At 36.5% G+C, this 72,089-nt stretch overlaps 5 protein-coding genes across 20 annotated transcripts; 2 read left to right on the top strand and 3 right to left on the bottom strand.

Moving 5' to 3' along the window:
* The first annotated feature begins 19,414 nt into the window (after positions 1-19,414).
* On the top strand, positions 19,415-31,692 carry LOC127786816 (uncharacterized). Of its 14 annotated transcripts, none has more exons than XM_052314495.1 (5): positions 19,415-19,663; positions 20,150-20,269; positions 28,299-28,382; positions 29,081-30,030; positions 30,972-31,692. In XM_052314495.1, exons 4-5 carry the CDS (start codon positions 29,108-29,110, stop codon positions 31,450-31,452), a joined length of 1,404 nt encoding a protein of 467 aa, XP_052170455.1. In that variant the 5' UTR covers positions 19,415-19,663; positions 20,150-20,269; positions 28,299-28,382; positions 29,081-29,107; the 3' UTR covers positions 31,453-31,692. The 14 variants fall into 14 exon arrangements, with proteins under 14 accessions (XP_052170455.1, XP_052170452.1, XP_052170450.1 ...); XM_052314492.1 differs by having other exon boundaries at positions 20,150-20,359; positions 29,084-30,030; XM_052314490.1 differs by having other exon boundaries at positions 20,150-20,359.
* A 1,610-nt stretch (positions 31,693-33,302) lies between these two features.
* On the top strand, positions 33,303-38,814 carry LOC127814066 (uncharacterized). Its single transcript, XM_052355299.1, has 3 exons — positions 33,303-33,529; positions 37,579-37,661; positions 38,568-38,814. Exons 1-3 carry the CDS (start codon positions 33,451-33,453, stop codon positions 38,601-38,603), a joined length of 198 nt encoding a protein of 65 aa, XP_052211259.1. The 5' UTR covers positions 33,303-33,450; the 3' UTR covers positions 38,604-38,814.
* An 8,375-nt stretch (positions 38,815-47,189) lies between these two features.
* LOC127787674 (uncharacterized) lies at positions 47,190-47,996 on the bottom strand. Its single transcript, XM_052315731.1, has one exon. The coding sequence runs from the start codon at positions 47,994-47,996 to the stop codon at positions 47,190-47,192; it is 807 nt and encodes a 268-aa protein (XP_052171691.1).
* A 6,559-nt stretch (positions 47,997-54,555) lies between these two features.
* Positions 54,556-56,983, bottom strand: LOC127787705 (uncharacterized protein At4g00950-like). 3 transcript variants are annotated; one of them, XM_052315776.1, is made up of 3 exons: positions 55,929-56,981; positions 54,923-55,001; positions 54,556-54,851 (listed from the first exon to the last, which is right to left on the bottom strand). In XM_052315776.1, the coding sequence occupies exons 1-2, from the start codon at positions 56,712-56,714 to the stop codon at positions 54,969-54,971; spliced, it is 819 nt and encodes a 272-aa protein (XP_052171736.1). In that variant the 5' UTR covers positions 56,715-56,981; the 3' UTR covers positions 54,556-54,851; positions 54,923-54,968. The 3 variants fall into 3 exon arrangements, with proteins under 3 accessions (XP_052171736.1, XP_052171734.1, XP_052171733.1); XM_052315774.1 differs by lacking the exon at positions 54,923-55,001 and having other exon boundaries at positions 55,929-56,974; XM_052315773.1 differs by lacking the exons at positions 54,556-54,851; positions 54,923-55,001 and adding an exon at positions 55,514-55,838 and having other exon boundaries at positions 55,929-56,983.
* A 1,210-nt stretch (positions 56,984-58,193) lies between these two features.
* Positions 58,194-59,034, bottom strand: LOC127787256 (ethylene-responsive transcription factor ERF023-like). Its single transcript, XM_052315218.1, has one exon. It carries the CDS (start codon positions 58,888-58,890, stop codon positions 58,324-58,326), a length of 567 nt encoding a protein of 188 aa, XP_052171178.1. The 5' UTR covers positions 58,891-59,034; the 3' UTR covers positions 58,194-58,323.
* Positions 59,035-72,089: the final 13,055 nt, after the last annotated feature.

The following is a 72,089-nucleotide window of genomic DNA, read 5'->3' as shown; positions in this document are numbered from 1 at the left end:
AAGCGCACCCACAGAAATAAAAGTTGGAACCAAATCGAGGTAAGAGAGGGAATAAAACACGCAAAGCAAAAAGAACTTACCTGTTATAAAAGATTCCAATTTTTTTGCTTACATGCTGTTAAAATAATATTTTTACCCAAAAATTATAAGATCACAATCTAAAACTTTAATCCAACCATATAGAATTCTTAATAAATATTTTTTTCACTTACTTGGCTTTCTTAAACTCCAATTGCATAAATTTTTCCCACTTTCTTCTTGATTTTTCTCCTATTTTTCGTTATGGCTCGTGCTATTTCTTTCCCAATTTTCCTTTCTCAATTGCTTTCTACTTGCTGCCAATTTTTGCTAAAACTTATGGCATAAAAGCCACAAAAAAAATGAGTGGCTGGAAACTGGCCACATGGTAGCCAGCGGCACCACCATTTTCCCCCAAAATGATGCCGTTTTGGTGCTGGAAAATTCTAGCCTTTTTCCTCCAATTGCATGCACCCCGTTTTGCTGCTAGCTTGGCTAGACAGTTTCTTGTACAGATAAAATACAACTCAAAAAACTCAAAAGGTCGAAAGAGACATCTGAGAATTCTATGAAACCCTAAGGAGGCTCTAATTTTGTGAATAGAATAACCTTGAAGTGGTTTCAAATGGAAATTCTTGGAGGATAGGCTTAAGAATAATTTTCGGGCCTAAGTGTAATTTTTTATTCTAGTAAAAAAAACTGGTTGAAAATATTATTTTTCCAAATTCGTTGGGTCAATTGTGAAGTGTGATACTTGGGGGTTCATGTGATAAAATATCAAACCTTGAGGACTTGAAATGAGGTCCAAAATGGCATTTAAAATAAGCTTGGGGTGAAAGTGCAACTTTTTAAACTCGTAGCAATAAGTGGCGGCCGACCTGCCACCGCACGTGGAGCCAAATCCAGTGATGGGACGGTCAAATCTTGCAAGGGTATGGCCATCTTTAGCCTAGGAAGCATGGAGGCGAAACAATGGCTAGTGATTGATCGAGAGATGGCCGGATTTTGCCTATAAATAGCAAAGATTTTGGCCAAATATTGAGCATCAATTTGCTCGAGTTTGGGAGTATTTTTGAGCTTTTGGATAGAGGGATTTTGTTCCTTGGTGTGTAGGGAGAAATTCTAGAGCATTTGGTAAATTTTGGAGTCGATTTAAGGATGTTTTGAAACTTGGCCGGAATCGTAATCAGTCGCTGAAGCCAAGGCTTTGGCCATTCAATCAAGGGCCTTCCTATGGTTTTTTGAGCAAAAAAGGGTACCACTTGGATCGACTTGAAGAGATCTACAAGATAGTGTGATTGGGGGAATTTTTTGATTGCCGACGACGAATGGCTCGCTTGAGAAGACAACCAGTGCGTGTAGTGCACGCATTGGTCTTTAAGCGTAAGGCGCATGGCTAGCGTGTGAGGGCACGTGGAACGGAGTATTTTTTTTAAAATTAATTTTATTATTTTTAAAAAATATTTTATAAATTATAGTAGAGAAAAATTTAGGAAAAACCTTGTGGAGGTATTTGTTTTGGAATTATTGAGGGGGAAAATAGGAGAAAAATAAGAGAAAATTATGAGGAAAAAATAAGGGTTGATAATTCTTTGAATAAATATGATGGCTAGGATACGTTGAGACTCAAAATTGAGTAATAGTACAATTATTGAGACTTGGCACGAAAATCAAGGTTGGGCACAAGAATCGAGATATTTCGATATATGTTCAAGGTGATAGTTTCTACTTCAAACTTGGTTTATTGTGAGTTGTTTCTCAAAACTTGATTTAATTTCATGCAAATGGTTTTCATATGTGATTGTTCTTACCTAAAACTAGTTAATTTATTTGTGGTTGGTTCAACTCTATACTTGATTTTGTTTCATACAAATGGTTTGACATGTGATAAGTTTGATTTCATGTGGATGGTTCTTCCAAAATGCCTATTTGCATGTGCATTGAATACATGCATTGAAATGTCGTTTTTATGTAATGCATTGTTACATGTTGAGGATATGGCATTGGCATGTGTGTTAGAAATGGGTAGTATTTTCGGGTTACTTTTGAGTAAGAATGTAATCCCTGACGTGATTGTGGTGTGCCGGGTTCTTGCATTGGTGTTGACCCTCTTATGATGGCAATAGTAATGATTGTTCCCGAGGTGTCGGGGAGATGCATTGATGTTTCCTCTCTTAAGTTAGGATTGTGTTATGCCAATGTGTCAATATGATTATGTTGCTTTTAGAGAGATTGCTCTTTTCTCATGATATGGGTTAAGCGTTGTATGGGATTCTCTTGGGTTAGTACATGTCGAGATATGTCAGTTTGTTCATGGTCTTGCATATATTCATGAAAATATTTTGAATTCTCACTTAGATCACTATCTAATTTAGATTATATCCCTGGAATATTCAAACGTTTCAGGTGAAAGCAGCAGTGCCAAGGAAAAAAAGGTTTTTGAGATATAATTTTTATTTACATATTAGATTTATAGTAGGTTTTTGATTATGTACGAGATATTCTGCTGTCATATATTTTGTTTTGAAGATATAATGTAAAATGATGGTATGATTTTTATGTTATAAACAAAGCATTTACAGTTATGTATCATTTGAGGTTTCAATATTGCTTTCGCATATATGATGATTACCGATCTTAGCTTATTGATTATTAAGTTTGATATGCTAAGAAGGTAGAATGTGATTGTTGAGAATGATTTGTGTTGAGTGTATGTTGAAAAAATATATATATTTTCGAAATCTAGAGTAAATGTTGCCTTTGAAAAAAAATAGGGTGTTACAGACTCTCTGGGGAAGGACTCATCGGGAAGATGCTTGAGACTTACGAGGGCACCCCACAATAAGATCCATGAAAAAACGGGAGGTTCAATGAATTATGGAGTTTTTGAGAAAAGAGAGAGACACAAAAAGCCATATATATATATATATACATACATATATATAAAGAGAGAAACATTTACGATATTGAAATTCATCACCTCTGGTATCGTCTCCACTAGTGACACCTTACGCAAACATCTTTGACAACCATCACCAACACCTAACACCATGATTTGAAACTCTAATTGGAGAAAGAGAAAGAGAGAGAAAAGGGGGGTGGTTTCTAACGATTAATCAATCCCTCTATCACTCAAGAGTTTTTGGAAATCAATTATTCATCAATGCATTTTAACCATATCTCAAAAAATACTATGCCTACAAAATAAAACTAAATATAACCTCATGCAACAAAACACCCATAAAACAAACTGTTAGTATTATAGGATAATCTGCTTGAAGCGTGTATAACATTGCCTTTAAAGATAGATTCCGCCTTCTAAGTGCAAAAGATTGAACCAACTATATCTCCCAAGATATGACAGGCCTTCAAATTGGTGTGCACTTTCCAGTTCGGAAGTAGGAACAATAGAATAATTTTATTTAACCAATAGAGAAAATAAACAATAGGAAGGAGTCAGAGGAATTGGCTTGGTAGATATGTTATTGGAATGTAACATGAACAAGTATATTTAGGCTAGCAGGCATAGAGGGATTTTCAGTTACAAAAGAAAGAATTAAGAGGGGAATAATGTTATAATAAAAACTATTGGCACATTTTGCCTTTTACTAGGCCTTTTCACACTCGCGTAAGCACATACCTCTTTCTTTCTTGTCTCAAGTTCATAAGGTGGATCACTCTATTTAAGGTGGCTTAAAGATTCTTCACTTAGTAATTTGGGATTGATAGTCTTTTGAAATACCTCACTTTACACAACACAAATAACCTCTTGCAGCCCTTTATCCCACACGTACATACATGTACATATAAATGATAATCTCTACTTATTTTCTATTTTCCAGAGACAATTGCAAATACAGCCAATTAATAGAAATATATGGTTAAAAATTTCTCAAGAAAGATGATGAACTATATATAACTAGTCTACTATATACTTGTGGTGTATTTATGGGTGTAGCATTACTTTTTCTTACAGTTAAGCTGTTGGTTGAACTATAACAACTTCTTGTTCGTATTGTTGGTAATTTGGTGCAAATAGGGATGGAGAGAGGGAAGTTATGGACTATAGACAATCTTTATCATGTTAAAATCTATCTTTATCATACTTTGAGTAGAGTTATCTAAATCTGAATTTAAGATAATCTCGACAATCTCTACCTTAGCTTGAATTTTATAAACATAATGAAATAAGCAAATTAAGCCTACCTTTTCCAATATGCACAAAACAGTATGTTGCACCTTGTGTAATTTCAACAACCAAATTGTGTTTGCAAACAAACCCTTAGAGAGTCAACTCTAGAGATCTCAAACCAAACTTGGTGTAGACCTAGATCGAAACAACAACCCAAAATGGGATGCAAATAAAACTAATTTATATAGCCAATGGCTCACCAAATCCATCTCGGCTAGGTGTGGATCTCAAAAGACCAAATGGATCGATGGTTAAACAAGGCAATTATAAATCAAACCACGCAAATCAAGAGCTAAATCAAAGACCCTAAATTAATTGAATCCAAGACTTTTAACTTGATTCAATTCCTAGTTGATATTGCTTTATGAAAAGTCTTCAAATCTGGGTCTCCAACCTTGATTTGCTATGTTTCAAGGTGGTCTCATGGCGATGGAATTCCTTTGGTGCTAGTGAAAGGGTTGTATACTTCTTCTTGTTCTTCTTCTTTCATTTTTCATAACAGCAACTATGAAATTTGGTCAAGATCCATCTCTAATAATGCAATGGGTTTTGACTACCGGCAACCCATTACGAACGGGTCATTTGGAATTGAGAAAGAAAGAGAGAGAGGAACAAAATAGGCTCAAAGAAGAAAACGAATAAAGTGTGAGAAAGAAGATGATTAGGGTTTCATTGGCAATATTGAGCACTAAGTTTCAAAGAAAACGACTATGGAGACAAAGAAACATGGCTTTGACAAGCCTTATGAACTTTCAACATTCTTCCCCTATGTTGAATCCTTGATTTTGATGCTTTCTACAATACATATGTTTCATATACAAATCTGTTGAAATAAAACTGAAAACAGGTTATTAATCAAGTAATAGAACTCAATAATCGATTAACATATCTTTTACTCGAATAACATTCCATCTTAATCGAGTATTTATTTTTTATTTTTTTAGGGAATCTTAGTTTTAACTAGCTTCCAAACATTACTTGAGTAATGAATATTATTAATCGAGTAAGGAATATTAAGGTTTGAAGGTTCAAATAGATTAACATACTAGATTAAATTGAGTAATGGTTTTTAATAAAGTAATAAGTATTTTATTCGAGTAAGTTCCCTTTGTAATTGAGTCAAGTCAAGACACTCAATTACAAAGAGTTAATCGATTGACCAAAAATGATGATGAAGTAATGTTAATCGATTGACCAAAGAGTTGACTTTAATCAATTACAAAGGAACTTAGTTGAATAAAATGCTTATTACTTGATTAAAAACCATCACTTGACTTGACTTTAATCAACTACAAAGGAAACTTAGTCGAATAAAATGCTTATTACTTGATTAAAAACCATTACTCGACGCTTAAGACATTAATCGATTACTCATTTACATTACTCGAATGATGATGAAGTAATGTTAATTGATTGACCAAAGAGTTAATTAACTAAGAGATATTTCAGTCAAGTAACATATCTTTTTAAACGGATAATTATTCTGTAACAAAATTGTTCTCAATGGATTATTAATCAACTAGGAGTTATTCCTTAATCAAGTAACATCTTACCTAGTCAAGTAACTTAATTGTTTAATCGAGTAATAATACTTTAATAGAAAGTTACTTAATTAAGAGATTAATTGACTAAGGGTTATTTTTAATTGAATAGCATCTTACTTAGTTGAGTAACTAAATTCCTTGATTGAGTAATAATTATTAGGACAAAATAATACTTGGATATTTAATTGACTAAGAGAACTTTTTTAATCGTGTAATGAAATTCTTTAGTCAAGTATTGCAATTGCATAATCGAGTAACATATTAAAACAACAAAGTGGTTAAAAAAAATATTCAATTAAGAAATATGTGTAATCGAGTACTATTATTTTTAATCGAGTAACAAATATTTTTAGTCGAGTAATGACTTATGTATATAATAATCTTAATCGAGTAAGATTATTAAACAATTGAGTAATGTTATACTTAATTGACTAAATGTTGAATGACTCAAGTAACATTGTATCTAACTCGAATAACAGTCTGTCTTACTAACTAATGTTCTCTAAAAATTCAAAAATATAGTCGTTAAGACTGCATTAAATGCGATTGTTCTTTATTAAATGTTGTTTGATCATTTGTTCATGAAATTGTATGTAAATTGAATTTCAAACTAATTATTAACATTAGAAGGATATGAAAGGGGAATGTTCTTGTAGGTTACAAGTTTAATGCTTTTATCCTTTGGACAAATTGACAAGCACACTGAAGAAGAAAAAGTTATAGATACACAAGCACACTAAAAAGAAAATGTTATAGATACCTTAGAGACTCAAGATCGCAATAGAGAATGCTTATTTGAGAAAAAATCCTACTAAAGTCTTAAATTCAAAGAAGTTCTTCAAAGCTATAGCTATTGTTTCATGTTTTTAGAGAGATTGTCCGTAACTATAATATCCTTTATTCTCTAAAACCCAAGTGAGTAGCTTCGTTCACCTAGAGTGCAAAATTGTTTAGCTTTTCAAAGTGTTTTCATTTCTAAAACCTTTTACTTATTGAGCTAAAAGGTTAGATGTTTGAGCCTCAAAAGCACACATTGTAAAGGTTCCAACTACATCATTGTAAAAGTTGTGTAAAGGTTCTAGCTTAGCCTTTTAAAAACTACATATAATAAGTTGTTGAAAATCCTTAACAAGGAATTAAGGTAGCTAGTGGAGTAAGCAATTGAGGTCGAACCACTATAAATTATTGTGTTGTATTCTTACTTTATTTACTTTTAAGTAAGTTTTCAAAATTTGGGTGAGCTTAATTCACCACTTCTCTTAAGCTAATTATCTTTCATCCTAAATCTATTTCTTAATCATCTTTTAAAATTCAAAAATGAACCTATACATACATAAATTTATTTGTGTGGTTGTATTTGGAGTGATTATGGTAGTGATGATTGAAGGGCAGGAGAAAATGATGGCCACTATGACAATCAAATAAGGTGACATAAGATAAAGTAATGACCAATACAACTATTGAAAAAGCAATAATAAGTTTAACTATATATGATATTAGTAATGGAAGGGGTGTTTGAGAAATAAACTAAACCATAGAGACTTCTAAAGCTATTTTTAAAACCATAGAGGGGTCTGTAAATAGCCCAAATTATAGGGGGTTTAAATGCAATTTATATATATTAATTTGTAAAATGCCCATAAGAAGTAGATTTTTTACACAAGTGCCATGATTAGTATATAAATATATCTTCTCCTTTCATTCACACATAAATCCCTAGTTGCTCAAGAAACGATCTATCTTAGTCTCACAAAAAACCCTAGTCGCTCAAGAAGCGAAGGTATCTCTTTCTCCCTTTCTCTACATATATATTTTCTCTTTCTTGGTTACTAAGATAGTATTGAATCGATGAGTGGTGCCTTCCTCAATATTATTAATGCTTAATTTCCATGGAACATCTTTAGAATATATATCTTTGTTGTTGATTTCATTATTAGCGATTAATTTTTGCAATTTTTTTTTTTTTTTTTTTGGTGATGTTTAGTTGTAGATAGGTTTTTGCCCAAAGATTCCACAAGGGAAAGGTTAGAGGCATGAAAGGAATGAGGTTTTTCTAGATTTAGACCAAACCATAAGAGAATAAGCTACAACATTTCTTCTTTCTTTGATAAAGGGCTTATAGTTGTTGAATCTCATAAATCACTTCATAAAAGTACACATTTTTCCACAAGAAATGTCGATGATATGTTGAGAATTATTGTTATCAAACTTGAAACGAAATTTGAACAAATCTCTAGTGATTATTCATTGTTATTTGTTGCTAATGCCTTACCAAGTTTTCCATATTTATGAACAACTTTGTTTGTAAAATTTGGTTCATTTTCCCTTTCTTATTGTGGTTCAAACAAGCTTTTTTGGAGATTCATCAGATTTTGTTCACTTGTCTTTGAATTTGTTGTGCTTTGTTTTAATTATTATCTATCGATTGAGTTAATAGACTGATTTATCCTAAATTTTGGATCATTTTTTAATTTTATCTTATTTTAAAAATTGTTTCAATTTGATCTTAATACTTTATTATTAATGTCAATTTGATCCTATATTGCTCAAGCGTGTGTCTTAGCTGACATGTCGGATGAGGTGGCGTGTTGATGTATCAAATAATTGACACATCAGCAAAATGACATCGTTTTGCCTTATTTTTGCAACAGTTCAATAATTGGGACAATATGAATAAGGCAAATCTGACACCATTTTGCCTTATGATGTGCAGCATGCAAGAGTAAGACAAAACGACATCGTTTTGCTGATAAGTCAATTATTTGGCATATCAGTATGCACCTCATCATTCATTTTACATAGGACACACGCATGGGCAATATAGGATAAAATTGACATCAATTTCAAAGTATTAGACTCAAATTGAAGTATACAATTTAATTTTGTACATTTTCAAAAATGTAATTATCGTTAACACAATGCATCGTTTTACCATAAGTTTTTCTCTTATTTGATGCTCGATTCTTCAAATATTGTTTTTCTGTAAATAATGAGAAAAGTCTTCACAGTAAGAGTTAAGAGTAATATTGTCATTTACAAGAAAGTTTGGTGTGCTTGACATTTGGAGTGTTTATTGCTGAAGTAAATAATAACTATTAAATATTATTGCTCATCTATTTCGTATATATCATGAACAGTGCCTTGAAGAGTAATTCTTGAGTTTCATAGCAGGAGATAGACATGGAAAATGCAAACAGCAGCCAAGGTAGTGTGACGAGCATGGAGCAAGCAAACAGTAGCCATTGTAGTGGGATTGGGCCATCAACACAAATGAAGAAGACACCAAAGGGTCATGTTATTCTAATGATCAAGAGTCAGGTGCCTACTCTATTTTAGTGTGTGTGTATATATACACACACACACACACATTTTTGTGAATTTTGTTGATATTAAATTCCATTCAAATTTAGATAGTCCAATTCAAAGCACGATGAATTAAAGGGATTTTGTTATCTATCTTTTTCTTTACAAATAGAGTCCCATATATATCTGAGTATTATATTTGTGATAAGGAATTGAGTGGTAAGCATTATGTTTATACACACTTACTGAGATTTTGAGTTTTGGAGTTGAATGAGGTTATCTCTTTTCTCTGTATTCACATGGTGAATTTTTGTTCCTCTTTCACCCATGGATGTAAACACATTGTCTAACCATATTAAATTTAATTTGTGCATGCATTGAATTGGTTCAAGGTATGGTTTATTTGTTTCTTTCTTATCTTCAAGTTGATTATCCTATCTATTCATGTGTTTGCAATATTGGGATAAACTGTCATTTTTTTCCTTCAAATTTATGTTTCCATTTTCCTTGTTGTTAGTTAATTTAATTAGTATGGAAACTATTATTATAGGAATAAAAAACTGACATTTGACAAGAATTATCTAACTCGATTAATAAACTAGTTAATGAAACCAAGTGAAAATAGAAATGTGTTAGAGATAATTCATATGATTAGAGTAGATTATGCAAAATTACATGAATTTGATTAGGTTTATCTCTTGAGTTTGATTATTTTTTTGATAAGGTTTATCTTTAAATTAATAGGGTTAGATTTTATCTTCTTCTTATAAAGTTGTTGTCTTTTCGCCAACACAACAACTTTATAAGAAGAAGATAAAATCATAAATAAACATACACACAAAAGAAACGAAAAATAGAAACAAAAATAAAGAGGAAACAAGGATTTTTACCGTGATTCACCCCAAATTAGGGCTACGTCTACGTTAAGCTCTAGTGAGAAAAATTTACTACACTAAAATGAAATACAAAGATTACACCCTTAAATCACTCACAAATACTCCCTGTACAACAATGATTCTCTACCAAAATGCTCTAATAATCACAAATACAAATTAGAGGCGGATCCTATAAAACTGAAGAACTCAAAAGAAAACTATACAGAGCATGAGAAAGAAGAACCCACCAGAAACCTTAGCTCGAAGACGACTAACCCGATATCCCTCTTACTTTCCTTTTCTTCGTTTGATTGTTCATATCCCGAGAAGAGAGATTAATAGCGAAATTGGATGGCTAGGATTAAGCCTCATAAAGCTTGGATGAGCAGCTGAGATCAGATCGTGCAACACGATTGATTATTCCAACTGAAAGGCAATCGAGCAGAGAAAGCAATCGGGCGCCTCCAAGGACAAAGCCGATGGTTGCCGCGTGTGACCATCCAGTAGGTGCCACATGGCATCCTGCGATTGCTACACGCGGCCCTTCAATCCTCTAAGTCACACGACACCATTTGGTGCTTCAACTCCATCAAAAGTCTATAAAATCTTGTATATCAACCAAATTAGTCATTCAATATAACAAGTCATTTATTGGTTTCAATTCTGTATTTCTTCTAAATGGTATCAGAGTCTCATTGATCCATCTTTAAGTCTTTTATTTTCTCAAACATGAGATTGATTATATATAACCAATCTCCAACAGCCCCTTGTAATGTTATCGTCGTCTTCATTGTTGGCACCGTCGTCATGATTCTTGCAACTTCTTTTGTTGCTCTACTCACCTCTGGCCACTATTAATTCGTTCTCTTATATATGCTACCAGCATGATATTACCTAGATGTTGCTAGTTTTTCACAACTTGACTTGCAGTACTACTCCTTGTTGTTCCTGTATCAATGTTATAAGTTGATAAGCGTTGCTACTTTGATCTTTGTTCTTCTCTATTTTGGCTTTATAGTATTTTGATATCATTGAAACTCCTTTTTTAGACTTCCAGGCTAGTAACTTTTTACATTTCTCAATTTTTAAGATTTTTTTTTTTTTTTTGCTTTCAGACTTCTCTGCCTTCATATTTCTCAGACTTAGATTTTTTTGGACTCCAAACTTCAGATTTCAATCTTCTCATATTCCAACGGACTTCTAGACTTAGAGATTCGAGACTTCATATTCCAACTTTCTCTATCAAATTTGTTAAAAAACTCGAGTTGTCCTTGTGAACCTTTTAGAGGGTAATAGATAATGTAAAATTAAATTAGAATTATATTAGATCATTTAAAATTAGAGAGTTTGATTAGTTTTATCTTTGATTAAATTTATCTCTTAGGTTTGATTATTTCTTGATAAGGTTTACCTTTAGATATGATAAGGTCTTATCTTCATCTTATATAGTCTATAAATGGTCTTATATATCAGTCCAGTTAGTCATTTATTATCTTGAATCTCGTATTTCTTCTAACAAAATGTAAATAAAAAATTCAGGGATCAATACTTTCAAATCAATTATGTTAGCCCTAAGGGTACAACCCAAGGGTTTTAATGACAACAAACTCGAACCACTAATGTACTTGAGTGATTCAACAGCTTAAATAAGTTTTCAAAGGCATATTTAGTACAAAATCAAGTGGACAATCGTATATGAAGCATCCAGAGTAAGGTTCATAAGGTTGTGGTTTGAGTAGTAGTGAGCTCAAAGACACATTTTGAAAATCATTACTCATTTCCAAAGTCTTTTACAAAGGCATTATTTCATCACTACCTTCATTGAAAAATAATTTGAAATGAAAAAAATGGCCTAGGCATTTAAAAAAAAAAAAATCAACAGTACTGCTCAAAGATAAATTCATGAAAAAGAATTTTCATAGAACTTTGAAAGAACAAGTTTTCAATTCTTGGTTTGAACTTAAAAAGTATCACACTTTTCAATATGTGAGATAACTCAACCAACTACATACAAGTTTCCCAATATTTAAATTTGGAGCAATTCTATCGACCAAGTTTTCATTTCAAGTGACTAAATTGAGGTAGAATTAGTTTGGGGAAACTAGGTCATTCTCTCAATCTACTAGAAGGGTTACCTAGCTAGCTGTAAAATAACTCATTTAGCCGACTGTATATCTAAGAAACTCATCATGTGACTAAGTTAAGGCAAAATGTAATATTTTCAAAGGAAAGGGCGAATTCAAATTTCAATCGATGAGTTTTCAACTCAGACAATTAAACTAATGCATTTTGAAATTAGCTCCCATTCTTAAGCTCAAATGGTGACTTTACAAATTGCCTATAAATCTAACTTCTTCTGGAGAGAAACACATGAAGTTCGAGTGAAAGCTTTTGGGAAACTATTTAGGCAAACCTTTGTTGCATTCTCTTTCAAGATCTTTGCATTTTCTTGAGCTTTCATTGGTAAGTCTTTTTAGAGAGAATAGATTGAATTGTTGTTAAATCAGACTACATTTCCAAACAATTATTTTCAAAAGCATTCTCTCATTGTGTTTGATATTGTCTTTATCTAATCTTATTTGATCTTTTATCCTCTAAAGGAAGAAGAAAAATATATAAAAGGTGCTTTATTGATTTACCCTTCATGTGTATCATTGATCATCAAGAGGTGTAAGCTCTGCATATTGTATTCTCTCCTTTTGTGCGAGGGACTATACTAGCTTGCAAGTTAGGGACTTGCTGAAACAAGAGAGGTTTACCAGCACCTATTAAAGTTAGGGAATTGTATACTTTAACACTCATGAAACTATAGGGAGAAAGATTCTACACGACCTGAAGTTATCGGGAGTAAAGGTTATAGACCAGCTGTAATCTATAGTGATTGTAAGGTTTTCTAGCACTTGTTAAGCTAGAGTGACTTGAATTAGTTTGGTTGACAAGCCAACTCTCTATAAATCTATTCACATCTCTCCTCTTTTGATCTTTTCTTTTTTTATTTTTGCTTTATATTGTATTTACATTTGTCTCAATCATGTCAATGTGAAAGATGCTAGGTACCCTAGTGGCAATATCAAGATATGAAGGGAATTACTGATACACGACGGTACGAACAAAAATAAAATTTTTACTATGTATCAGATATAAGCAACGAATATAACATACATGCCATACACTAGCTTGACTATTTAAGTAGCACGCATATTCATCAAATGAATATAAATAAATGCATACCTATTATCGATGAAGAGATAGAATACATAAACGGTTTATGTATTGAGACAGAATCCACCTCAAGCTGTGGTAGTCTTAGTCCATCCACATCTACCGTTTTGATCACCTATTCATGTGCTAGACACAGAAACTCTGCATATCACTAGCACTCATGTCTCAAAATTATACGTGTGACCTCTACATGTATTAATTTTTGTAGCAACAATATATTTTCAGAGGAAGAAGATGAGAGAGAGAGGGGGGGAAACCTATTAAAGCAAAAAATCATCTGTTTCTATTAATTAATTAAATCTTTCCCATAATCATTAGCTCTCTCTCTTAATTGTTAACTATTCAATTAATTATTGATTTTCTCCTTCAATTGTTATCTCACTCAATCATTCTTAACCTTCTTCCTCCGTAATAATTTCAATTTCAATTGAAATCCATCGCCATCTCCATCAGCTACTCTAATAATTAAACTACAATTATTGGCAGCTAGGGTCTAATGGTTAACTTTTGACCAACCACTTTTAGAAACATTTCGTGTACACAATGTTGATACCAAATGCACCACGATATGGTGTGTGACTTTTTAGCTTTAATACCTGCTAGCAATTAGATAATACTAAAACTCTTTTCGGTATCAGTCAATCCCTTAACCCATCACCGGAACTTCTTCAAATCCCAATGATAATCTGAGAGTTATTTAATAGCGCCTAATAACAGTTCAAGACAATATAGGTACAAATGAAGTCTCATTTCAAGTAAATCTATTACAGTTGACAATTACCATGTGCTATACTTCTTCCATCACCTAACATCTCAACTAAATGAGAGTCATGAAGTGACAAACTCACAAACTCAGTAAACTATGTGTCAGACTTTATTAATGTGACTAAATGACACTTCAGGAAGCACATTTCCTAACTTTCAATCTACCCTGGTCAGGGACTGTTTCGTCACATTAATAGTAGATCACATAGATGTTCATCACATCAAATACCGACGAGGGCGACGGATCCCATTCATGACACCTGTCTCCATATACCAACAATATAGAATCATATAGATGAACGTTTTCAACTCTCAATTGGATGGCTCAGGCTCATTAACAATCATGCATACCAATACACAAAACGACCATGTCGATTCAAGTCTAAGGATCAAGACACTATTGCAACGTGATTACTCGACCATTATCCACCATATCATGTGGTCAGTTATTAGCGTCACATTCAGGCTGATCATTCCCAACGATCACCCACAAGTCTATTAGCAACATCTCAGGTCATATGACGCGTCACACACCACCCTCCCATCAGTATCCCTATACCGAACAAGGTAGTAACCCCTATGCTAGTCTATACTCAATTAATCAAAATCCACATCCAAATCTAGTATTAGCTAGGGCACACGACACTAACAAGATCTTGGCTAGAGAATGCAAGATCATGATTCAAATAGAATTTATACACACATCATGCACCACAAGTATTGTAAGAACCAGACTTTTGGATGTTTAAGAGAAACCATTTGATTCTAGATAGCTTTTGTAGAACTATTTTATAATCAATAGAACTTATTAGGAAATAGGGCATGTAGTAAATGGCTATGAAGATATGGTTTGATCCTTGGATAAGTATTCCTTTAGACCACTCTACTAGACTCCTGAGACTGAGCCTTCTATAGGGTTGAGAGATCTAGCATGTTAGGAGAACCTTTGTTAGTATAAACTCAAGGGTGCATACACGTAATCCTTAATTAGAAGTATCAATTCTTCATAATTCAATTCCCTTCTTCCACAGGGAATGATACATGGTGTTGGATTGCTGAAAAATTCTTTGAATTCTCTAGAAAGATCAACTCTTAATTTCTTGTAACTCTTATTGAGCATGTACAAACATGCACTAAACTCGTCACAAAAGAAAGCTATATGGGAATCAAAACTTCACAATCAATTGAAACTAAATATTTTGAGAACAATCTCAAGTTCCCTCCTTAATAAAGTGGAATTTGCAAAGAGATTTCCCGTGGAGGAAATAAGATACCTATTTAGAACTACACATGAAGACTCTTCCTCACTTCTTTTTGTTCATTGCCTCTTATCTTCAGTTGTAAGGACTAGAATGTTTTTATTTTTTTATTTTTTTTTTGTGGGGAAAAACTATGATGTGAGACATTTATAGTTTCTTTGTGCAAATCTACATTGAGTGGACTATATCCCATTGTTGTGAGATCATGGAGATTGGCATTGAGATTGAACCACATTAAATTTCATGTTCTTTGATCTCTGAAGGTTTTGATATTTCTATGCCACAGGACAATATAAGCGAGGTGCTCCGATGGACACAAACTTGATTAACTACCATTAGTACCTTCAAGCCTTACCTGTTAATCAATCCCCATGCAAAGCAAACTACTTCAATCACATATAGTTGGGGGGGGGGGGGGGGGGGGGGGGGTTCATTTATTATTTGTAACAGTTCTTTACTTGGGCAGTTGAAAATTTTCCCTTCCGTATGTATTCGTTCTTGAGCGTTTTTGAAATAAATAAAACAAGAAGAGTCTTTGGAACAATAATTGATATCTGTATTACATTAGCTAAAACTTTGTTAAACCATATGATGGTACTTTTATTCCTTTACTTTTCATCTTACTTTTCATCTTACTTTCATTATATCTAGTTTAATAGAAGGAAATCTAAAAGCTAACCAGAGGAGATTTAGAATTCTTGTTGGTTTGGTGACATTTTTTAAAACACTGCTAGGCGAGTGTTCTAGCAACATTACATTACTGAATAGTGTTATAATGATGTGTGTTGTCAATAAACTCTTCAAGGATTTATTATCACTTCTGATTCTATGAACTGCCTTAGAATTTATTATTTGTATTTATAGTCCTTCTAACCCTCATATCTCCCTCATTCATTGATCATTCTTTTACTCTAGGATGGACTAGAGTTGTACTATAAGGTTCCAACTCAAACAAAAATGAGGAAGCTACTAACTTCTTACTGCATTAAACGAGGTCTGGATTACATGACAGTTCGATTTTTTATCGACGGGGAACAATTTGATCATTCAAGAACACCTGCTGAGGTAATCAATTATACCATCTCCTTTGTTTTCCCTATTCATTTTAATGCAGTTGCTGGTGTTCATTTCTTTTAGAACATAGGAACTAAGCTCGTTTGGTGAAAAAAGAACAGACAATTACATGTTAAAAGAACATATTGTATTTGTTCAATTACATAGTAACAATAGAGCGGAACTTAATTGAGTTTCAATGGTGAAATTTCTATAGACGTGTTCTCTTACTTAAATCTCTATTTGCAGCTTGGGTTAGTGGATGGTGACGAGATTGATGCCATGATTCACATGCAGGGAGGTGGAAAAGCTTGATGGAAGAGGCGCAGAAACAGTTGGAGATCGCCTTTCAGTAAAGATAATTACTAGAGAAAATTTAAGTGTTTCTCCTCTAAGCTATAGTTAATGGTGAACCTTAATTTATAATGGAATGTTAATGAATGTTTGCGTGTAAATTAGTGACTTTTAATTGCTATTAAAACATAGACTATATCCTTTTGGGACATCTATATATCTATCTATTAGTCTATATATATATATATATATATATAAAATTGTCATCTGCAAGCACATGTGCTGAGGGTATTAAATTTTGGTGATTGGATGCATTAATCAGGTTATTGAACTCTTGAGGAGACTTTCTTCTTTCTCCTATTTCCCCCTCCGATCAGCCTTCAGCCATACCATCTCTCCTTGCAAGGCCTTATTTTTCTACACCACCTTACACATTTCACCTACTCACTCAACCATGTGTTCACTCATTTTCTGTGTCTTTCTTCCCATCATTCCATCTCAAATACCATGCTCTTATATCATTCTCAAGTCATTTAGGAGTGTCTCTGCCTCAACATATATATGTGTAACATTACATTATACTTTAAAAATTATATTTGATTACATTTGTTGAGAAAATTCTAATTTTTTGACAAGTGTTGAAAGAAATACGAGATCAAAATAATAAAATATTTATGTATTGCTTTTAGTTATTGTCTACCATCCCCTCAAACCCAAGTTTGGTAGAAGAGAGAACAACTCGAGGTTACCAACAAGGTCTAGGGTTTGGTTTATTTGGCTATGGGGGAAGCTTATGGGCACTAGCGATCACAAAATAGCGATCACAAATACGAATTAATGATAATGTTAGTTTTATTTATAAATAAAAAAATATAGATATGATTTTGCAATAAAGATAATTTCTATCATCATATTTCTAATTAATATGATTTTAAAATTTTATTTTAACATTTAGAGAAATTTTGAGTAGAACCACCATTGCCAATAGTCATGATGGATCAATTGTTGGAACTGACAATGGTTTTCATTATCAAAACTCATGATGGTGAAAAAGGAAAATCGAGTGAAATTAAAAGAGATAGAGTTATGATCAACTGTTACAAGTTCTTCTTTTTCATTAATTTTTTTATTCTTCTTTTGCCATTATTGTTACTCTTCTCTCTTGATTTTCTTCTTCTTTGCTCCAATGATCTTTATTTCTCTTCCTCTATTTCTATTCCTCCCCCCTCCCCCTCTCCCCCAACATTTTTTTTCCCAATTGTCATTGGATTTGCCTACAAATCGAACCCACACTTTGCAAAATCAAATCCAATATAGGTTTTGACGTTATCAGGTAACAGAATCATGATTGTTCGGCCATTACCAATATTTTTTATTTTATTTTATTTTTTTTAATTATAGTAAGAAAGAGACGTTTTGGGTATTTTCTTAATTATTATTTTTCCTTTTCATTGTAGGTAAATTTAGATTTAATTTTAATTTAATTAATATTTAATTAACAATTTATAATAAAGAGGGTATGCATGTAAAAAATTAAAACCATACATAAAGACTTTCAAAGGTAAATTTTAAACTATATTGAATCTCTATATAAATGACCTAAATCATAAAGAATTTGTCTATAATATACTCAAAAAAAAAAAATCATTACCAAATAAAGTCTATCATTTTTTATTTTTTATTTTTGCTAATCAAAGAGTTATTATAATCATAAGTAAGGCAAAAAACTATAAAACCTACCAAGATCTTGTCTTATTCCTAAAAATAGATTTATGAGATTAATTTGATAATTTATATTAGTCATTAATTTCTCAAGATTTGTGAAGAAAAATTAAGATTAAACTTGATAATGGTTGAATCTTATCCTCATTGAGTCTTTTTAAAGTTGAGTGCATGGATACATTTTTTACCTTAAATTTATTCAAAATTTACTCAATTTAATCCTCCGTATATTTTTTTATAATCAAGTTAAATTTGATACTTTTGGAGCCAAAAACTCCCCCCCTCGAGACTATTGGTAACAATAATTAGTATTAATAATTATCCTACTACATACCTAAGTGTTAAAAAGGAAAGGAAAAACAATTACTATTATTATCACTGAAGATGGACGAGATTACAGTTGAACTAAAAAGAAAAACAAGCGATTACGAGATACAAATACGGAGCCTCTTCATCATCGTTGTCGTTATCATCTATATTACATGAAAACGAAAATAGGAAACGTTTTCGATAAGAAATGAAAACGTGAAAACGGATATTCTTCTAAACAAATAGACATAAATAGAATTTGAAATAAAAATAAAAAATATTTAAAAATAAGGAAATAACTCTTATGCGTTTTCGTGCAATATACGTCATACCATCTTCTTCTTCTTCTGTTGGAGAGAAATGTTAGAAAGCCCGACGAGCTTACCAAAAGGGGGCAAAAAGTCGATTTTGCCCTCACACCTACTTTCTTCCTCCCCCTCCCATGGATCCCTCCTGCTCTGTGCTTCTCCGCCGCCGCGCCTCATGACCGTCGCCTCGCCTCTCAGCCATGGCCGCCTCGCCCTCGCCGACAGTCGCTGTATTGACTGTCGGCGAGGGCGAAGCGAGGCAGCCATGGCTGAGAGGCGGGGCGAGGCGACGACTGTGAGGCGCGGTGGCCATGGCAGACGAACGCACAAAGAGAGGGATGCAGTGGCCTACTTTACAAATTTACAAAGTGAACGGGAGACAAAATCATATTTTTTGCCCTTTTATATGAGCTGCTGTGTAGTTCCGTCGGCCTATAGAGCGACTCTCTGCTGGATAGAAGCGCGGGACCCACAATACACATCTCTGGATTTTCTTTGCGAGTTGGACTGGACAGGTGTACTGCAGTATTACTCATCATCCTGTTGCTTCTTGTTTTGCCTGTTAGTCTTACACGACGGCGTTTCTAATCTATGGGCTCTCTCTGTCTCTCTCTGGAAGCAGTTCAGACCGACAGGCAATGGAGAAGTGAAATCAAATGACCCAGCAACCAAACAAAGAAAGGAAAGGGGAAGGTCTCTTCTCTTGATTAGATTGGACCAACAGCAGCAATTCCATTCATTCTACCGGATCCACGCCCTCTCTTTCTCTTCTTCAATCCCATCCTTCTTTACGATTCAGGTGCCTCCCTTTCTGCATATCTCTAGTATATATGGATTATTGTTTGTTTTTAGCAGCCCCCCCCCCCCCCCCCCTTTTTTTCCTACTATTACTTAGGTCTTGTGATCTCTGGATTTGGTGCTTGGTGATCCTTGGAATACTGGGTTGAAAATTTTTGTTATTTTTAGCTGCTGCGGTTATCCTTCCATCGTTTGATTATCTGGCGATGCCCTTTTCTGTACGTGGGTTAATCTTGCTCTTTCTTTAGTTATTTTAAATCTGTTGGTTGTGTTCTTTTTTTTTTTTGTCTTATTAAGTAAAATTCATTGATGATCTGCACAGTTCAGAGACTTTCATTTTCAGTATTTATCATCATATATCGAGTGTGAAGATTGCTGAACTGGATTGGGCTTTTGGGATTCGGGTGTTATTTGATTGAAAAAGAAAATTGTTGATATCCATCTATAAACTTCTGCCTAATTATTATTAATAATACATATTCATCAGATCATGCGAGCCTAACAACTATTGTCAATCATTGGTGGAGGAGGAGAAAAGGATCGTGCTGAACTATGGGAGATAGAAGGATTACTTTGAGCCGATTTTTACAAGCTTCCTGCTATAACAGTACTTGATCATCTTTGACGTGACTTGATCTGGGGTTCCATCCTTGATTTGCATGCTTTCCAGCTGAATTTCACATTGTTACCTAACTAAGTACTGTGATTTCAACCACTAATTTTATCTATGAAAATTTTTTATGTTCAGATTGTCTTAGTTCTTATCATCTAGTGGTTAGTTTGACATGCTCTAGAAATGCCAAAATCATAGAAGAGAGGTTTTGCATTTGTATGTGTGTAACTTGTTATTTTACTTGACTAATATACTAAACACTTGATCCAATCTTCAGCAGCAGCAATAACATATCAAGCCTTAATACCATTGGTTGGGGTTCGCTACATAAATTATAGCTTGCCAATCATCTCTATCTATAGTCTTATCTTTTGTAAATCCATTTTAATGTTTATTACAGATAAAAGTGTCCTACCAATTTCTTTTTTTGCTTTCCTCATTTTGATAAAAACTTACTTTCATTTCATTCACTCTCCTCAGTATCTATTGATTTTTTCTCACATGACCAAACCATTTTAATTGTATTGCATGTATCTTATCTTGAATGGGAGCTACTCGTGCCATTTTCTATGTCTGTATTTTATATGACCATACGTTTAATGTGACATCCTCATCTTCATTATTTGCATATTTTGGTCCTTCATTACTGAACATTTTGTACCACACAGCAATACTAGTCTTGTAACCTTTTGGTAAAACTTTTCGTTTAGCTATAATGAGACTATCATGTAAAATATTGAACAAACTTCTTCCTTTTACTATCTTGCCTTATGTCTGTGAATGACATCCTTAATAATCTCTCCATCTTTTTGGACAATGATTCAAGATATCTAAATGAATCTTTTCTGTAAATGACTTGATCTTTTAAGTCTCGCTGTAACAATATCCACACTTCTATTTTTGCTAAACTTGTGTTCCATATATTTGATTTGATTTAACTACTCAATATGAAGCCTTTGGATTCTAATGTGTTTTTCCATATCTTGAATTTAGAGATGGATTTACAGTAGGGCCACTGTACATTTTAAAATTTTTACTTCAATATGGAGAAGGGGTAGTTTTGCTCATCAAATTTTGCTTCAATATGGGGTTTATAGAAGACATTAACATGGTAAGGCGGGCCCTGGCAGCTAGGTGATGTTCTATAGAGCCACAGATCCTTGATTCAATTCCTAACAGAGTTGAGCAATTATTTTATTTAATTTTGAACCAGAGAGATCATTTCTAGCAACTGGAATGAATGACAAATTATAACTAGTGATGGATGGTAGAATTCCTATAAGTCTTATTCCTATTAGATAGGATTGCTATATAAATTTTAACTCGCTACTTTTTTATATGTATGACTATTTTTTTATAAAATTATTATATCACTTCATCAGATAATTTAGTTATTCAAGTACAGAAGAATGTTGGTAAATATAAAAAGATTCTTTGGAATTATTTAATCTAACTTTATTCAAGACAGGTAATATTATCATGCTCTATTATTAAATAATAAACTATTTTTAATTTATTTTTTTGCAATGGTTTCAAGCTGTTAGGCCCCTAGTTCACTTGACATATCAAAGAAGGTCCAAGGGGCAGGGGCATAAATGGGTTGGCCGGCATAACAGCCAATCATGTGTGTAAGGGGTAGAGTGGGGAATTGCACAACCCAGCAAATGCATAACAGAATTCGGTTAAGGAGTAGGGTGGGGAATATGTAGGGGGGGGGGGGGGGGAGATGGAGAAAATAATTTTTGTATTGACTCTTGGGAGAGTTAAGGGCCTCTTGAATGCCCAGATTTTACTTGTAATCGGATTGAAGTTGAGGGGTTGAATCCAGTCTCTATGAATTTTTCCTTGGGTTCTCATCATTTTGGTATCAGAGCATCACCGATCCTAATAGTGAACCTAACTGATCGAGTGGGTGAATTGGAAGGGAGGATGGAAGGCATGCAGCGGGGTGTTGATGCCATGAGGGGAGAGGTTCAATCGGTGGAGAAGAATGTAGCGAGCTTGCTAGAACAGTTTGCTTGGATAAGAACAAGATGGGAAGAGCAAGAGAGGGAGAGGAAGAACAAGGAGAAGCTAGGAGGCCAGCCTCCAAAATTCGCTCAGGATTTTGAAGCGACATCAGAAATCGAGGTGAGGCAAGCTAAAACATAGGGTCTCGAGGGAGGCTGGCGAACAGAACCTCGGGGATGCCGGCTGGAGATGCCGCTTTTTGATGGAGGGGACCCAAATGGCTTGATTTTCAGGGCTGAGAGATATTTCTCGGTGAATGGGCTGACGAATATAGAGAAGATGGATGTTGCGGTTGTGTGTTTGAAAGGTCCTACTCTCTCGTGGTTCCAATGGGAAGAAAAATAGCGAAGGGTGAGGACTTGGGAGGATTTCAAGCTGTTGTTGCGAGGCCGATTCCGACCCACCCAAGAAGGGTCGGTAGAAGAGCGCTTTTTAGCTCTTCGGCAAAGGGGTACTATTTCGGAGTACCACCAGTGCTTTGAGACATTGGCATTGCCTTTGGAAGAGCTGCCAGAAGCTGTGCTAGAAGGGCATTTCATAAACGGTCTCAGTCTGGAGATCAAGGCTGAGTTGAGGGTGTTGAGGCCAAGGAGCTTGGAGCAAATGATGGACTTGGAGCAACGTATTGAAGAGAGGAACCTAGTGTTTCGGGGAAATTTGGCTGGGTCGACTTCGAGTAAAGGCCAATCCACTTCATTCTCCATTCCGAATTACCAGTGTGGGGGTCCTCAGCCCCATGCATAGCCAGCCTCTAAATCGGTTGCTGTGAACTCCCCCTATCCATATCGGCCCCAAAACAGTGGGAGGGTGAGTAATCAGCCTTGGAAACAGCATAATGAGGCCGAATGGAAGTCCAAGCGAGATAAGGGCTTATGTTTTAGGTGTGATGAGAAGTATACGATAGGCCACAAGTGTAAAAATAAAAAGCTGCAAGTGATGATGATATATGATGAAGAGGTAGAGGAGGATGAACAGTAGGTAGAAGAAGAAGAAAACAACCAATGGCCCAGCCGAAAGAGGGAAGATGTAGGGGAACTAGTCCAAGGGGGTGAGGTCATTGAGCTTTCCATGAATTTTGTAGTAGGGTTGACATCACCCAAAACAATGAAGATAAAAAGGGAGATAGGGGAGCAGCCAGTTGTGGTCCTTATTGATGGAGGAGCAACCCATAACTTTATTTCTGTGGAGCTGGTGCAGCAACTGGGCCTAATCAGAGAGGAAACAGTAGGGTATGATGTGATTATGGGAACTAGAGTGACTGTTTAAGGGGCTGGAATTTGCAAAGGCGTGAAGCTTCATCTCCAAAACTTGCAAATTGTGAAAGATTTCTTGCCTTTGGAGTTAGGGAGCTCGGATGTCATCTTGGGAATGAAGTGGCTAGCATCGATGGGCAAGATGAATGTGGATTGGAAAACCCTCACAATGAAGTTTCAAGTTGGAGGTATGGTTGTAACTTTGCAAGGGGATCATAGCTTGAGCAAGACATTGATATCCTTAAAAGCTATGGTGAAAGCATTTAAGGAGAAAGGGGAAGGGATGCTGTTGGAATTGGGGATATTGGCAGCTGAAATTGAAGAAGACCAACAAGCAGTTCTAAAATTACTGAAAGGGGCATTGGCCTGAATTTGGAAGAATTTTTACTGTTGCGGAAGGACTGCCACCTAGTAGGGAAAGGGACCATGCCATAAACCTAATTCCAGGATCCTCATCGATGAGTGTAAGGCCCTATCGTTACCCTTATTTACAAAAGAATGAGATTGAGAAGTTGGTGGGTGAAATGTTGGATGCTGGAATCATTCAACCCAGTTCCAACCCATTTTCTAGCCCAGTATTATTGGTTAAGAAGAAGGATGGGGGGTGGCGCTTTTGTGTCGATTATAGGGCCTTGAACAAGGTTACTGTTCCAAACAAATTTTTCGTCCCGGTAATAGATGAGTTACTTGATGAGTGGTGTCAGGGTTTTTTCCAAACTTGACTTAAAATCTGGTTACCACCAGATTAGAGTTAGGCCAGAGGATGTTCCAAAGACAGCATTCAGGACTCATGAAGGGCATTACGAGTTCCTAGTGATGCCTTTTGGGTTGATGAATGCTCCGGCCACCTTCCAAGCGTTGATGAATGAAAATTTCAGAGATTATTTGAGGCGTTTTGTGTTGGTGTTTTTCGATGATATTTTGGTGTACAACAACAGTTTGGAACAGCATAAACAGCACTTAAGGTGTGTTTTAAAGGTGTTAGCAGACAACCAACTGGTGGCCAACAGTAAGAAGTGTGTGTTTGGGTAGCTGGAAATTGAGTATTTGGGCCATGTTATTTCTTATCTGGGTGTTTCAGTTGATAGCAACAAGGTGCAAGCAATGGTAGATTGGCCTACTCCAACAATGGTAAGGGAATTGAGAGGGTTTCTTGGGCTCACGAGGTATTATAGATGCTTTGTGAGAGATTATGGTAAGCTGGCTCGACCTCTAACGGAGAGATAAAAAAGAACAACTTATTTTGGAATGTGACTGCTGAACAGGCCTTCCAACAACTCAAGGCTAAAATGGTATCCTTATTCGTTTTAGCCTTGTCGGACTTTGAGAAGCCCTTCATCATCGAAGCTGATGCTTTTGGGCATGGAATGGGGGTTGTTTTGATGCAAGAGCAGAGGCTAATCGCTTATTTTAGCCAAGCATCCAGTCAGCTAAGGAGGAAGAAATCAGTTTATGAAAGAGAACTCATGGCCATAGTGTTTGCGGTGCAAAAATGGAGGCACTACTTGTTAGGCAGAAATTTTTTTATTAGAACAGATCAAAAAAGCCTCAAGTACTTGATAGAGCAGCAGGATGTATGCCCTAAATATTTGAAATGGATGATAAAATTGATGGGGTACCAATTTGAGATACATTATCAGGCTAGGATGGAGAATAAAGCTGCTGATGGGCTGTCTAGGATCTGCCACACAGCAGCTTTGATGGCTTTAACAGTACCTAGGATGGTCCAGTTGCAGAGGGTGGCAAGTGAGATAGACGCTGATGAAGGACTGCAAAGAATTATCCAAGAGTTACAAACCGACCCTCCTCCCATCCTAATTTCCAGCTGGTGGACAAGCATTTAGCTTACAAGGGACGACTTTACTTACCCAAGGGATCCTCACTAATTCCGTTGGTACTCTTGGAAGGGCATGATGGGAGGTCATTCGGGGTTCTTAAAAACTTACAAGAGAGTGGCAGCGAATGTCTATTGGCCGGGTATGAAGAAGGACGTGCATCGGTATGTAAGTGAGTGTTCGACTTACCAACAAAGCAAATATATCACCTTGGCACCAGGGGGACTGTTGCAGCCACTGCCAATTCCTAACCAAATTTGGGACAACATCGCCATGGACTTTATTGAAGGACTACCAAAATCAAACAAGGTGGACTCAATCTTGGTCGTGGTGGATCGACTTAGCAAGTATGGACATTTTATTAGCCTTAGACATCCATTTACAGTTGAGGATGTGGCTGGAACGTTTATCAAGGAAGTGGTGAGGCTCCATGGAGTTCCTAGGTCTATTGTGTTAGATAGAGACAAAATTTTTATGAGCAAATTTTGGGAGGAGATTTTTCGACTACAAGGCACCAAACTCAAAAAAAGTACTGCCTATCACCCACAAACGGATGGACAAACCGAGTTACTCAACCGGACTTTGGAGACCTCCTTAAGATGTTTTGCTTCCTCTAAACCGAAGGCATGGTTCACTTGGTTACCTTGGGCTAAATTATGGTACAATACCTTCTATCACACAGCTGCCAAGTTAACACCCTTTCAAGTGGTGTATGGGAGGGAACCGCCTCCCTTAGTGCGGTTTGAGAAGGGAACTACCCCTGTCTCGATAGTGGAGTAGCAAATGATTGAAAGGGATGTAATCCTAGATGAATTGAAGGCACAACTATTGAGGGCATAGGCAGTAATGAAGAAGAGAGCAGATAAGGAAAGCAGAGAAATGAAGTTCCAAGAAGGAGACTTAGTTTATTTGAAACTAAGGTTGTACCGACAAAGGTCTTTGACTGCTCGTGCAAATGAGAAACTGGCTACCTGTTATTATGGCCTATTTGAGATTGAGAATGAGGTAGGTCCTGTAGCTTACTAATTGAAACTGCCACCACATAGTCATATCCACCCTACATTTCATGTGTCCCAACTACAGGAGGCTAAGGGTGCAATGAAGGCTACTATGGAGTTGCCCCAACAGCTTAATGAAGACCTGGAAATGGTGGTGGACAATGGCGGAGCCAAGAAAGAATTTTAGTCCGGGCCAAAGTATAATCTTAACCCTAGCCAAATTATAAAAATTATAATTGTTTATAGTAATATATATAAAAAAATAAAAAAAGTCATCTGGGGCCAAGGCCCCAACTGGCCAAAATGTGGCTCCGCCACGGGTGGTGGAACCATCAACAGTGCTAGGAGTGCAATCGGGGGCTGGCAAGAACATGCAAGGAGCAGAAGTGTTGATCCAATGGAAGGGGCTTCCACCAGGGGCAGGGGTGTAAATGGGCTGGCCAGCATAACAGCCAGCCATTTGTGTAAGGGGTAGAGTAGAGAATCGCTAGGTTGTGTAACAACCCAGCAAATGCATAACAGAATTCAGTTAAGGAGTAGGGTGGGGAATATGTAGGGGGGGGGGGAGAAGATGGAGAAAATAATTTTTGTATTGAGTCTTGGGAGAGTTAAGGGCCTCTCGAATGTCCAGATTTTACTTGTAATCGGATTGAAGTTGAGGGGTTGAATCCAGTCTCTGTGAATTTTTCCTTGGGTTCTCATCACAAGCAAGACCCATTCTAATTTGTCTCTGTTTTAGACTGAAAACTGACAAATTGCATATAGCTTACTATGAAATTGAGGAAGAATATCCACATAGGATACATGAAGTTGATGGAGAGAACCCATTTTCTACTTCCTTGCATATGTCATATACAAAGTTACGAGAAAAACTGAAGTCATATAGTGCATTATAATCTATTTATGGATAGTATACATATGAATATATATTGTACCCTACTATGGGTATTATACCTGTGAATATGTATGCATATAACTTTATGCATACACAAAAGACACTAGGTTGCTGGTGAGGCTCTCTCCAGAAATTCTTCTTTTATGCAAGCTGTCTAGAATAAGAAAAAAAAAATGGAAGGCATTTCTCTTTCTTTCTTTTTTTTTCTTTTGAATATATTGATTATATGTGTGAACTTTATATTATCTGTCAAACAAAGATGTTTTCTTATATTTAGTTAGTATATCATGGAAAGATATTTATTTTTATGTGAACTGAAGTAAAATTCATAAATTTTGTGAATGATAATTTTGGATTATAAGTTGTGCACCCACTATATAAAATTCCTGGATATGCCCCTGTTTGGAGTTAGTTAATGTATAACTTCTCTAGTTAATATATGTCTTAATGTTTGTCTCTTGGGTGGCTAAGCCTATTGGTTTTCCAACTCATTAGTTTCAACTACTTAATTTAGATCATTTTCCAACAAAGTAATTTGGATACTTCCTTCTTGGAAACCCTCCACAAAACTTCTCTTGGACTTTATTATAAGTTTTACTAAATCTATGGACACTATATGTAAATCTTTTTATTTATCTCTACACCTTTCCATCAAGGACCTCAGCAAGTATATAGCTTCTGTTCTTGACTTACCAAGCATAAAGCTGAATTGATTTTCAGACACCCTGGTTTCTTTGATCAACATTGCTTAATCATCCTCTACCAAAGTTTCATATGACTCGTTAGCTTGATCCCTCTATAACTTCACCACTCTGAATATTTTCCTTTGTTCTTATAAATAGCTCTAGAGTCCTCCATTTGTCGGACATCTTTTTCAATTTAAGGATCGCATTTAATAATTTTCTAAACCACAAAAGATGATATCTTTAACCTTTTATATGATTAGGTTGTTCAGTCTAGTTGACACGTGCATGCACACAGACACCACCATCAGCATTAGGGGACCTACTAAGATTTCTCATATCTCTGCAGGCTTGTGGTTAGTTGATCTGGAATGTGTTGATTTGATTCTATTTCTTCCAAGCCATCTCCTACTATTTTCGCCAAGCATTGAAGGTCATGTCCACAATCTCTTAAAAACGAATCTATGTCAAGAAACCTTATAGTCAACTATATTGCACTGATATGGGACTATGCTTTACTTCGCCTTTGCTTTGATCCTGCTTTGGTATTTTCCAGTTACATATAGCTCATACTTTGAGTACATGGAATTATCAGAATCATCACTTGGAAAGTAATGCATTCCTTTCCAGAAATATATTTCATCCTTGTAAGCTTTATTCTCTCTTAATTCTCACTATCAGGTTTTGAGGATGTCACAGATAAGGAGCATTTTCTCTTACTTTCCTTTTATGTTTTGTGCCCTTTTTCACCCAATAATAGATTTTATAGTGAGGACTGTCTTGGAGCCCAATTTTACCATAAAGGGCTCTTTTGTTGTGTCAAAGGTCCAACGCAACCTTTTGTCTTAGATAAAAGTTCAATTTGGCCCTTTTCATGATTTGTCAGTTTAGCCCCTGAACTTTTTTAGGCACAAATGGACCGCAGTACTTTACGAATTGGTCTGCCCAAATTGAGCTTTTATCCTCTTTTTTTTCTGCAGTTGTATTTAGCAGTTTATGTTTGTAATGATTTTAGTACATCTTCATAGATTTGATTTTGTTTAGTAACAGAATTTAGATGCTTATGTATTTATGTGGAAGCCTTCCTAGACTCTTTGATGTCCTTGTCTGAGAGATTCTTCTCTTGTGCAGTAGAATGACCTGAAGAATGGGTGAGCAATGGCTGCAGCAGAAGCAAGGGCTGCTTGGCAGCGAACAGCTAATCGCTGCTTTGTACAAGAAGATGCCAAAAGAGCTCCAAAATTAGCTTGCTGTCCTTCAACACCTTCATCATCTAAACAGGTTGATACAGGACCTGCAAATCCAACTGATGGTCACAGTAACCCCAATATAGGCTTCATCCCTCTTAATAGTAACCCTTCATTTTCTAAACTGCCACCTGAATCAAGATGGTGGATGCAGCTGCAACCTAATCATGGGTATCAAAAGACTCTAGCAAGTGAACAGTTAAATGCCTTGGAGACAGAGATGGAAACTTTTGTTGCTGGTGTTACAGACTCAACTTATAAAGCTAGTGAAGGCTACAGAGAAAATGAAGGTGATGGTACATATGTTGATGACTACCTGGATATTAAGTCCTCCATTGACAATTATGATATAAAGAAGAAAGATCCTGAAGGTAGGAATCAAGAGCTAAATACTGTATGTGTTAAGAATACCCAAGAAACTCTTAAACCTACCAAAACGGAAGAGTTCTCTGACTTGTTGGAGGTGGATCCTGTTTGTTGCTCTGGTTGGAAGCAAGCCTGTGATACTAGTAGTCAGAAAACAGAGCCATGGTGGCGTATAGCAGATAGAGATGAATTAGCTTCCTTTGTTGCACGGAGATCATTTGACCTTATTGAGAATTGTGATCTCCCCAGACCTCAAAACATACATGTCAAGAGAGACTCGAGTCCCTACTTTGGGTGTTTTGATTCTGATGGAATTTTACCTTCACTTAAAGATTTGAAGTTTCAAACGGGTCAACATTCCAGTACACCTGTTGATATACAACGCAATGTAACCTTGAGAAGTGCATGCAGAGAGCAATGGACCTCATCCAAAAAGCAATCTGAACATGATTCAGGAATTGTAAACAGGTTAGATTTTAGTTTCCACTGTTTGGGCTCTACTATTTTCTCTTCAACTATTTCATCCAGTATCGCCTAGCTAATGGATAATTTTGCAATTGATGTTTGTGATATTTGTACTTTATTTACTTCATATTTAAATTTCTGTTGATAGTTACCTCAACAATGGAAGAGGACAGAATTCTAATTAGTCACTTGGATTTTGCAAACACAAATCAATCAGTTGGGATTGGCATTCACACTCTGATTTAGGAAAAGCTCTCAAAAACCTTGAGAATATAGTTTCTGACTTTTCTTTTTACTTTTTTGCATGAACATATGAAACTTCAGTGCTTGATCTGTTGCCTATAGTCAATGAGCCTCTATTATCTGTTTGCTTGTTTGCCTTAGCCATTCCATTGAATAGCTTACTGAAAATTATGTCAAAAAGTTAAAAACTTAAAAACCAATATGAACTTGGTTCAGTCCCTAGTTACTGGATTGGCATATAATCTGAAAATTCCACAGGTGGTCGTATTGGACCTCCATTTCTTTGGCTTTTCATAATGTGATTTGTATTTAGAAGGAGAAATTGTTCAGATTCAGCTGGATTTTGAGGACCTGCTGGTTATGAAATTATTCAGGCAGACTTTTTGTCTTTGACAGTTCACAGTTGGGCCTCATTTTGCTGTTTCATTAGCTGCCTGCTTTGAAAATTTTTAGTTTGTTCGTATTTTTCATTTTTCTTTTCTAATATTTGTCTTTCAAGAGAGGTACTCATGTTAGCGGTTGCATATAAAAATCACAGATGTGACATTATTGTCTTTCTGGAAGCACTTTCTTATTGACAAGTTTGTTTATGATGGATGTTAGGGTAGTTTCCAGTAGTGTCGACTCTAGTTGAATGCAGACTTCCTATGATATCCAAATCTTTGAGTTCTCTTGTTGGGGATTTGTGTTGTCTGAATCAGTGTCGGCATGACCCACCAAGGTACGATTATAACTGAGATTCCTCAAACTGATCCCTGTAAGGCTCAGCTACTGGAAGCACTCCGCCATTCTCAAACACGTGCGAGGGAAGCCGAGCAGGCAGCAAAGCAAGCCTATGCAGAGAAGGAGGACATAATCAAGCTGGTCTTCAGACAGGCTTCACACCTCTTTGCCTACAAGCAATGGTTCCAACTTCTGCAGCTTGAGAACCTTTACCTTCAGATTAAGAACCATAACCAGTCGATATCCACTCTCTTCCCACTGGTGCTACCTTGGATGCCTCAAGAAACTCGGAAACTGCAGAAGAGCTGGCGGACACCTGCCAAAGGGGAACGAGGCAAGCGAGGTCGCGGTAAATGCAACATCAGTAAGCTGGCAGTTGCAGTTGCATTAGGCTTGAGTCTTGTTGGTGCTGGGCTGCTGCTGGGGTGGACTGTTGCTTGGATGTTACCAACCTTATAAGGCTCTAGTACCTGTATGTATGTATGTATGTAGGTATATATATATATATATGTATAGAGAGAGGTGTTTTGGATAAAGCATTGGTTTAGCAGAGAAGTTTGCCAGCCGGGTGGTTGTATTTCTCTTTCTCCTGCTCTTGTATGTGTGTGTACATTACATGTGGTTAGGCCTGGTGCTCTAGGAATTAACGGATTGGTGTAAAAATGATGTAAAGAACAAGCATTGCCAGATCTTGTCTAAGCTTAAGCTTCCATGCTTCAGATTTGATTCACACAATTGGCTTCTGGGCTTAATTGACGCAATTCAGAGTTCAGAAGGATAGAGTCATCAGTAGATATTGTTTTAAAAACTGAAAAAGGCCATTTGAATCCCACTGAAACACAACAACACTAAAGAATCCGAGAAGGTGTCTCTCTGTACAAAGCTCGAAAACAGCTTTTCTGTTCTGTCTTTTAATTTTTATTCTATAAAGAGATTGTTTTCATAACCTTACTTCAACTGTCATAACTTGCCCTCAGTATAACGTCCTCAATATAAGAATAAAATATTAATTTCAATAACATGTTTAATTTTATTTCAAAATAGAAAATACAAAAATAAAGAGCTGATAGCATGATAAAATCAAACTTTTTGGGATTTTATTCAAACGTTTCAATTTTGACAATAAACATTCGATTTGATCAATTAGTTGCAATTTTAGCCATGACTCAAATCTAATTTGAGAGGTGTGTCTGTCCACTAATGTGGCACGCTACTTAACATTTTAAAACATTTTGAATGGGTTTCAGGTTGACACACAAGAAAAAAATAAAAAATAAAATTCTATTTTATATAGATATATATGTTATATATATATATATACATAGAAGGAAGGCAAGCAGGGGATGGAGCAACAACGACGAAGAAGGAGATTAAGGAATGGTGATGACGACAATGCTGGGTTGGAGGCGACGATCGATCTCCACTACCACCATTGTTCACGGTGCCGCATGCATCAAAAACCCTAGCCCAAAATGCTGCCCCCTCTATCGTTGAAAATGCTGATTTGGAAGTTTGTGGTGCAAGACGATTACGTAAGGATCAAGACCATGAATAACTCGTGAAACAGGTCTCCAGATCTCAACAATACAAAGTCCCCAATGAGTGATTTATTGATCGAGTCCGATGGGACTATGACTACCATTGATAGTGACGAAGTGGCAACGCCGCAACACTATTTTGCTCGAGCCCAAACATAAACGCCAAAGTCGGCATGTTCATAGCCAAGTTCAATGTCAGGCTTAAGCTTCAGAAAATCAATTGCATTAAGCAAAAACATGGACTAGGCTCGTCAAATCTCGTCATTGCCTCTTCTTTCATAGTCTTCATTGCCACAACCAAGAAATAGAGATTAGTCGCCACTTCTAGCCCTGCATCATCGTCGCCTCAATCTCTTTCTTTTTCATTGTGCTCATCCCCTACCTACCTTTCCTCTATGCATCCACACACATATATATATTAACATACATATATCTATTTAACATATGATTTTTTTTTTTCACATATATCAAAGTGAGGCTCATTCAAAATGTTTTTAAATCCTAAATGACGTGTCATGTCAACGAGTATAACCTCTTAAATTAGATTCGAGTTATGACTAAAATTATAATTAATTGATCAAATCGGGTGTTCTAAAATTAAAAAGTTTGGATAAAATCACAAAAATTCAAAAAATAATAATTTTTTCATACTAGTAGTTCAAAAATAAAAGTAACAAGTTCAGCCATCTAAATAAAATCTAAAATAAAGGTTTAATTTTATTTAAATTTGTAAGAAATAGGAGGATGCATACGTTTCCTATTGAACCGTGAGAAAATTAATTCGATTTGGAGATCCGTGTACTCGACCCGGAATTCCGCACATATCAGCTGTGCCCTTCTTGGCTCCGCCATTGACAGGATCGCAACGCAAGTCCATTGGTGCGAGAGTAGTAGGTTCGATAAGCTTGAAGGAGGAGAAATGCCTGTGATGGAGAAGTTGAAGATGTTTGTGGTGCAAGAGCCTGTTGTTGCAGCTTCTTGCCTCATCGGCGGCGTTGGTACGTTCCCTTCTCTCCCCAATTCCATCCCCCATTCATTCATTACCCCCTCTCGAATCTTAGCTTCTTAATCTTTCGAATCTGAGGTTAAAAAAAGGAAGATCTAGTTCAGATGTTGCTTCGCAACTCGAGCCGTTTCATCATGAACATGTTTTTTTCCCCTTCTGTTTGTTTGTTCAGATTTAGTTATTGTTCTGTGGCTGTATTCGAATCCAATCACGAATTAGATGACGCCAAAGGTAGCATAAGTATAAATTATATGAACTGATAGAAAAAAGTTTGTTCTGAGACACGTTTTTTTAAATGCCAAACCTGGCGGGGCTGAAATTTTTTTGTTTTTTTACTTTTAGTCTATATGTTGATGTGCTACAATGGAAACTGCTCCTATTACTTGCGTAAACATAACCATGGCATCACGCTTATATGTCTTATTGCACTCTTTTATGGCTGGTCTTAGCTCCACTTGTGCTGTAGTTACACACCCATCTCGGAAGACAGGGATATCATTTGATTGCTTGGCCTGGTGTTGTTAAATGAAACTGTTTTGTTATGGACTCTATTTCAACAACACGCTGATAAAGCAGCAAGAGTACCAATGAAAATAGAAGAGAAAGAAGCAACACACAATTTTATGTGGTTCGGCCAACGTGTCTTCGTCCATTTCCATGGAGTCTCCTATGCAATTTTCACTATGAGAAGTGACGGTCCAAAATTTTCAAACTGCTTCTTACTTGCAGCCATCTAGGTTCCATGGACCCAAAACACCTAGCTAACATTAAGTGCCCAGTAGCTCTCTGAATATCAGCCATAAAACACTCAGCAATCTCCACCTTGGTGAATATTTACTTCCTAGATTGTCTCTGACTTGTACCTTCTCCGAAAGCAGCTGGTCACACATCACTTATTTACTCTGAATGTCTAGGAGCAAGTCCAAGCCATGCTTGATATTCTCCATAGGTAATGTCTTCATTAACATAGTTGCCGCATCCTCCTTTGTGCTCACTTCCTCCAAATGAATCTCTCTTAATGTGGAACCTCACAGATATCTGTTTTGTTGGGAATGGAACACCTGATTCCTATCCCAATAAATTGCATTCTGACTGTCACAAAGCAGTTGTAGAGGCTTTTGACAAAACCCAATCTCACACCAGATCTTTCAACAACAAATCCCTACTCACGAAGAGTCTCTTGCTACAATTCTTTGCTGTGTATAAACCTAGCAATTTCTTCCACAGCCCTTCACTGTCTTCCCTCCATAACGCCATACAAGTCTTGTTAGCACAATTAGTGGAGTTTAACACAAAAGAGGAGATGAATTGGGTTTATGAAGATTTTGACAATATATATAAATAAAAATGAAGAACAGAAAATAAATAAGTATAGGGATTGAGAGAGAAAACATGGTGATTTAATTTGGTTCTGACCAAAAATTCACAACCTTCTTGGGTTTAGCATTTTTCATCTTCAAGACAAGAGATCTCTTGTTTATCATTCAGTAAAAAGTGTTCTATGAATAATCTCTACCAAATAACCAAAAACAACGAAATTTCCTCCTCAATATAACTTATTTTCTTATACGTCCTGTTGTATGGGCCAATCTCCCAAACTTCAAAAAAACAAAAAGAAAAAATCAGCATCTTATCCACCACATACACCAGTTCCATGGTACAATGTTCTAACCTCTCTATGATTTGTACCCATTACATTCATGGATATGCTTATTTAGATTCATTTGTTAACATTTTGTTTAAGCATATCAAAATCAAACTCGTGTCAAAAAGACCGAATCTGCTACACATCTGAATGTACTGAATGCAATTTGCTCCAGTTCCCATGTATCCTCCTCATCCACTCTATTTAGCCTTGATCCTGTTAACACTCTGACAACCTGTTGCTGAACTAGCAAATCTGTTATTCTTATATGCCACGGATTGAAATTACCTTCTTGCCAAACTTGTCAAATTTAGACTTTATCAGCCCACTTATCTTTCCATAATAAACGATGACTTATAAAGCCTTTATCGCACCATGTTGGGCTGGCTACATAAATTCTAGCTCGCCTTTCATCTTTTCATTATAGAACCCCCCCCCAAAAAAAAAAAAAAAAAAACCTAAAGTGAATCTGCTGTAATACAATTTTTAAATTTGATATCCATTTCAAGCACACTCAGAGCAAGCAGCAAGAATAATTATAAAAAGGGAATAGAAATGAGAAACACATGGTTTTTCATGGTTCAGCCAATGTGCTACTTTCACAGTCCCCTGTAGAATTTTCATCAAGGGAAATGACAGTATAAAATTTGCAAACTGCTTGTAATTGATAGCCATCTAGATTTTAAACATAAGACATAAATATATATATATATATATATAATAGACCTGAAAACCCAAAAATTGCCTGACAGAAAATTACATCTTATAGACTCAAATCCCCTAGCGCTCAGCACCTCGTTGAATATGAGCCATAAAACTCAAGAAAGCCCTCATCTTAAAGTGATTGAAACAATCCATAAACTCTTAAAGAGTGACTATTTGTAAGAGATAACTTCATGGTCAGCCTCTATGGCAGTCCACCTAAGCACAGCCATATTATCCCCCTGCCCCTTTCTGGCCAAAACCATCTTCTCAAGAATACGGGGAAGGAAACCCCAATTCACATGGTCTCATGCTTAAATATTATGCCTGGCCTCTTACTCAATCTAGAATTTCAAATGCCCGTTTGCTATCAGAGCAATATCCAAAATCCCCATATCTCCAATAAAAGCAGCAAAAGAGACATTAAGGCTCCTAACAAACATCTACAGTACGTCTTATTAGACCAGATATCACAATACTGCTGGAAGACCATTACTTTTGTTTACAATATCAGTTGAAGATGCCCTGTTATTGTTAGACAGCTTATGCTTTTCTTGGTTGGAAACAGAACCTGCTAACCAGGAATTTGTATCCTTGTGGTAGTTGGAAGTGAACCAGAATGGCAACCTCATCTCGTGTAGAACCTGTGTCATTCAGGTAGGCAGAATGGGAATGTGGCATCACCCAGAATGTGTATCCTTATAGTAGGTGGAAGTGAAACAAGAATGGGAATGTGGTGTCACCTAGAATGTGTATCCTTCTTGTTGAGAGGGAAATAATAGTATAAAAGTTAAAGTTAACCCTCCATCTAACAACTTAAGTTTTTAGATCAGATGGTGCTTAATAATTCAACATGGTATCAAAGTAGGCAAAAGTATTGAGTTCAAACCTTACTGTTAACCCAATATTTAAATTGTTACACCTGACTGGACCAATTATCAATGAAGCCTGAACACTGAGGGGGCTTGTTGAGAGGAAAATAATTGTATAAAAAATAAAGTTAATCCTCTATCTAACAACTTAAACTTTTAGATCACATGGTGGTTAATAATTTCACTTCTCTTTGGTGGAAGTTAACAAGAATGGGGGGGGGGGGGGGGGGGGGGGCAGTGTTATTATGTGTATCCTACTGCATGGATCCTTCTAGCAGGTGGAAGTGGAATGAGAATGGAAGCTGGTGTGCCACTTGCTTTAGATTTGGTGTAATAGAGTATATTTCTACAAGTTACTAGTAAACATTGTAGTGTCTATAAAGCATCATCTCTCCATTTTTTTTCCCATCAAATTAATCAGTTAAAAAGAAAATTAAACATTTCCAGGAACATGATAACTCATTTTCATATATTTGTTTGCCTTCATTCTCCTATGAGGGCATCTAACTATATTTCAGGTTTTATCTTCCGAGAAAAATGTTTAAGGAAACAAATCTGAAAATTTTGGATCACTTTGGTTTTTGTGATTCACCATTGTGAAAGTGAAGATATTATGCCTTCATTCTCCTAGTAATTGGCATTTTCTAGTATCACTGAACAGTATGAAGGAGTAGACCTAAAATAGGGGAGACTTCCAGCTGAAATAGTTGCTAATATTGGTAACCAAAAAGAAATGAGTGAATTCCTTTAGTATGGCAGTAGTCAATACTATGTTAGGGGAATTGTGTTTTTCTTATTCTTTGTCTGTGATGAAATTTTCAGGCTTGTTCCTTCCTGCTGTTGTGAGGCCAATACTGGACTCCTTTGAAACATCCAAGCAAGTTCCACCACCTGCTTTGAATGATGTGAGTATATAAGTTCATTGCATCTCCACTTGATCAAATACCATCCTTGGTTTCCATCTGGCCATGTTATTAGAGTTCTTATCCGGATAAACCGTTGGCTTGTTTTCGGTAGCATTTGGAAGTTAAAACCATGTTCATGTTTGGTAGTTTGAAATGGTTGGTGCTGTGTATGTTCTAGAACAATTTGATATAAAACATTTCATGGCTGCCTAAGAAACCTTTCCTGATCATTTTTCCAGAATTAATTTTAATTATCTCCAACATCTGGGCATATAGTCTGTTCTTTAGTTTGATGAACTACTTAAAAAAAGGGATGTCAGCAGCTCTGCACCTTCTCATACATAACCTCCGGACCTGGCTACTCTATTGAAAGGATCCAGTCAATCAAGGGGATCATTACGGTGTCTTTATCCCAGCTCTTCTTTCTGATGGTTTACCATATTCAATTAAGTGATGAACTGTATGACTTATTAGATGGTAGGCCTACACTATAGTTGATACTAATGATACAACAAAATTAGGGAGCTGTGGCCATTAATGGGCCTCTGCCATTCACCATCCTTGTAGACCAAGTTCTTTAATTCAGAACAAATCAAATCTCCCGAGTAAGTTGGACCCTATGATCAATCAATTAACAACCAACGGCATCTTAGTATTGATGCCACATGGTTGGCAAGACTCAGATATCAGAGTCATGCCCCTGCTCTTTCCAAAATAGCCTATGCTTCTTCCTTATGAAATCTTGTGCACTCAATCCCAAAGTTTAAGTTTCATGCATGTTAAACATTTCAAAAGCGATTTATGACATAATGGACAGTTCAGTATTACCTGTAAATATACACTGGCAGTGGTAGGTGATGTATTGAACAGAACTAAATTGATTATTGAACTTGTGTATTTTTGCAGGTTGTTGCCAGCATGACTGGTAAAAAGCAGGCTTGACAGAGACATCAAGAGTAAGCAATGCTTCTTTGTTTACTCTGAGAAAGGGACTAATAATTGATTTATGTGGTGTTAGAACAAAGAATTACCTAATGTACTGATGATTATTTTCCTTTACTTGTACTAGCAGATTAGTGATTATCATCTTGTGGAACTGTTGGCTTTTTCATGATATAAATTGGGAGTGTAAGAGCCCCAAATTGCTTTTTGATGTCTTTGATGTGCCCCTCTGATGCACGGATACACCAAAATGGTGCCGTTTTGGCATTTTTAAAATGTTTAATTTCCAGAAACACTAAAGAAATGTTTTCAGCCATTTCTTTAATGTTGGAAATGTTTTTGCTGCCATTTTGCAATTTCTGATTAATTTTGGAAAATTTTTCCTATTTGGATTCGCAATTTCGTTGTCCTTTCATCTTCTCGTTGTTCTATCGCTGTCACTATCTTTCTGTCTTCCCGTTGTTTCATCGTATGTCCGTCCTCTCTCCTTTGACTGGCAACTGCAACAACCACCATCTTTGACCTCTTCGACCAGCAACTGCAACTCCATCCATATGCTCTCCTTCAACTAGTGACGGGCGGCCACTTGAACTGCCATCTACGAGAATATCTATAGCTGTGAACGTATGTATATATATAGCTGTGAGTATATGACTCTGAATGCATGTATATAGCTGTGAGTTTGTGATTGTGAATGTATGTATATATGTGACTATGAATGTTGTGTGTATATATATATATATATATATATGCTACTCTGAGTGTACGTATATTGTTGGAGGAAGATAAGAACCACAAGAGGCTTGGAATTACAGTTTAATGTAATCAGAAAATTCAACCTAAAAGATAAGGAAAAATAACGATAATTCAGTCACAAGTTATCCAAATTCTTGTTGATCTAAATCTATAAAGTAGATAGCTAATGCGTTATAATCTACTCTTATAAAATAGGAGAAAAGTTAGGAGGTATTTTTTGCAGATTTTTTAGGACCTTTGTGTATATATGTTTCACTGATCAATGAAAGTTGATGTGGTGGTTTGATTCCTTAATTCTTATACCTAGTTTCTTCATGGTATCAAAGCCAAGTTCTTGTGGCACCCAATAGCTAGTTTTCTACTTCAAATAGGACTCTTAAGCTCACACAATGGCTGAGAATCTAACAACAAGTGAGACCTCAACCACCAATCCTTTTCCGATGAAGAATAATCAAGTTTCAATAACTCCACCAGCTCTTGATAGCCATTCACTCCAAATCACTCTACACAAGCTGAATAGAATCAACTTCCAAAAGTGGTTCCAATCAATTATGCTAGTAGATCGAGGGAAGGATAAAGTAGGCTATCTAATAGGAGATATTGCAAAACCAAGCCCTGAGTTAACAACTTATGGAGTAAGGGAGGCTGAGAATGCTATTGTTATAGCTTGGGTAGTAAACTTCATGGAACTCAAGATTGGAAGAATATATTTATTCTACAAGACGTAGTTATTAAAGGTGCACCTGCGCGCAAGGCGCTAGTTTAGCGCCTTGATTGAGCCAAGGCGAGGCATTTTCCAGGAGGTGTGCGCTTTGCATAGCGAGGTGTTGGGGCGTGAGGCACGTCTCATGAAACCTACTATCAAGTAGCTCGCTGCCCATCGAAACCAATTGTTATTCTCGGTTCTAGCCTCCTTTCTTCTTGATTCTAGCCTGCTCTTATGAGTTTTTTTTCCTTGTTTTATTTGATTAAAATTAGAATTAAACAAACTCAATCACAATCGGGTTCAACTTTGGCTTCAACCATACCACGAGAGGGCTTTGCCCCCCCCCCCCAACCCCCGAGAGTAGTGGTGGGCTTCAGGCTTGGACTCCGCTACCACCACAGCTCTCTTGAAAAATCCACATTTAGGTCTTGTCCCAAATTATCTGGGTCAGGTCAAATAACGGGTTTCATTCTAAAAATTAAGACATACTTCAACAACTTCTTTATTGATTGTGGGCTTGTAGTGTTTATGTGTTTGTTTAGAACTTTGCATAATGATTGGTACTTGTTTGAGTTTGAGACTTTGAGTTTGAATTTTGATGATATTTCCAGTTTAAAATTTACATGATGAATGAATCAATCTTGATGTTGTTAGTTTAGAATTTGAAGATGATGAATCATGAATGATATGCATGTGTTATTATTGATAATTTGATAGTTATTTATGATTTTACAAGATTTTGAGTTTTTTTTTTTTTTTTCTAAAAGATGTGTCTCGCGCCTTAGGCTCCAGGACCCTTTGTGTCTCAGTGCGCCTATCGCTTTTCAGAACTATGCTACAAGACAACTAGTGAGATTTGGAAGGTTGTCCAAGAGATTTACTCAAACCTTGAAAACACAACCCTAAGTTTTCAAATCCGATCTATCATCCCAACCACAAAGCAAGGTAATAACTCTGTTATTGAGTATTATAACACCTTAACTAAATTATAGCAGGAGATGGACATTTTCTATGAGATTACATGGGAGTGTCTTACGGATGGAAGAAAGTATAACAAGATGGTGGAGAAAGAAAGAGTTTTTTGACTTCTTACATGGTTTAAACTCAGATTTAGATGAAGTAAGAGGTAGATTACTCGGTCCTAAGCCATTCCCATCTATAAGAGAGGTGTTTGCTAAAGTAAGAAGAGGAGAGTAGGAAGAAAATGATGTTGCCTACTTCTAATTATTCAAACAATGAGGTTTATATTCAGAATTCTGCCCTAAATATATCTCATGGAAAGTTTCCTATCATAGCTAAAAGAGAGATGCAAAAAGATAAGCAATGGTGTGACCACTACAATAAGCCCTATCATATTAGGGAAACTGTTGGAAGATACTGTCATGATCCTGAGGATCCCTGAGGATAGAGTAGGAAATATAATAGTATTTAGCTTACATGCATTACTATACTTTGTAATTTCTTTTCTTCTTTCTGTTATAGCTATTTGTTTTTGCTATAGGCAGTTATGGTCACTGTTGTAACTGTACATGGGTGCATGTGCAATGCTGTGAGGCTATATAAGCCACAGCTAGAGAGGACGAAAGGCATGCTTGAATTGATTAAATGAAACTCTAATTCTCTCTCTCTACAATTCTCTTAAATCTCTCTCTCGTTTCTCTCTATTGCTCTCCTTATTTCTCTCTTATTTCTCCCCCCATTGTTGCCCCATTTCCTTCTTAAATCACTTTATTTTAGTTCTATTCAATCAGATCCTTCCGATTGCAAATTTCAACCTTGTTATGAACTCTAGGTTCATAACAAATGGTACCATAGCATCATTCCTCGGCGATTTTCATTATTGATTTAGGTCCAACAAATATCGATAGCTATCGTCAGTTTCTTCTTCCGGTGCAACTTCGACTGTTCTAGTGAACTGCGCATTCATGACAGAGAAACAACTAGAATATTCTCAGTTGAATCTTGGAGTCGATTCCGACATGCGAGGGGATGAGTGTCAACTCAAATCTGAAGGAAAGGTAGGTGGATTGGCCCGACTAAGATTCTAGTGATTTTGTTTCGAAATTGAGGAAAAGCAAGCCAGGTAGATCCAACTGAATTCTGATTAGATTCCGTAGTCGCAACGGACACCCAATCCATAGTAGGTGTTGAAGCTAACCGGCAATCGATGGTAGAAAGGAACAAATCGCAAGAGGCTATTCCGGAAACATCACAAAATTGACGAGGCGATGGAATCAAACCATTTCGGTGGTACGATTGGAGCCTACTGCGATCGTAATTGGATTCCAAAAACTTGTCGATCAAGGTGAACTCAAGGAGTGTTGTGGTCCTCCACCCCGTGGTCGGTGATTGGGTGAGAGGGAGTCGACCGAAGAAGATTGTTGAATTCGCAACAATCGTGAGCAGAATCGATTCTGGCCAACGACAGTAGAAACAGTGGTGTTGGTCGATGATTGGGTGGTAACTGCATGGTTGTGGTTTCAATTCGAGTTAAAGGTAGGGAAATCTGTCTCAATGATTAGGTTCAGATTGAGAAGACTTGAAGGCGACTTGGTTGGGCGATGTTTCCATCGACTTTGGACATCTGGAAGGTGGTTAGGTGTTGGGAGGTGTTAATCTCCAAGCAAGCGAGCACCCTCAATTCGAATTTGGAAGGCATAGTAGGTGAGTGATCTTCGGCCAATAATTTCTGTAATTATTATTTGGAATTGAATGGAGAAGTAGGATCCGGTGATTTTCGATGCTAATGTGAGGTGATTGTCGCCTGGGAATTTTGGGCACTCATGTCCGAGTCTTAAAGAGGAAGGTAGACAGTTGAGGCTAAAAGAAGAGGCACGGTTGGGAAGATCGTTGAAACATTTCAATTCTGACGAGTAGTGAAAGCGTGAAGTGGACGTAGGTCCAAACGATCCTAAATCGGTAGCGTTCGTGAGCAAGTCAGGAGGCTGTTTATCTATTGCGTTAGTCAGCTCTAATTGACAATTTAGTTACAGATTAGAGTGGCGCAACGAATTCAATGGATTCCGTGTAAGAAGTGGATTCTTCAAACTTATCCAGCTCATTGATTGTTGGTGCTTGAGGCTATGAGCAAAGGGAAATAAAGGTTAATTTCAACTTTGAATTTTGGTTAACTTGTTTGAAGAAGAACGGTATGTATAGAACCTCTATCCCTTGGTCTTCCAAGTGTCATGTTAGTGAGATGTTGGTCATTGGGTCTCAATTGTAGCCAAAGGATGCTGCATTTTCAATGGGATGTCTTGCTTATGAAGCCTTGGGAAGCATTGCGCACATGAGACAGTCAGACCCTCAATGGCAGCAGAAGAATGTTGCATTTTCTGTTAGAAACAAAAGGAATCGAGCAATTTAGCCAAAAAAATCAACAATAGGGAAAGTTGGATAATGAGTCTGATAAAATTAGGTAAGATTGAATGAATTCTACCTCTCCGATTTCAGATTATTCCTTGAGAATAAATACACAAGTCTCCTAGCATATTACTAATTCAACTTCAACTCTAACTCCTAAAATATCTTCTAATTTACAGCTCGTAGATAACTCCTAATTTATAGCTCTAAATTACAACATAAACAAATTAAATAATCAAATTTAAACAAATAACTAACTACAAATTGAAACAAATTATTATCAATAAGAGATAAGAGGATATGGATGAGATTATCTGGTATCTCTCGATTTTATTCTTTAGCACGAGCCAGCCAGCCAACTCTAGCTTTATCTTCTTCCACCAACACCCCCTCTCAAGCTAAGGAATATATATCAAATATTCTCAGCTTGCTTTGAATTGATTCAAAACTCTGTTTCTGCATTGATTTGGTCAGAATATCAGCATGATGATCTGCAGTGGGTATATAGGTTAACTTGATTTCTCCTTCTTTCATTTCTTACTTGACGAAGTGTCAATCAATTCGAACGTGCTTCATTCTATCATGTTGAACAGGGTTATTAACTATATTGATAGCTGATTTACTATCACTATAGAGTAACTTAGGAGATGATACTTGCATAGAAAGATCTCCCTATCAGCCTTTCTACCCATATTATTTCATAGATTGCCTGAGCAATAGCTCGATACTCAACTTCAGCACTGTTGCGAGCTACTACCTGTTGTTCTTCTTGCTTCTCCAAGTCGCCAAATTACCCCATAGCCTTGTATAATATCTCGATGTTGATTTACTATCTTCCATTGCGCCTGCCCAGTCTGAATCTACATAACCGACTATTCCTCTGTCTTGGCTTTTCTTGAATAGCATCCCTTTGCCTGGTGTTCTTTTTAGATATCTAAGGATGTGATAGGCTGTTTCCAAGTGTCTTTTAGTTGGAAAATGCATGAATTTACTAACAATACTTACAGTGCATGTAATGTCGGGTCTTATGTGTAATAAGTAAATGAGTTTGCCAACCAGCCGCTGATACATGCATTTGTCTACTTGATTGTCTTCTTCTCCTTCTCTATTCTTCCAGTTAGGCTCAAGTGGTGTATTTACTGGTTTACATCCTAACTTGCCTGTTTCCTTTAACAAGTCTAGAGTATATTTCCTTTGTGATACAAAAATACCCTCCTTGCTTCTTGCTACTTCCAATCCAAGAAAGTACTGTAGTTCCCCTAGCTCTTTTACTTCAAATGTCTGTTTGAGCTGTTGTTTCAGTTGTTGAATTTCTTGATGATTGTCTCTGGTGATGATGATATCATCTACATTGACAATTAGAATTGTTATCTTTTCATCTCTCCCAATCTTAGTAAATAAAGTGTGATATGCTTGACCTTGAGTATATCACAGCTTGTATAATGTGTTGCTAAATCTCTTGAACCAAGCTCGAGATGATTGCTTTAGCTCATATAAAGATTTCTCTAACTTGCATATTTTACTTCTTGTGTGATCAGTCTTAAATCGGGGTGGTATACGCATATAGATTTCCTCTAATTCTCCATTCAAGAAGGCATTTTTAATGTCCAATTGATGCAATTTACAGTCCAGATTTACTGCTAAGGACAACAATACTCGGATTGAATTGAGTTTTGCCACTGGGGCAAAAGTTTCTTCATAATCCAAGCCTTCGGTTTGAGTGAACCCTTGAGCTACAAGCCTTGCCTTGTATCTCTCAAGGCTTCCATCTGAATTATACTTTAATGTGAACACCCACTTGCTTCCAACAGCCTTCTTTCCTTTAGGAAGATCCACAATTCTCCATGTACCTGTTTTCTCCAAGGCTGCCATTTCTTCTATAATTGCTTCTCTCCATCTACTATCCTGCAGTGCTTGATAGATATTCCTTGGGATAACAACATTATCAAGGCTGAGGGTAAATGCCTTATAAGTAGGAGATAGTTTAGAATACCCGAGGAAATTTGTGATAGAATGCTTAGTACATGTCCTTCTCCATTTTCTTAAGGCAATGGGAATACCTAGATCATCTTCACACTATTGTGCAGTAACGCTATCAGTAAGTTGTTGATTTGGACTTACCTCCTGGTTGGGAGGATTGGTTGGCTGAAGTGCTAGTGGTCTTCTTGAATATACCTTAAGAGGAGGTTTGTGCAAGCTTGGACCACCTTGTTGAATCTCGGTTTTCTCTTTCTCCCCCTTTTGCTGATTTTGGAATTGAGAGATGGATTTTGGGCTTGAATAGTGATTATGGTTAGGCTGATCAATTCAGTGGCTGGGATTGAACTTGGATGGGATTCAAGAACTGACCTGGAGATGGATGGGTTGAGAGAGGAATTGATATGATTGAAGTCCAAGAATATGCTAGTACACTGTTTAAGTTGGTGTCAGCAAAAAAGGATTTATTTTCCAAGAAGGAAACATCGCATGACACAACAAATTTTCTGGTAGGAGGATGATAACATTTATATCTTTGTTGAGTTGGGGAATAGCCAACAAATACACACTTAAGTGCCTTTGGATCAAGTTTGGACTGATTTACTTGGTTGTGATGTACGAAAGAGGTACACCCAAATACTTTAGGAGGAAGTGGATTTAAGGCTCTGGTATAGTGAGGAAAAAACTCTAGGAATACACTCAAAGGTGTTTTAATTGAAGAGGCTTTGAGGGAAGGCGATTGATTAGATAAGCTACTGTAAGTACTGCTTCTCCCCAATATGAATTTGGAATCGATTGAGTGAACATAAGTGCTCGAGCTGTCTCAAGTAGGTGCCGGTTCTTTCTCTCGGCTATACCATTTTGTTGGGGGTTATATGGATAAGAACTTTGGTGGACAATACCATGCTCATTTAGATAATCATCAAATTGGTTTGAGAGGTATTCTCGGCCATTGTTGGTTCTTAGGATATGAATAGAAGATTGGAAGACATTATTGACCATTTGATGAAACTTCTTGAATATCAAATAAGTTTCAAATTTTTCCTTTAATAGGAATACCCAACATACTCTTATGTGATCATCAATGAAGGTTATGAACCACCGAGTATTGGTTAGGTTAGGAATTCTAGCTGGACCCCAGATATCACTATACACCAAGTGAAATGGTTGTGAAAGGTTTATAGGTATGTTTGGAGTGAGTACTTCTAGTTTGTTTTGCAAGAATGCAATGTTCATAAGAGAAGCCTTGAATTTTATTAATAGAAACCGAAGGGTACAAGACTCGAAGATAATCTAAACTAGGGTGTCCTAATCTTTGATGCCATAGCATCAAGTTATTTCCAGAAACAGTAATCAGAGAGGAGTGAACTAGGGACCTAAATTCTTCTTGGTGATCAAGCCTTGATATTTGATATAGACCATCCTTTTCTTTAGCTTTGTCAATCCTCCTCCCCGAAGATATGTCTTGAAAAACACAATAAGAGGAAGAAAATATTACTAAACAGATTTTTTCTTCTGTAATCCTACTTACTGACAGAAGATTAAATCTTAAATTAGGTACATAAAGGACTGATTTTAGACTTAAATCCTGCAACATGTGCTGTCCCTGTTCCTTGAACAAAACTCCTAGTACCATCAGCAATAAAAACTGTAATATTCTGATTACATGGCTTATAATCTGATAATGTATCAATATCACCTGTCATATGGTCTAAAACTCCAGTATCTATGATCCAAACACCAGTTGACAATCTTTTTGAGAATAGAGAATGACTAATTTTACCTTACTTGGCCAAAGATACCATAGAATTGTTATTGCTGTCTGAACTTTCGATCGACTTTGGTATCTTGGTTTGAGTTAACAACTGGTGAAGGACTTCCAGTTGTTCTTGAGTTAAAGAAATCGATGCTGGAGTTCCCTTGTCAGATTCCATCATGTAAGCAGCTGATTGTCCATTTTTCCTTTGATTCTTAGGTTTCCAATTAGGAGGTTTTCCATGCAGCTTCCAACAAGTCTCTTTTGTATGGTATGGCTTGTTACAATAGTCACACCATTGTTTTTCTCGCTGGTTGTCGCCTTTAGTTAGAGTAGACATCCTTCCTCGAGTTGTATTCAAGGCAGAATTCTGTAATAATCCTCCACTGGTTGAATGATTGGACAGTATTACTTTCTTTCTACTCTCCTCCCTTCTAACCTCAGCAAATACCTCTCTCATAGAGGGAAAAGGCTTGGTTCCAAGCAATCTTCTTCTTACCTCGTCTAAATCTGGATTTAGACCATGTAAGAAGTCAAATATTCGTTCTTTCTCCACCATTTTATCATATTTCCTCCCATCAACTGAGCATTCCCATGTGATCTCATGGAAGAGATCCATCTCTTGCAATAACTTAGGTAAGATATTGTAATACTCAGTTACAAAATTGTTACCTTGCTTGGTGGATCGAATAGTGGATCTAAGTTCGAAACACTGAGCAGTATTTGCAAGATCTGAATAGATCTCTTGGACAACACTCCAAATTTTACTAGCAGTCTTACAAAAGAGATAAGTCCGTCCAACATTTGGTTCCATAGAATTCACAAGCCATGCCATGACAATGGCATTCTCGACTTCCCATAATCCATATTTTGCAGATTCTGTACTGGCCGCATTATTTCACCAATCAAATATCCAACCTTGCCTTTGCCTTTTATCACAAGCATAACCGATTGGAACCACTCGCGAAAGTTAGTGCCATTCAACTTATGAAGAGTGATTTGTAGAGAGGATCCATCAAAGCCTGTCACTGCCAATAGAGCTTGAATATTCCTTGCTGTTGGAACTCAGATACTGGGTGACGGATGAGGACTTGATGCGGAGACCTCGCTGGTTTGAGATTTTTCCGCCATTGTATAAGAGTTCTCTTACAAGAAGAACTATTTGTTAATCAGATATCTCACGAGCAAGGCTCTGATATCATGATAAAATTAGGTAGATTGAATGAATTCTACCTCTCCGATTTTAGATTATTCCTTGAGAATAAATACACAAAGTCTCCTAGCTCATTACTAATTCAACTTCAACTCTAACTCCTAAAATATCTCCTAATTTATAACTCTTAGATAACTCCTAATTTATAGCTCTAGATTACAACATAAGCAAATTAAATAATCAAACTTAAACAGATAACTAACTACAAATTGAAACAAATTATTATCAATAAGAGATAAGAGGATATGGATGAGATTATCTGGTATCTCTCAGTTTTATTCTTTAGCACGAGTCAACCCTAGCTTTATCTTCTTCCATCAACAAAGTCCAGTCGAGTTAACAAGGAAACAAGCAGTGGGATACACGGAGCGTGCAAGGAATTCTCCCGTATGTTACATGAGCACTTGCAGGAGTTTGCGATGATACTTACTAAGAAGTATCACTATAGCTTTCCCGCTAAATTCTTCAAGGATTATCGTGAAAGTCTTAACAAAGATGAATTCCTTAAAATGGAGTAGTCAAAGGAGAAGTCAAGAAGAAGGAAAACAAATTCACTGCCTGCTTTAGATTTTGGGCAGCAAAAGAAGTATTATGATTTTAGCAACAATGACAAGAAGGATGACTGCAATATCGAGAATAATTTTGACGGTGAAAAGCTTTATCTAAAGGGAAACTATGATGATCAGGTGGTTAGGATAATAGACCCAAAGGGACCATCTGATCCCTCTGAAAAAGAAGTCCATGAAGAGGAATATTTTAGCAAACACAAAGGAAAAGGAGTTGTTAGATTATTTGCATGTAATCAGGAGATTTTGACTGAAACTTCAGCCAATATTAAGGAAGTTGGTGCGGTAAATGAAGCGAACAAGTCAATGAAAACTCAGGATTACGAAGATGAAAGAAGATTGAATGAAGAGATTGGGGTAGACCACACTGTACAAGAGCAAGAAGATGATGATCCCAGTGATACACAACCTAATCTAGCTATAAATCATGTTAGGGAGGAAAGTCGAGATGGAGGCCAGGTGTTAGTCATTAAGAAATCGTTGGCTGAAATTGAAGTTATCGCAACTCCTAATGCTAATGCTCATAAACAGCTTTAGTATGAGTATCAAAGGCAAGTTTACAATCCTCCATTACTGCATTTTGAGGATGTTGATATTTTTGCAAGAAAGCATGGTTGTGGGTTAAAAGGGAAGACAATAACTGCAATTATGGATGTAGATTTGCCACCCTTACTTGTATTGGACAATAATGAACTACTGATGGAGGTCACGGACACGGATAGCCTTTACGTTGGACTCCAAGTTTTAACTACTAAGTATGTTTGTCCGGAAGTTACTGATCATGTCCATAGATTGGAGACCAAGTTTGATTGGATAACTATTACCGGGAGTAGTTGTATTGTGCTTGAACTCGATAAAGTTTTCCCTATGGAAGTTTTGGGTCAATTTAGGCTTGGAATTGATCTTGGAAACCTAAGAATGAAGATGAAGAAGCCTAAAAGGAGAAAGAAAAAAAGATGAATGAAACCAATTGAGAGAGCTGATATTGGGTAAGAGCAGTGACCAATTGTTGAAGTTCTTGGGGACAAGAACTTTCTCAATGAGGGGGGAATTGTCATGACCCCGAGATCCCCAAGGATAGAGTAGGAAATATAATAGTATTTAGCTTACATGCATTACTATACTTTGTAATTTCATTTCTTCTTTCTGTTATAGCTATTTGTTTTAGCTATAAGCAGTTATAGTCACTGTTGTAATTGCACATGAGTGCATGTGCAATACTGTGAGACTATTATGAATTGATTAAATGAAACTCTAATTCTCCCTCTCTATAATTCTCTGAAATCTCTCTCTTGTTTCTCTTTACTGTTCTCTTTCAGTTCTCTCTAATTTCTCCCCCCATTTTCTTCTTGAATCACTCTGTTTCAGTTCTATTCAATTATATCCTTTCGATTGCCAATTCCAACGTTGTTATGAACCCTAGGTTCATGATAGATACATGAAAAGCCAACCAATTGGAAGCCAAGGAATTAGTGAAAGGGAGGTCAATCCACATATATGGTAGAAGCTGAAAAAGGGAATGCAACTATTATCTCTTTAACAACAAATCAATTGGAGGCCAAAACTAAGGTGCATAAGGCTGAAAGTGTAAACAACAATCTAGTGGTATCCTTGGCAAAACAAGGTAATACAAGTCACTCTTTACTTTCTCAAATGTTTTCTACCAATTTTTGGATCATAGACACTGGAGCACCAGATCACATAACATGTTCTCTTAAAATTTTATCTAATTATGAACTTTGTGATCGAGGCATGTTATTTTTATGGATGATGGTACAACCTCCTTAGCTCAAGGGAAAGGAACAACTTATATAATAGGTTTAACCTTAAAATCAGTACTTTATGTATCTGATTTAAGATGCAACCTGTTATTAGTAAGTACAATAACTAAATAAAGGAACTGCTTAGTGATTTTTTTCACTCTCATTGTGTTTTTCAAGACTTATCCTTAGGGAAGATGATTGGCAAAGCTGAGGAGAATGGAAGACTTTAAGATTTCAAGATTTGATTATTCTACATAATTTAGGTCATCTATTCAATCCTCTTTAGCTACTATTTCAGAATCTGAATTAATGTTATGGCATCAAAGATTAGAACATCCTAACTTAGAGTTTCTTAGAGTTTTGTATCCTTCTATTTCTAGCAATAAAATTCAGAATTTCTATTGTGAACATTGTATCCTTACAAAGCAAACCAAGAGTTCTTACCCTAATCATACCTATAAACCTTTAAAACCATTTCATTTGGTCTATAGCGACATTTGGGGACTAGTTAGGACTCCCAACCTAACAAACACACGATGGTTCATCACATTTATTGATGACCACACAAGAGTGTTATGGGTGTTCCTAATGAAAGACAAATCTAAAACCTATCATGTTTTCAAAAGGTTTCTTCAAATAGTCCGAAATGTTTTTCAATCACCTATTCATATACTGAGATCTAATAATGGCCAAGAATACTTTTTCAATGAATTTAATTAGTATCTAAATGAGCATGGTATTGTTCACCAAAGCTCATGTCCCTATAATCCCCAACAAAATGAGATAGCTGAAGAAAGAACCGGCATCTTTTTGAGATAGCAAAAGCCATAATGTTTACTCAATTAGTTTGAAATGTCTATTGGGGAAAAATTGTCCTTACAACAACCTATTTCATCAATAGATTCCTTTTAAAAATTTTGGAGTTTAAAACTCCATTGAATGTGTTTTTTAAATCCTTTTCTCACCATACTAGGGTTTTAAATTCTCCTTCTTCTAAGATTTTTGGATGTATTATTTTTGTACACAAAAACCAACTGACTCAATCTAAATTGGACCTAAAAGCACTCAAGTGCATATTTATTAGATATTCCCCCACTCAACAAGGATATAAATGCTATAACTCCACTAACCGAAAATTCATTGTGTTTTGTGATGTCTCTTTTATCGAGCATCAACCATTTTTTCAAGACACTCTTCTACAAGGAAGTACCTCTAAAACAGAAGAAGTTTGGAGTACAATCATGCTTATACCTGATTCTCCACTCATTGATCCATTACCAACCCCTGTTCTTAATCCTAAAACATGTTAGATCAGTCTTGAATTCAGTTCAGAATCCATTCCTCTAGCCCTAAACTATTAAAGGGGAGAGATAGATAACACCAAAATTCAAGAAGATCAAGTCCAAAATAAATCACCATTAATGGTTTATTCAAGAAGGTCTCGTGATCCTCAGTCAACTAAATCATCTAATATGGAGATAAGTCTAGAAAATGTGGCTAAAAGAGATATTGAGGCACATAATAGATTTAAAGATGATCTAGGTATTCTAATTACTCTAAGGAAATGGATAAGATCTTGTACAAAACATCATATCTCAAATTATCTCGGATACTCAATATTATCTCCTCAATACATATCATTTATTGTCAGTCTTGATAGTGTGGCTATTTCTAGAGATATTTATCAAGCACTATAAGATGAAAAATGGAAAGCAGTCATGGAAGGAATGAAAGCTTTGGAAAAGAATGATACATGGGAAGTTATGGAGCTATCAAAGGGAAAGAAAGAAATAGGCAGCAAGTGGGTGTTCACTATGAAGTACAAATCTAATGGGAGTGTTAACAAGTACAAAGCAAGACTTGTAGCTTAAGAATTCACTCAAACTAAAGGTTTGGACTACGAGGAAATATTTGCTCTAGCAGCTAAACTAAATTCCATCCGGATTTTATTATCCTTGGCAGTAAATCTAGACTGAAGACTACATCAATTGGATGTCAAAAATGCTTTCTTGAATGGAGAGTTGGAAGAGGAAATCTATACGAGAATACCACTAGGTTTTGAGAAAAATGACACGAGGAAAAGTGTGCTAGCTAAAGAAATCACTTCACGGTCTTAAACAATCTCTTAGAGTTTGGGTTAAGAGGTTTAGTAATACCCTACATGAGTTTGGATACAAACAAGGACAAACATATCACACTTTTTTCACCAAGATAGAAGATGTTGGAAGGAGAACAGTTTTGATAGTGTATGTAGATGATATCATCGTTACGAGAGACAACAACTAATAGATTGAGAAGTTAAAGCATCAATCGAGACAAGCATTCAAGGTAAAAGAGTTGGGGGAATTAAGATACTTCCTTGGATTGAAAGTGGCAAGAAGCAAGGAAGGCATCTTCATATTCCAAAGGAAATACATCCTAGATTTGCTAAGGGAAACAAACAAACTAGGGTATACATCAGCAAGTACTCTCTTAGAGCCCAATTGGAAGAAGAGAGAAAAGAAAAAAAAATATCAAGTTTACAAAATGAGATATCAAAGCTTAGTAGGAAAGCTTATATATTTATCTCACACAATGTCAAATATTGTTTATGTTGTGAGCATCATCAGCCAATTCATGCATTTACCAACTAAAAGGCATCTTGAAGCAACTTATCATATTCTCATGTATCTCAAATGAACACTTGGAAAGAGCTGTTGTAGTCAGGATAGAGGAATCATTGGCTATGAAGATTCTGATTGAGCAGGTTCTATTGATGATAGTAGATCCACATCAAGATATTGTACCAAACTATGAGAAAATTTAATAGCTTGGAGGTGTAAGAAACAACAAGTAGTTGCTCGTAGCAATACAGAAGTTGAGTATTGAACCATTGCTAAAGAGATTTGTGAGACAATATGAATATAAAAACTGGTGAAAGATCTTTCTATGCCTGTATCATTTCTTAAATTACTTTATAGTGATAACAAATCAACTATCAGCATTGAAAACAACTCAGTGCAGCATGACCGGATGAAGCATATCAGAATTGACAGGCATTTTGTCAAGTAAGAGATGAAGAAAGAGACATAAGACTTATTTATATTCCTATTGAAGATCAATAAGCAGATATCCTAACTAAAGCCATGCAAAACAAGGTTTTGAATCACTTAGAGGCAAGTTGGGAATGATTAACATCTATTCCCTAACTTGAGAGGGAGTATTGGAGGAAGGTAAAAATCACAAACAGTTCGGGATTAAAGTTTAATGTAATCAGAAAATTCAACCTAAAAGATAAAGAAAAATAAGGATAATTTAGTCAAAAGTTATTCAAATTCTTGTTGATCTAAATCTATAAAGTAGATAGTTAAAGTGTTGTAATCTACTTCTATAAAATAGGAGAAAAGTTAGGAGCAGATTTTTTAGGATTTTTGTGTATATATATTTCAGATATCAATGAAAGTTGATTTGGTGGTTTGATTCCACAATTCTTCTACCTAGTTTCTTGATATATAGCTGAGTTTATGATTGTGAATGTATGTATATATATGTGACTGAATATATGTATATAGGTGTGAGTTTGTGACTCTGAATGTATGTATATATATAGCTATGTATATATATATATAACTGTGTATTAATATATGTATGTACATGAGTAATATGTTTGATTGAATAATTATATTTTTATAATTTTTAATTAAAAATTATATTTATAAAAAACTTCTATATTTTTTTATTTATATTTTCGTTTCTTACTTTTTATTTCAGCATCTTTTTTTTTTTTTTTTCCCGTTTTGTATCATATTCATTTCTCCTTCCTTACAACCTAAATGCTCCCGGTGAATGCCTAGTGCAGTACATTGTCCAATATTGGCATAGGGCAAGACGTTTTATACATGACAAATGTAAAACACGAATATTATCATTGGCAGAGAGCAGCCACTTGTTCTAGACTAGATCTGTATACATACGTTCATACCTACATATATAGAAATATATTACATATTACATCCAATTTCAATCTCAAAAGGCCATGCTAGCTGCTCGGCTACTAAAGTAGCTTTTCACAGGAAACCAAAGACCAGATACGGTTCAATCTACGAGCCTTCTTTCTTGGGCTTCTTGCTCCATGGAAGAACTTGCTTAAAGCCTTCGCGTATGGTTGCCTGCCATATAGATAAGACACAAAACTCAAGGACAAAACTCAAGGCAAAATGAGAAAAGAATCTACTCTTACCCATTATCCTGCGGGTATAATGTCAATAAGTACCACCAGTAGCAAGTTAGCTGGCCCCCGGTGTCCAAGGGCAAGGTACCTAGAAGAAAGAGTTGAAAAAGAGCAGCTGGAATCATTCGCTGCTCACTTCTAATATTACCATATGGACGTGACACTTTTCTCTTTGTGGGCAGATGGTAGATGGATTCTACATTGGATCCATTTGTATGTATATAGATTGTTGACAGCTAATGGGATTAAATCTAGCTAGCTAGGCACCACCAGGGGTGTTCTTTTGGACTTTCATGTCTGATAGCTTTCTGCTTCAAACTTATCTACGTGTGGAGAAGGATAAGTTTATGGAGCATGTCTAATAATTCACAAATCACCACACCACAACACACGAATAAGTAAGCAAATAAAAGTGTGCGATAATTTATTGCAGACAGTCTCTTAATTATTATTAGATGAGGCCGTCGCTAACTCTTAAGAGGGTGGTTATTATTAAGGTATTCAATTAGGTATGCAATGTGATGGCAATCACATGACCTAATTAAGAGATTTGATACTTACATGAAAAGCCATATAAATCATTAGTTAGACCGTAAAACAAAAGGAAATCACTACCAGATAATTATTTCCAGTTAAACTTTGGGTTGACAGTAAGCTTATTTTGGTTCTTGGCTACAAATGTAAGAACTAGAAAGGGAAATAAATTGGTTATGGTTGGTTTGTTTTTTTTTTTGTTTCCCTTATTATGTAGGAGACTCTTGTTTTGCGGTTCTTTTTTTTTTTTTTTTCCCGTTTCGCACCGCTCCATAAGGGGGAGAGTTAAATCAGGAACTCATCACTCAGATTTGATCTCAAGCACCCGTTTACGTGAGGGCGGAATCCCCATCGTTAGATCGCCTCTGACTGCTAGGCTATTCTCTGGGGGCTATAAAAAGAAAATGTAGGAAATATAGATGAATTATTATTATTATTATCATGAAGAAGAAAGGCATTGGAGAAGATGGATAAAACTGACCCAGATGCGAGAGCTGCTGCTGGCTTCAGTTTCAGCAGAGAGGTGGCTGTGGCTCCTTCCCTGCCTTGTCATTGGAGTCTTCGTCTTCGTCTTTGTCGTCTTCTTCTTCTTCTTCATCGTCATCATCCTTGCACTTGCACTACCAGTACCAGCCTCCTCATTAGAGCCAGGCCCAAAATCTGTAATGTCTATGGAGTACGAAAAAACCAAACTACCCCCACCACCCTCCCCTTTGCCGCCGAGTCTTGTCGCTGCCTTCCGCCCCCAAGAAGAACCAAACAACCCTCCCCTGCTGCCCTTTCTTTCCTCCGGCGGCCTCTTGCTCTTGCTCTTGCTCTTGCTCTTGCCGCCGAGAACCATGGCACCGAGCTGCCCTCTCTCAGGGCTACGATTACCAAAAGTCGACCCCCGCCCCTTGAACCTGAAAGAAGAGGAGGACGGAAGCAGCAGCAGCGGAGGGTAGGGACCGTCCAGGACCGTGGTGGGGGAGGGCGCTTTGGTCATTTTGGAGGCGGCGGCGGCCGCCTCCACAAGCTGCAGCCTTGGAGGCAGCTCCAGGCGGCACATGCTGGTGGTGGTGGTGGTGGTGGTTGGGAGGGCGATGAGGGCGGTGCAGGGCCGCGGCTTGCCGGGTTCTTCCTCCCACCGGAATGGCACTGCAGCCGACGTGTGGAGCGGCGGCGTCACCGTCCCTGAACGCTCCGGCGACTCCACGGTTGTTGGGACGGTGAACAGTGGAAGCCTTGGGGTGGAACTTGCCTCCTCTGCTGTCTCCTCGGATCCCATTCTCTCTCTCTATCTCTCTCTCTCTCTCTCTCTCTCTCTCTGTGTTCGGTGTCTGGAGGGACTTTGGCAGCCACTTCATGTAAAAGCAGAGAGAGGGAGGGGGGGAGGGGAAAATAAGGGGCATGGCTCTCTGGATAGTCAGACTGATGAGCTAATCAAATTAGACGATAGAGGAAAGTCATATTCATGGATTGATCTTTGTTGGCATTGACCCACTGCATTTTCATCTTGTCAGTCGGTCGTATTATCTTCTTTGAGTTCCCCCGTCCCATATAGTTGCTTTTTTACTTAAAAATGGTCCTTAATCCTTATTGTTATTGGAACCCCTACATACATATAAACTTTTTGAGTGTATGTATCTATTGGTTTATGGGGATTCTTAAAAGAGTTATAGGACGTGTCGGTGTCTAAAATGATAATCGTCATCAATTCTTATTAATAGAACATATTAAGCATTAAGTGTCCTTTTTATATATTATTATAAAAGGATACTCAAAAGACAAACCCTTTTTGCTTTCCTTCACTTTTATTTGATGTCTTTTTTGTAAGAAAAATTTCTGAACTTTTTTTGTTAAAAAAAAAAAAAGCATTTTTATCTGGGTATGAAGGACAAACATCTCTGAGAACGTGTTGATGTGATGATGCATTGGGAGTGAGAAAAGTGACATAACATTTCCATAAAAATTGGCAATTGGCATTGTCATTGTGTGACATGACATGGCCTAAGCTGGGTCTGAGGTGTCTTTGATTTTGATGTCTTATTATAACATATAAAATTAACTGAAAAATTAAAATCTAACGAACGATAGCGTAGGTTCACAAAATCATTGATAAGCGAGCCCCGACAATTGTATTTGGTTCCTTGGGGTTTGGTATGGGTGTTGGTGGGGGCAATATTACAGTACCTTTTTGGATTATAGCACTTTTAAGAGGGACCATTTGGCATCCAGCCCAAGCCCAAGACATGAGATGGGCTCTGCCTCGACGATTTACAGTACTAGTACAGGCTTCTTGGGAGAATCAAAACATGGTTGAAAACAACATAATTAATTTTAATTTTAGTATAAATTGGTTAGGTAAAAGATATATCCAATGAAAATGGCGATGGTCATGGTAGCCACAAACAATTTAATGTCAATGTCAATTCTTTCAGTATACAATGGGCCGCCATGATTGGGCCAATATGCCAAATGGTCCTTGAGGCCCCAAACAATTTTAAAAATAAGATGCGACGATATCACATGCATGATATATAGGGATGGAATTATGAAAACTATAAAAAGGGTGTATTTACCTCTTTTATTGTTTGCTTTATATTAGCAATTGGCAATTGCCAACCGGATGGATGGTTACATAAACAAATTAATAATACATGGATCGATCATAGCCAACCTAAATTGGGTTAGCTAAAGCCTAAATCTAATTAATAAACAAAGAAGTGCGTATCCCCCCCCCCCCCCCCCCCCCCCCCCGCTTGGGACATGCATACATACCATTACGTACGTATATAATAATTAATATATATATGTATAACGCTTGCACATGGTATAATGTCCGTATATAAACAAACGAGACGACGTACCACCAAAACATGCATGCATGCAGAGACCTAGCCATCCAGCCACGTGGCATCACCTCCCAGCCCCGCACCCCCCCTCAAGTTGTGCCATGCAGTACTAGTACTAGTAGTAGTACTGGTACCGCCGCCGCTCTTCGGCCAAGCCTCTCCCCCGCTCTCTGCCAGCTCCGGTAGCTCGATCTCACCCCAGAAGTCATCATCATCGCCGCTCTTCTTCACCTCCTTCGCCGCCATCGCCGCTGCCACCTGAATATCCCTGGCGGTGCAAGAGGAGGGCCTGGGCAAGACCTCAATCTCGTCAGGGAAGTTGAGCTGCGCCTTGCGTCCTTTCAGGCAATAGGCGGCGACGTCGTACGCACGGGCCGCCATCTCCGGAGCCGGGTAGGAGCCTAGCCATATTCGCGACTTCTTCCGGGGCTCCCGGATCTCGGACACCCATTTGCCCCACTGCCGCTTCCGGACGCCGCGGTAGACTGGGTGCCTTGTGCCCCCTCGACGGAGCTCCGATTTACAGGACTTCTCGGCGCTGGCCCCCGGAGACGTGGTGCCATCGTCTTCATTGCTTGGTGTTGGTGATGACGGGGGTTGCTGATCCATTACAAGTTTTTTAAGGCATGCATCCCTCCCTAGCTCCTTTAAGCCTGGCCAACTTAATTAAATACTACCAGTACCAGTTGGTTTGTTTGTACTTGGTAACAGGGGCTAGCTATCTAGCGATAATGATGGGATTACATATATCAAATAAACATACATTTGACGACGGGGGTTACGTAATTTTGCCAAATTAAGTTTATAATAGCAATTGGGCAATGCAGTACTGTTGTGGTCCTCTAAATGAATGGGTTGGAGGGTGGGTTCACATGTTAGAGGGTAACACGAGACCTTGGTGGCGTCTCCTTCCCTTTTTTGTACCTTTCGGCTGGAATTGGATTTTTCCACACACACACACACTCTTCCGTTGGAGTTGGAGGTTTACATATATACAAATATTAATTAATTTAGAGGATCCAAGAGTATTCTATTTTAATTTAATTTACTTGGCACAATATTGATACTATAATACGTAGATCAATCAGTGAATCAAGAAACATACATATATATATATATGTTGACGATTAATTACAAATACAGTTCAAGGAGACCCACAACCATAATGAAAAGTTACTTCCAAGAGTTGTTGATGATAAGGGTTGATATTGTTGGGCGTGCGTACGTGCAGCTCCAGCTAGCAACTGCATGCAACATTACCTCAGCCGATCAAGGCTATTTAATTAACCAACCATCTAATTAATATAATCATACTCTACGTACCCCTTTGGTTTAAGTGTCAATTAATTATTAAAATCGCTCCGTTATTTATTGATAACAAATGAAGAAGAAGAAGAAGAAGAAGTGTAAAACTTGTTGGCTGGCTGGCTGCTTTGAGCTGACAAAACCTCTCTCTTGTTCATTTCCACAATTAGAATTGCAATAGTTAATTACTTATTGGAGGGTGGTTTTTGGATTCCACGGGCAATTCCATGCATTAGCAGCTTCAGCTTCAAACTAACGCATACAAGAGAGACTACGTGCGTGCGTGCGTGCGTGCGTCTATATACATACCAAACTATTAATTGGTATGTAAAATAAAAATATCTAATCAGATCATCCATATCCAAACTTGTAGAGAAAAGCTAGCCCTTGTCTTTTTTAAAATTATCTATTAATTAATTATTAGATATTGGAGTCATGTGATCGTCTTTATGTCAACGAAACTTCACAAGTTCCTGGCCATACATGCACACACAGTAGATAAGAAATAAAGGGCATTATTTGTTATGGAAATTAGAATGTTAATAAAGGTAGGGTACGTAGGCTGTCAATATTAGTGGTTATCTGATTCACTACTATAATTAATAGAGAGAGTATATTAATTAATCTAATTATAATGCGAATTGTTATAATCTTACCTGCATCGGGCAGAATACAAGGTTTTTCAATGCAGGTAATTAAAATTAGAAGGGGCCGGGGACGTGGACCCTTTCTACATGTCTGGGTCGGCCGGGCAACAACGACGTACGTACATGGACAACACAGATCATTAATACCCTTAGTTTTATATGTATGTATATAGATGATGATAAGATGGATCAATCATTCTTTATCTGAAATTAAAGGTTGGAGAAGTGGCAGAAAAAGAACAAGCGCCCTCCCATCGATCGCATCAATATTTATTTACGTAAAAGACGCAAAACTGCATGCAAGTGCGAAGTGCCCGGCCGCCGGGCCGGTCGGCAAGGAAGAAGATATCCATCTCTCTCTCTCCAGCTGGTTGCAAGAGACAGATCATATCCTTCATGATTAATTAAATCCAAATTCAACTTCAACTGCAATTAATGTATGTATGTATCTATCTATCTTAACAAGCTACCTGGAATATATATATATATATATGAATATTCATATATATATATATATTCAGAATTAACAAACGACTTCAAATTTCGTGCACGGAGAATTTAATTAACTATACCTAGTATATATTTTGGAAATGGCTGGGTACGTACGTACGTAGCTAGCTGGCTTAGCCTCACACTGCATGCAAAGTATAAAATGGTGGTGTGCTGTGAAGGTAGGTAAATGAATACCAACTCTTGTGAGACTGTAACAACTAACAACCCCATATATATATATAGTGAGAGAGAGAGAGAGAGAGAGAGAGAGAGCTCTATGGCTAGCTCTATAAGCCAGTTTTAGGAAATATATATATATATATATAGAAAGGATATGGAAATGCGATTAGGAAAGGCTAAGTAGTCTCTTCTTAATTAAACTGATAATTAAACCCAATAGATCAAACGCCAACTAACTAGTAAGCTACCCACCTACCTACCTAATTAAGCACAAGTGGAAATTGTTAAAAGATATACATATAAATATATGATTAAGTGGAAATTGTTAAAAGATATACATATAAATATATGATTAGCGTCTCAAGTAGGACATTAGCACACCCTTTAATTCATAATTCAAAAGAGAGACAGACAGAGAGAGAGCACCCAGCAGCAGCATTCTTGTCTTTTCCCTTTTTCTTTTTCTTTCTTTTCATATTAGAATGAACATTATATATGGTTGCGGCCAAAAAAAGGTGAATATAAAACAACTTCTTCGAGAAATTAAGACCATAAATATAAATATTATTCCTTTCAAATATATGCAATTTTATTTATTGTGGCGACCCCCCCTAGCTAGCTAGAACCATTAATTAATTAGAGGGTGATGAATTCCGTATGCCTCATAAAATCTTTTAAATTTAGTACGTACTGTTCTGTGCATTCATATTTCATGGTTTGCTTTTACTCTTTACAGTTGAAACTCCTTGAGCGGCCATTAGAACCCATCTGTTCTTATTATGTATTGATCTTGCTATTTTGTAATTAAAGATATAGATTAGTAAAATATTAACTTAATCTTATTTGAAGTAAGAATGGTTAATAGAGAAGTGTCCTAATAATAATTGTAAGCGAAAGATCTACAAAATAAGAGGTTAGTGCAATATAATCGATAAAATAAAATACGAAAATATATACAAAGTGTATGAAGAAACTCTCTAGCAGTCAATCATCATGAATGCATTCAAGACTCAGATCTAGGCAACAAATCACCACTTGGGCAACTCAAAGAATAAGGCCACCAATCCCCAACGAAAACCCTCCCCCGAACCACCCAAATGTCCCCTTCTCTCTCTCTCAGCCGAAAACGCACCTCTCTTGCCAAGAATGAATCTTCTCTACACAAAGTAGAGTCCACCATGGAAGCAAGAGATAATCACAAAGACAATGGGTTGAAGAAAGCTAACCGAGAGGGCTTTTCCATTTTGGCACCTCAATGGATTCAGCCAAGCCAAATATATAGGGAGAACCAAGAGCTGAACAAAGTGGCAAACAAAATACCGCACAAAGCAGAAATGCGAAGGGCCGACCGACAACAAGGGGAAATCATCGTCGACCTATCGACAACAAGGAAGAAATGAAGGGGTGTTTTCGACACCAACTAGAGGAGAGGAAGAGAGAGAGAGAAAGAATTGAGTCTCCAAAATGATAAACATATGTACATATATATATATATTTATGAGGGCAACTTAATTAAGGTATCCAACAAATGGCCTTGCACAAAGCAAATGGGTTGCAAATGGGCCACACAGAAAATGAGTTGGGCTTCTCTATCTCTTGAGCAAATGGGCTTAGGGTCATTTCTCCTCCAAAGAGATGGTAAATGGACTTATGGCCCGACTTTTAATTGGGCTGCCACTAAATGGTGATATGAGTTATACTTCAATCACGAACTGAAGCCTATGAAGATTATACTCGCCCGAAATATCGTCATCGCCTTAGACCTTATTCGAAAACACAACCTAACAAATCTCTACCTTGTTTCCAAATAAGGCTAGCATACACAAACAACAAGCAAACATGCACGTGCAACAAATGCATAATCAGGAAACAAATGCATGAATAATTACTAAATTTTGTTATAAGGAACACCTTAGTTCTCATATCAGAGGGGTTATAATCTGAAAACACCTTCTCAAGTCTAATAATATCTTGGGACACAATATCACGAATAAAGTGCAATCTAACATCAATGTGTTTAGTGCGTTTGTGAAACACAAGATTCTTACACAAATGAATTGTTGATTGACTATCAGAGAAAACAGTTACAGTATCACTTAAAACACATTTTTCATTAAGTATTCATTTAAACCACAGAGCTTCCTTAATAGCTTATGTAGCAACAATGTATTCTGATCAGTGCTAAAGAGTGCAACTATATGTTGGAGTTGAGATTTACAGCTAATGCACGAATCACACAAAGTGAACACATAGGATGACATGGATTTCTTATTATCTCTATCACTCGCATAATCAAAATCCGTAAACCCTTTAAGTTTTACATTATCAGAATGACGCTTATACACTAAGCCCACATTATAAGTACCCCTCAAATATTTAAGTAATCATTTTAACGCTTCCCAATGAATGAGACTAGGGTTTGTCATAAATTTGCTCAGAATGCTAATGGCATAAGGTATAAGTCTGGTTTAGTACACACCATAAGGTACATAACAGATCCTATTGCATTCGAATATGGAATTTTATTCATATATTCATCTTCTTCTTCGTTAACAGAAGATTTATCCTTTGACAAAATGAAATAGTTTCCTAGGGGTTAAGATATTGGTTTGCTATCATGTATGCTAAATCTTTTCAACACTTTTAACACATATGAGCAGAAACAACGATGAATTTGACATATCTCTTTCAATTTCCATACATAAGATCCTCTTAGAAATCTCTAAGTCTTTCATATCAAATTCACTACTTAAACCTATTTTTATGCCATTAATCATCTTAACACTTGAGCCAATTAGAAGCATATCATCAACATATAATAAAAGAAACACACAGTCCTTATTATGACGCTGAAAATATAAATAATGATCAAAATCACTTCTTTTGAAACTAATTGAATGGACAAATGAATCAAAACATTTGTACCATTGTTTGGGAGATTGTTTTAAACCATACAGAGATTTTTTTAAGAAGCACACAAAGTTCGATTTTATCTTATCTTTAAAACCTTTGGGTTAAGACGTGTAGATTTTTTCTTCTAGGTCACCATGCAAAAAAACAGTTTTTACATTAAGTTGTTCAAGTTCCCAATAATAGTATGCAACTAATGTAAGCATGACACGAATAGTGGTATACTTAACAACTGACAAAAAAATCTCTTTACAATCAACCTCTTCTTTTTGAGTAAATCCCTTGACTACTAATTTAGCCTTAAATCTAACAGGTTCATTTTTACTAGTACACTTCTTAACCTTATAAATCTATTTACATCCTACAATGAACTTGTCTTTAGGTTTTTCCATTAACTCCCATGTTTGGTTTTAGAGGGAGAACTCATCTCCTCTTTCATTACTTTTTCCCACTCCTTAGAGTATTTACTTCTAATGGCCTCCTCATATGTATTTAGCTCATTGTCAATTAGCTCTTGATAGCTAGTATGGGCTACATCAAAATCTTCTAGCCTTTGAGGTAATCTCCGATATCTCTTTTCTCTATCTCGGGCTAATCAGTCAAAGATGGTTGTTTAATGGGGTGCTCATCTACTACTGTTTCTCTCTCCTCATCTAATAGAGGTTGATTTTGATTCTCCACCTCACTCGAGTTGGCAAGAATATGGATACTTAATTTACTTGACTCTTCTTGGGGTTTTTCTTTCTCCTCTTTTTGTTGTTTCTCATTGTCTGATTTTAAACATGGAATATTAGACTCATTAAATGTGACATCCCTACTCACAATTATTCTCACTCCTTTTTGGCTTCTATCCCAGAGTTTATAACCATTGACTCCCTCAGAGTATCCTAAAAAAACACATTTTCTATCTCTAGATTCTAGTTTTCCCTTATTTTGATGAGAAAATGTAGCACAACCAAAAGTCTTGAGAATTAAATAGTCAACACATTTTTCATGTCATTTTTCATATGGAGTATCACCATTTAATGCAACAAATGGAGTTAAGTTAATCAAATAACATGCAGTTATAACTGCCTCACCCCAAAGCGACTTGGGTGTACCTGAACTAATCATCATACACCTAACTTTGTCCAATATAGTCATATTCATTCATTTTTCCACCCCATTCTACTAAGGGATGTATGGAACTGTCTTATGCCTAATAATCCCACATTTCTTACATAAATTATCAAACTCGACATTGCAAAATTCTAGACTATTATCTATTCTAAGATATTTTATCCTTTTACCTGTTTGATTCTCCACCAAAGTTTTCCAAAACATAAAACTCTTAAAGGTTTCAGGTTTATCCTTTAGAAGGTACACCCATTACTTTAGAGAAATCATCAATAATAGATAAAAAATATTTATTCCCACCTAATGTGGGATTGACAACCGGTCCCCACAAGTCTGAGTGAATATACTCTAACACCCTTGTGGATTTATACACACTTAATGAAAATGAAAATTTACGATGCTTTCTAAGCACACAATGGTCACGGAAGGGAATATCAAACACAATTTTTTTCAAAGACTCCCTTATCACTTAGAAGCTTAATCCCTTAACACTGACATGAGCTAACCTATTGTGCCATTTGTGCATGTCATCATTGTTGATGGAAGCAATCTGGGAGCCACCCACTACTTCAGTAGTAGATATATAAATTCTATTTTTCCTAATTCCTTTACATATAGCTCCTTTAATCATTTTTAACATACATTTTCTATTTTACCAGTGAAGCCGTTCTTTTCTAACTCACCAACAGAAATTAAATTTCTAGTCATTTCGGGAATATACCTAACATTCTTTAATGTTAAGACATAGCCTGTGTCTAATTTAACAATGATATCCCTAATTCTAATGACTTTATATGCAATATTGTTATACACAATTGCATGACCACCTTGAGATTCATGTAGAATCTCAAATCAATGTTTTTGAGATGTAATATGAAAGGACGCACCCAAATCTAAAATTCATTCATGAACATGATTTTTAACAACAACATTTAATTCACTAGAGTTAGAATCTAGGAGCATATATATCTCACTTGGATCATAAGAGGTAACCACATTAGCCTCTTCATGATCTCTCTCTTTTTCTTTTTGTTTGCCCTTCTCAGCATAACAATCCTTAATGAAGTGTCCAGTTTTTCCACAACTATAACACTTCTTCCCCTTTCCTCAAATTTTGGATTTAAACCTACTTTTCTCTTTATTCTTGCTATCTCTTTCTTGATTCTTATATTGAGGTCTACCCCTCATCATGTGGACCTCAGCATATTTTTTCTCACTCCTTATGTAACACCCTGGACTTTGAAGAATAATTAGTTAGTGAGTTTATGATGATTTGTGTGGTTATCGGTTAATCGTGGGATTGAGATGAATTAATTTTGAATTATTAAAGATTTATGGAAATAATGGGAAAAAGGAAATAAATTAAATTAACGAGTTTTTGAAAATTTTTAGGTGTAGGTGAAATAAGGAAAATAGGGTGTAGGGGTGTGCATGTGCATTTTGGAAGTTTGGTGAGCTAAGTGCAATTTTGGGAAAAGGCATTGAGTCACTTTAAAATTTATTTGGCAAGCTAAATGCCAAGGAGAGAAGCCAGCCCAGCTGGCCGCGCACATGAAAGGCCAGCTGGGTGGCCTGGGATCTAATGGGAGTGGGAGCATGGAGGGGAGGAGCTGGTTGGAATTTTTTCCAACCAGCTCGACGCCAAACGGCGCCGTTTTGGGGCACCAGGTGGCGCCCATACCTGCAGGTCGCGCGCACGGCCATGGTCGCACCAGGTGGATAGCCATGCGCCACCCACCCTTTCTCCCTTACTGCCACGAGGGAGGCCCCTGGCAGCCCAATTTTCCTTCACCCCTCGACCGAATTTCCTTCTTCTAGCGCCTATAAATAGCAGTGTTTTCACTACTGTTGGACGCTGTAAGTTTTAACACGCCGAAACTCTGCCCGTGTGTGTACACGAGGTATAAAATATTTTTAAATTTATTTAATAGTGCTAGTTATAAATTAGTTACATGTTTAGCTAAATTAATTAGTAGTGTAGCGACAATAATTAAAATTAACTGCGGGTTTAATTAAATTATTTTTATTTTATAATTGTATAGGAAATTGGAACGTGTAACCGACGTGAAGTTCGAGATTAACGTGTGGTAAGGTTTAATATGGTTTACGTGTAAATTTATTTTGGCATGGCTTGTATTAGACTGTGGGAGAAGTGTCTAGGCATGGGGCTGTAGATTTGGGCCGTGTGAGTCTCGAGATGGGGTCTTAAATGAAATCAATGAGGCCACCAAAATCCAGATTACAGTGAGGTGGACAGGCCTGCATGCATGATGCACTTCACATTAATCTATAATTGTCATGCATTTTAATTTACTACAACTCATATTACCCTTACTGAGTCCTCGGGACTCACTCCTGTATTTTCCTACTAACCCAACAGGTGGCTCGAGATCCATGAAAGAAAGGCGGTGCTGGTAGATGAGCTGCCAGTTGGCAGTGACCGTTAACCATAGGGGTGTGGGTTAACCCCGAAAGTTAATAATATAATACAACTACTGTGTGTTAACTATGAGTGTCGGTTGTGGCTTAACCTGAACCTGAAGTAAACCGGAGCCAAGTTAAGGCTCCCACTATGAGTAAACCCAGTAGGGTAGGGAACTTGTACCTGTCGGCTACGGCCGAAAACTGTGATATGTTTAATTATGTTTGGTGGTTGAGGTAATTTATTGAGCTTGTTGATATTTGTTTGAAATTAGATTTATGCCCCAAGGGCCTAATCAGGTACGAGGCTCGTGTGAGTTTCTACTGCCCTTGCAATTTACTCCCGAGCCCTCGTCCAATCGAAGGTGGTGCAAACCTGGATCCCACCCAGGGCGCCCATAGTATTTTAAAGCTTTATATTTGCAAGGGCATAATCGTCATTCGCGCAGGCCGGGGTTGTAATGTAGGTTATGGTGGCACCCGTTAGTGGGGTCGAGGCATCACACCTTAATTCCATTTCCTTACTCCTAAGAGAATCTATGACAATTTCAGGTGTTAATGTCTCCCTACCATACTTAATGGCATTTTTAACTTCCATATAAATATTAGGAATGGCATTTAACAAAATAATTGTCTTATATTCCACCGACACTGTTTCACCACAGTTTGTGATATCTTGTACTAACTTGTTAAAGATATCTAAATTGTTATCTAAATCCTTAGAGAGGTCAATTTTAAAGCTGAAAAAACTTTCAAGTAAGAAAAGTTTATTTGGAGTGGATTTTTTCACATATAGTTGTTCAAGCTTTTCCCAAATCCCTTTTGTGATTTTTAATTTACCAATCTTTCTTAAAATTGTATCAGAAAGGTGAAAAATTATAGATATGTAGACAAGTTCATCAGATTTTGTATTTTGTTCAGCTGTGTTAGTTGTATTTTGTTGAACTAAAATTCTTTTCATCTTTTGTTTCCAAATAGAAAAATCACATTTTCTATTGAAAACACCCAATTCAAAATGATGTGTAGTCATGTTCACAAAGAATATGCACAACATAGAAAAATGCAACCTATAAAAGGGACTAAGAAACACAAAGTTTCAACCCAAATAACTAGGCAATCTATTCACAAAAAATAACTTCAACTAAGGCAAATTTTCAAGCAACAACAACTAATACAAATTTATTTACGCAGAATTTAAACACACTTAGCAGTTAATAATCTCAAGTAAAACATATAGAAAAATTTTGAAACACTAGCGATTTTACTGACATGAATCAAATTCGAGATCTGAAAATCGAAAGAAGGTCGAGACTAAAAGCTGTCGCAAGTTTCCACGTGCCGTCGTCGGTCGCCGAGTGGGTTTACACGCACCACACAGGTCAAAAGCCCACTGGTCGTTGGTTCTGAATATGGGATTATTTCATCCCAACTCAAGATCTACACAAAGCAATTTGAGAAAAATCGATCTGATTAGCACAAAGCTTATCACGAAATTGGAGCCAAAAATGAAAGGGGTTTTTCGATCTGCCTTCGAATATGCACAACCTAGAAGCCTACCAAGGCTCTGATACCATTTGTAAGTATAAGATCTACAAAATAAGATGTTAGTGCAATATAATTGACAAAAAAGAATATGAAAATATACACAAAGTATATGAAGAAACTCTCTGCCAATCACAATGAACGCATGCAAGGCTCAAATTTGGGCAACAAATCACCACTTAGGCAACTCCAAGAATAATGCCACCAAGCCCCCAATGAAAACCTAGCCCCGAACCACCCAAACGTCTCTCTCTATCTCAGTCGAAAACGCACCCCTCTTACCAAGAACAAATCTGCTCTACACAAAGTAGAGTCCACTAAGGAAGCAAGAGATAATCACAAAGATAATGGGTTGAAGAAAGCTAATCTGTAATACCCAGGAAATTATTGAGAGTATAAATGGTATTTGATGAAGGGATATAACTGAAATTATCGAAAGAAAGATGCGATAGGGCACACTGTCGCAGTCTTAAGTGATCGAAACGGCCTGAGGGAGTACCTCGGACCCTAGATAGCTAAGAAAAATGGTATAATATTGACAAGTGATACGAATTATGATTTTTAGTGATGAAAGAAATTTGATCAGGAATAGTTTTTGGTACAGCTGTCGACCGGGCTGAGAAAATCGAATCAACGTAAGAGAAGTCTGAAAAATCAACGAAGCATGTCAAGGACCTATATTTTATGTACAGAACAACCCTTAAGTGATTTCGGGTTGAAACGAATGGATTTAAGGTCAAAACGATCGACCAGAACTAAGTGCAATTTTCTAATTTTGCTCGAGGGAGGTCTAAACGATGGTTTTTCAGAAATTTCGAGGATGAAATGGGAAGTACAAAACTTGTGGGCCTTAGTGGCATAATTGAATTAATCAAAGGTATTATGGAAAGGGTAGAAATGTCAAATGAAGAAAACATGGGGTAAAAGTGCAATAAAAGAAAAATTGCAGTGTGAACGTAGGGAGGAGACAGCCGCCACACTGCCACCACACGTGGCCGAGGGATGGCTGGGGAAGGTGGTATACGGCGTGGGGAGGCGTTGGGCGGTGGCCATTAGCCGAAAATGGCTAAGATTTGACTGGTTTTAATGGCAGATAGGATCGAATTTTTGGCAAGATTTTTCGAGAGATTTTGTGCATGATTTAGGGCTAGATGATGGGATTAAAGACTAGATCTGGTGTAAAGGATAAAAATGGCCGAGATTTGGTGGGTTTTGGCAGTCGAAATCGGGTATAAATAGCCCAACCAAGGCCGAGGGTTTCAAAAAGGAATTGAGAGAAATTCAGGGTGTTTTGGGGTGAATCGAGCAAAGAGGTTAGGGGGCTTTGATCTTTGCGTTATGGGGAGCATTTTTGGAGAAAATATGAGAGTTTAGCATAGGATTCATCGAGTTTCAACTAGATGGCCGGAAAGTCGGGCTCGCCGGAGCCGCGACTTGCAACTGGCCTTTAAGGCCATTTCCGATGATGATTTCCGACGTTTAAAGGCACCAATAGGGTCGCCTTGAGGAGGGCTTCAAGAGGGTATGATTGGTTAGGTCAACGAAGACCATCGTCGACGACCATTGCCAGCGATCATCGCCGAAGAAGAAGGCCGGAGAAGACCAGCCGCACGTGTGCACGTGATTAGTGGTTAATTTTGTAAAATTTTGTTATAATTATAACCCCCGTTTTGATTTTAAATTGGTTAATTGAATAGTTATGTGTAATATATATATATATATAATATAATATATTATAATAAATATGTAAATATAATATATATATATATATATTATAACATAATACATATACTCAATGGAGTGCATGCATTGAGCATTTATATAATATATAAGTATATAATATTTCATATAAATATATACATAATATATAATTTAATAACACTTAATTGTTTGCTTGTAGGTATGAAGAATGTAGGCTTGGAGACTCAAATTGGATTAAAGAATGAAGAATTAAAACCCATGAAGAATTAAATTCCATGAAGAATTAAGGCCCAACTTGAGCAACCCATGGAAAATATCATTTGGAGAAGGCTTAAGCATTATTTTTAATCCTAATGAAAATCAAAAACTTAATTGTAGAAATTTATTTTTAAATATTTATTTTGTGAGTGCTTTATTAGGTGTGTTTTTTAGCTAAAATCCATTTAACTTTATGAGTGCTTTATTAGGTGTGTATTTTAGCTAAAATTCATTTAATATTAGGTGTGTATTATAGCTAAAATCCATTTAACTTTAAGTGTATAAGTACCCATTAGATATAATTATGTTTAGTTGAATAATTGAAATTGTGTGGTTTGTATTGCATCTTGTAAGCTATAAATAGCTCACTTGATTGCATTTGTAAGGATGATTATTATTTTTAAATAAAAATTTAGTTGTTTCCTTAGAATTCTCTATTTGAGAATTGCTTTTGTTCTCTCTTATTTTCTCTATTGTTTTCTCTTATGATCTTACTTCATTTCTTTCTTCTTTTAAATTTTTATGTCATTTATTGTTACTCTATTATCCACCGCCTAAATGGCCGGTTAGTTTATGCCTTTAAATTTCGACAATTTTAATTCTTGTCTTTTAATTATCCGTCGCCTAAATGACCTGTTAGTTTATACTATTTTAATTCCTGTCATTTAAATTCTGTTATTTAAATTACGTCATTTAAATTCTGTCAATTAACTTTCAAATGGAAATGAGTAGTTAAATCTAATTTTAGGTTAAGGTAAGGACAGTGTCCAACGCCAATGATTCCCAAAGAAAGCTGCGCTTAAAATGAGTAACATTAATTTAAATTTCAGTATGAGTGTGTATTAATTATTGAAAAATCACTAGGTTTGGATTGGAGCGTAAGCCTAACTTAGAGCTTCCATGCCATGTATGGGAGTTACTAGAATTGAAAACGCTATTATACCCAAATCTGGATGATTAATTTAGTTGTTTTGTGTATTAATTGCAATTGAATTTATGATGGTTGCTTAAATTAGAATCCCGCATATCATGTATGGGGATTGCTTAAATTAGAACTATCATCATCTCTAATTGCATTTAATAACAAACCCTCATATCTGAAATTAAATTAATGTTGCTAATCTTTTATGCTAAAATTTGGAAATCAACGGATTGGTGCTGAAATTGTCTTAACTCAAGTACTATCCAATTTCATATTCTCACATTCAGTATTTATTTCAATTTCTGGCTTGCTTT

This window comes from Diospyros lotus, chromosome 12 (genome assembly GCF_014633365.1).
Source record: "Diospyros lotus cultivar Yz01 chromosome 12, ASM1463336v1, whole genome shotgun sequence".
NCBI classification, from domain to species: domain Eukaryota; kingdom Viridiplantae; phylum Streptophyta; class Magnoliopsida; order Ericales; family Ebenaceae; genus Diospyros; species Diospyros lotus.
The sequence above is the reverse complement of the archived record's forward strand: the minus strand, read 5'-3'. Positions and strand labels throughout refer to the sequence as shown.

Coding starts and splice junctions, on each gene's coding strand:
- LOC127787674 (XM_052315731.1), bottom strand. CDS start 47,996: ATGGCATGGCTTGTGAATTCTATGGAACCAAATGTTGGACGGACTTAT.
- LOC127786816 (XM_052314498.1), top strand. CDS start 29,108: ATGGCTGCAGCAGAAGCAAGGGCTGCTTGGCAGCGAACAGCTAATCGC. Junction 30,031..30,971: donor GATTCAGGAATTGTAAACAG/GTTAGATTTTAG, acceptor TGTCTGAATCAG/TGTCGGCATGACCCACCAAG.
- LOC127787256 (XM_052315218.1), bottom strand. CDS start 58,890: ATGGATCAGCAACCCCCGTCATCACCAACACCAAGCAATGAAGACGAT.
- LOC127814066 (XM_052355299.1), top strand. CDS start 33,451: ATGCCTGTGATGGAGAAGTTGAAGATGTTTGTGGTGCAAGAGCCTGTT. Junction 33,530..37,578: donor TTGCCTCATCGGCGGCGTTG/GTACGTTCCCTT, acceptor TGAAATTTTCAG/GCTTGTTCCTTCCTGCTGTT. Junction 37,662..38,567: donor CACCACCTGCTTTGAATGAT/GTGAGTATATAA, acceptor GTATTTTTGCAG/GTTGTTGCCAGCATGACTGG.
- LOC127787705 (XM_052315773.1), bottom strand. CDS start 56,714: ATGGGATCCGAGGAGACAGCAGAGGAGGCAAGTTCCACCCCAAGGCTT. Junction 55,839..55,928: donor GCAGCAGCTCTCGCATCTGG/GTCAGTTTTATC, acceptor TTCTTTTTATAG/CCCCCAGAGAATAGCCTAGC.